This window comes from Myotis myotis, unplaced genomic scaffold (genome assembly GCF_014108235.1).
Source record: "Myotis myotis isolate mMyoMyo1 unplaced genomic scaffold, mMyoMyo1.p scaffold_m19_p_8, whole genome shotgun sequence".
NCBI lineage: Eukaryota > Metazoa > Chordata > Mammalia > Chiroptera > Vespertilionidae > Myotis > Myotis myotis.
The window spans coordinates 28,545,366-28,617,454 of NW_023416390.1; the positions used below are offsets into that span (position 1 = coordinate 28,545,366).

Here is a 72,089-nt window from a genome sequence, read left to right on the forward strand (position 1 = left end):
TGCTGACATTAGCCTAACAAGACTGAAATCTACACTGAGGCTTATATTTTTATATGGTCAAGTTAAATAAGGTACAAAAATAGCTCTGAAGGTCTCATTATTGAGAAAAACCCTGAGAAGCAGAGAATTACTATGGGAAAAACTCAGGAATGGCTTGGCAAAGTTCCCCAACAATTCATGGATGGTTCAACTTTTGAAAAAAAAAAAAAAAAGCCATCCCACAAAAAACCAAAAACAATAAGTAAAAAAGACTAGTCATCAATACAACTGACTTCTTTTTATAAAACTTGCATTCTCTTCCCCATGTTCTTTTTGTCCTTCAGTCTTTAAGAGGGGGGAAATTATTGTGACAGCGAAAAGAGATCAACTGAAGGACTTGTATGCATGTATATAAGCATAACCAATGGACACAAGACACTGGGGGTAGGGGAGGCCAGGGGAATGTCAAGGGGGGCGGGGAGGAAAGGGGACATATGTACTACTCTTTGTAATACTTTAAGCAATAAAACAAAATTTAAAAAAATAATAAAAAAAGTAAAAGATAGCAGACATATATGAGAGCTAAAAAAAAGAAAAAAAAATACATTATGGGTCAAAACACACAAAGCACAGAAACTTGAGTCTTTTCTTTTGGGTTTCTTGATGGAAAAGAATATTACTGATTACTTAAAAGCACTGTAGTAAGGGATGAAGTTTCATCTCAGCTGAAAAAGTGGGGGTCACTGGTGAAAATCCTCTTAAGAATTGCTTAGGTAAGTTAGCCACTCTCTCATTTAGTCTTTCACCCAAAAAAAAAATAAAAATCAAGAAATTTATCCTAAGGCAGAAATTTGGGGCAGAAGACAAATTTGGTGGGATTTAGAAAGGAAAGAAAGTTTCCAATGGACATAATTGCTAGGTAAAAACCATGCCCTTAATGAAGAGCTTATTACCATGTAGATGGATTGGAAATTCATGTTAATGATTATTTTAAAATGGTGAATAAAATAGCCTTAGGGAAGAAAAGATTTATATAGCAGATAGGCCCCTTGCCTTTTCAAAATATAAAACCCAAAGAGAACATTGATTTAGCATAAGAAGCCTCAATTAATCTGAACTGTCATTCATCCAGGTGATTTGATTTGCTTTTAATACCTATGTTTGGAAGTGTTACATAGACATCTAGATAATATCATGTCATAGATGAAATTGAAACACAACACTTAGAAGTATTTTTTAATTGCTATTTAATCCCCCCCCCATTTTATGTTGCTATTTTTGTAAAATTAAATCTCTATTGTTCAGATTATTACAGTTGTTCCTATTTTTCCCCCCCATAGCTCCCCTCCACCCGGTTCCCACCCCACCCTCTGCCCTTAGCCCACCCCACCCCATCCTCATCCATAGGTGTACGATTTTTGTCCAGTCTCTTCCCGCACGCCCCACACCCCTTTCTCCCCCAAGAATAGTCAGTCCACTCCCTTTCTATGTCCCTGATTCTATTATATTCACCAGTTTATTCTATTCATCAGATTATTTATTCACTTGATTTTTAGATTCACTTGTTGATAGAAGTGTATTTGTTGTTCATAATTTGCATCTTTACCTTTTTCTTCTTCTTCCTCTTCTTAAAGGATACCTTTCAGCATTTCATATAATACTGGTTTGGTGGTGATGAACTCCTTTAGCTTTTTCTTATCTGTGAAGCTCTTTATCTGACCTTCAATTCTGAATGATAGCTTTGTTGGATAAAGTAATCTTGGTTGTAGGTTCTTGGTATTCATCACTTTGAATATTTCTTGCCACTCCCTTCTGGCCTGCATAGTTTCTGTTGAGAAATAAGCTGACAGTCATATGGGTACTCCCTTGTAGGTAACTGACATTTTTTCTCTTGCTGCTTTTAAGATTCTTTGTCTTTTGCTCTTGGCATTTTAATTATGCTGTGTCTTGGTGTGGTCCTCTTTGGATTCCTTTTGTTTGGGGTTCTCTGCGCTTCCTGGACTTGTAAGTCTATTTCTTTTACCAGGTAGGGGAAGTTTTCTGTCATTATTTCTTCAAATAAGTTTTCAATATATTGCTCTCTCTCTTCTTCTGGCACCCCCATAATTCTGATGTTGGTACGCTTGAAGTTGTCCCAGAGGCTCCTTACACTATCTTCATATTTTTGGATTCTTTTTTCTTTTGTTTTTCCGGTTGGGTGTTTTTTGCTTCTTCATATTTCAAATCTTTGACTTGATTCTTGGGATCCTCTAGTCTGCTGTTGGAACTCTGGATAATAGTCTTTATTTCAGTCAGTGTATGCTTAATTTCTAGTTGGTCCTTTTTCATATCCTCGAGGGTCTCACTAGATTTCTTGAGGGTCTCACTAAATTTATCAGTGGTTTCTAGAAAATTCTTGAAAAACCTTATGAGTGTGGTTTTGAACTCTATATTCAGTAATTTGCTTTCCTCCATTTCTGTCATTTGTGACCTGTTTCTTTGTCTCTGCATTTTTTATGCTTCCTTGTGTTGAAAGAGTTGCTTTCTGTGCTAGGTGTTCTACAGGGCCCAGTGGCTCAGCCTCCGCAATTACCTGAGGTGGACACTCTTGGTGCACCCCTTTGTGGGCTTTGTGCACAGTCTTGTTGTAGTTAAGCCTTGATTGTTGTAGGTATCACTGGGAGGAATTGACCTCCAGGCCAATTGGCTGTGAGAATCAGCTGTGTCTACAGTGGGAAAACTTCTGTGCTGGAGACACCCTTCTGGGGCAAGACTTGCTTTAGTGGGGCTTTGGTGCTCACTGAGTCTGTCCCCTGAGTGTGTCCCTTGTGGATCTGAGAAGTTGTAATCTGCATGGTCCCACTCTGACCACTGGGTACACTGGCTCTTGGATCTCTAAGGAGGTGCTAATTTAGCCTCTGCCTGAGGCTACCCGGCAGGATCTATGGAGAGACCTGCAGATTCCTCTTCCTTGTTTGGGGTTTGGAGGTGCCCAGATGAGGCCCAGCTGTGAAGCAATGCAAGCTGCTGTGGGGCCTTGGGCCTTCTTTTGGAAGTTCTGGGTCTCTCTGGCCCATCTGCAGTTTCTTAGGTAATTTTCAGATTGCAAGGGGCCAGGCCTTTCATATGTAAAAGCCTCTGCACACAGCTTGGGTGGGGCGGGGTCTCAGGAAATCAACAGGGCGGAGCAAATAGCTATGGCTGATCCTCAGTCCTACCCTAAGAGGCCCCGCGTCTCAGTGTCCTGGTAATCACTGCAAGCACATCTGAGAGAAAGCCACCCTCAAGTTCCGACCAATGCCAGACAGTCCAGTTTCTCCCCATATGAGTCTGGGTCCCCAGAGACTCATCCGGAACTGGAGTTCAGAGCAGCCAGGAGCTTGAGACTCCCTCCTGATTGAAAAAGACAACCGCATCCTCAGTTGCCAGCCCTTTCCACGTGTGCCTCCGTACCTCTGCACTTTACTTCCGCACCTCCTCTGAGTCTCAGTGTGCTTTTCTCTTTCCTTCTAGTTGTAGAATTTCCACTCATCCAGCCTTCCTGTGGTTCTGGATGATGTCAGTTTTGTCTTTTAGTTGTATTTTTTGAAGTGGTTGTGTGAGGCAGCAATTTCCATTGTTTACCTATGCCGCCATCTTGGTTTCTCTATGTTGTTATTATTGAAAAGTGAAAACTTCTGTTCAGTATGATAAACCTTAAGAATGGCTGACTAAATGAAAAGCAATCAACAACTCCAGGAGAAATCTCACACACTCAATCACTGACCATTTCTTCTCTGAAGCTTCCTGACCTTCTCCAGCAACTCCTCTTCCTCCAGCCTTGGCAAGACATCATGGCCTGTCAGTCAAGGATGGGGCTCTGCTGTCAACCAGGACCAAATTCTTTGCTACTTACAAGTGTGTGACCTTTGACAAATGATTGGACTTCTTAGTACCTTAGATTTATCATCTTTAAGATGGGAATGATAATACCTACCTCACCTTGTGAAGATTGCACGCATTAGTACATGTTAGAGCAATGACAATCTGTAAGCATTAGTGATACAATCTCTAGTGCTGAAGGCTTTGAAGGGTACTGACATGTTGACCTGCACATCTGCTCAGCCTGGGGCAACTTGTGAGCAGGGATTCAACTTTGTCACCCAGAGTCTAGCACAGTATCTGATACAAAGGTCTCCTGGAACTTCTCATTGAAAGTGCAGCCAGCCATTCGAGCAAACGGGCTTTTCTAACTGACCAGAAACATTCAAATAGTAAGACCACGATGCTTTCCAAGTGTTCTGGCTATCTCAGGTTGTTCTCTGGAGTGGGAACCATAAGCCAGGATTTGATTCTCAAGAACATGTAGGCTCCTCTTAGTGCTGATTGGGCGTAGGGAAAGGGGGAACTCCTGGTGCGAAGAACATGGGCTTTGTAGTTGAGCAAATTCAAATCTCCACCCTTTCAAGTCATGTGACCCTAGACAAGTTTCCTAGGGTGCCAGGGCCTCCGCTTTCCTCACCTGCCTAGGTGGATTATAATGCCCATCACAAAGTATGATTTGAGGAAATTTCCTGCCATGATGCCTGTCATTACTGCAGGTACTTAATGTGGGTTGGGTTCCTGAGTCCAGCTTCCAGGGCAATGAGTCGGGCAAGCACCATCTTTACTGGCGGAGCCCGCAATGTTACCACTGCTCTGGTTCCTGTTGCAGTGTGAAGTGCTTAAGCTGGGACAATGCGGTTTCCAGTGAGGTTAAGCAACCAAGATTGTTGCTCACACGGATCAGACGCACTGGCAGTTACAGGGAACATTCTTTGGAAAGCTTCCCCTGGAGGGTGATAAATTAAATAAATGCATACTTTATTAAAAAAATCATAATTTCACCCTGTCAGGTCTGTTGCACTTTTTGAAAGTTTTAGAGAGTAGTAATTCTTAGGAGTCTAATAATAAAATGCAAAGTAGAAGAAGACAGTATCTAACAGAGGTTGTATTGGGTGGTAGACACACAGCACAATGCACAGATCTTGTATCATAGAAAGGTACACTTGAAACCTATATGACCCTATTAATCCATGTCACCCCAATACAGTTAATAAAAATTTAAAAAACACACAGAGTTTGTAGCAAGGAAATCTCAGATCCTTCTCTGACTCCATGTCTCAGGCACTGGTGAGGATGAAATATCACATATCACTTCCCAGGCCACTTTGATTCCAGAGACCGTAGCTTCAGGATTTTATGTAGGAAATAACTTTTGCTTCCACGCCCAATGTTGGTGGCCAGTTTGTGAAAGTAGAATGTTGAACAGAAAATGGCTGGATTGGTTGGTTTGACTAGATTTGGAAGCCATTACCAGCACAAAGACAAGACTCACTTAAGAAACAGCTGCAACAAATCCTCTTGAATATGTTTCTGTTACTCCAGTTAGGCTCTAAGGTTGCCCCCTGCTGGTATCTTTATTTATTGCAAAAGGCATTGTATTTCTGTTTTATTTGTTTGTGCTCTGCCCCTTTGAATTGAATGGCTTTCCTTGTGCCCCACAGAAACCTAAGGGTTCATTCAGAAGAACGTTGGAAACGAGAGGGGTACCAGATTCCTTGATTATGTCTCTGCTGAGATATATAGAAGGGAGCAAAAACTCAGCAGGAAAGATGAAAACACTCCTTCTTAGAGTTCTTTTTCTCATTCAAAAGCATTTTTCTCTTTTTTAAAAATTAGTGGTGGAGTTATAGCTATTAAAAAAGAAGACACACTGAATTTACAATCCCAGGTTATCCCAGTGGCGTAATTTTTAATATTTCAAGCAGGTGATAATTTTTAGTTATTTTTTAACCTGTCGTTTCAAAGGTCATTGGAAAATCAGTTAAAATGTTACCAAACAAATGCTTTTATTTCCCCCTAATTATGTTAAGATGCAAATCTGTAGCTTTCAAAAGAGAGTTGGGTACATTGAAAATTGTGGTTATAGAATTGTACACCTAAAACCTATATAATTTTATTAACCAATATCACCCCAATAAATTAAATTTTTAAAAAAGAGAAAGGAATTTGCTTCTGTTTCAGAACACTGGCCTATGCTAGTGTAGTTTCTGTCTGGGGAGTCCTGGAACTCTGCACCCTGACTGTTTTTTACTGCCACGAGTGAATGGGCTTTTAATAATTACACCAACTATTACTGTGATGTGCACCATCAGATTCCCCCCCCCACCCTACCCCCCACCCCCCGGTTGTACTTATTCCTAACTGGCTGACCTTACCCAGATTGTTTAGTCTCTCTGAGCTCTGCTGATTAAAAGAAGATAAAAATGCACAGCTGGTGTGGCTCAGTGGTTGAGTGCCAACTTATGAACCAGAAGGTCATGGTTTGATTCCAGTCAGGGCACATGCCTGGGTTGTGGGCTTGATCCCCAGTGAGGGGCGTGCAGGAGATAATTGATCAATGATTCTCTCTTATCATTGATGTTTCTATCTCTCTGTCTCCCTTCCTCCCTGAAATCAATATATATATGGATGAAAGTGAAAAAAGAAGATAAAAATGATCTACTTTGTGGTTTGGGAGGAGTAAATAAGGTCAGTAGGGAAGGACTGAGGGCATGCCTAGCACAATGCCAATGTCTTTCTCTTGTTTTCCTTTCAGAATCTGGTCGTTTCAGTGACCCCAAAAACCACATGGACCAATGAATTGTTGATAAAATAAAAGCTCCTAATATCAAACCCAGCTAATTTGAATTATTGTTAATCAGTACAAAATGTGTAATTAACTTCAAAATTATTTTTTAATTTTATATTAGTTTCAAGTGTACAGCATAATGGTTAGACAATTATATAATTTATGAAGTGATCCCCTTGATAATTCTAGTACCTACCTGGCGCCATATGTGGTTATTACAATATTATTGACCACATTGTCTCTGCTGTACTTTACATCCCTGGGTCTATTTTGTAACTTATTATTCCCTTCATCTTTTTCACCCATCCCCCCACTCCACTTTCATCTGGGAAAAATAAGGAATGACAGAAAAAGTAAATTTATAGTTCAAGTAATGTAGCAAGTAAAACTATATTTTAAGCAATTACATTGTTTAAAATCCATTTTTAAATATTAACTTACATAAGAAAAATCATTAATCATACTTATTTGCCCTTTGGTCAAATCTTTACAGACTTCCACTATGGGGGACACGCAGTCATTTTAATTGGGTTCTGCTCAAAATACATGCTGTCCACACACATACTCTCCCTCCAGATGTTTTACTAATCCATTTAGGTTCTTCTCTAAATAGCCTAATTAGGGAACATTTTCTTTATGTGATTTTGATATTCCAGCTTATTATGATTCAGTACTGAGTATTTTTTTAATCCAGATTACTTAATTATTTAAATGAGTTTTCCATCTCAACCTTGCTATACCCTTTCTTTTTTAAAAAAAAAAAAAAAATGCTCCGGAGTACTTTTTATTGATTTCAGAGAGGAAGGGAGAGAGAGATAGAAACCTCAGTGATGAAAGAGAATCATTGATTGGCTGCCTCCTGCACAAACCCCACTGGGGATCGAGTTCACAACCTTGGAATGTGCCCTGACCAGGAATTGAACCGAAACCTCCTATGGTTCATAGGTCGACACTCAACCACTGAGCCACACTGGCTGGGCATGCCATACCCTTTCTAACCAGCAGTGTTGGTTAATAGACACTGACCAGGTAGCCTCATCATTTTAATGATGATTGCACAAACCTGTGCTTTCTCCTAGTTGGCTTTCAACAGCCACACACTCATCTTGCTACTTAGATGCTATGAGCTAAGCCTAGGCCCTAGGGGCTCATTGCAATGACCTTTCCCTTGGACCCAAGAAATCACAAGGATTAATGAATTGTTGATACCAATTTTGTACTTGAAAGTGGGGTGTTACTGAAAAAAATACCTGAAAGTGTGCAAGGAGCTTTGGAAATGGATAATGTGTAGAGGTTGGAAGAGTTTTGAGGAACTTGGTAGAAAAACCTTAGAATGCCTTGAAGAGATTGTTGGTAGAAATATGGATATTGAAGGCAATTCTGGTGAAGGATCAGAAAGCAGAGAGAAGAACTACAAAGAATAGAGAGCACATTTTATAGAATACAGACATCATTGTGAACAGAATGTTGCTAGAAATATGAAGAGTAAAGACACTCATGGTGAGGTCTCAGATGGAAAAGAGAAACATGTTATTGGACACTGGAGAAAAGGTGATTTTTGTTATAAAATGGCAGAGAACATGGCTGAATTATGTTCTATTGTTGGGAGAGAGGTAGAACTTGTAGGCAGTACACTAGGATATTTTGCTCAGAGATTTCCAAGCAGTACAGAAGTTTCAGCCAGTTTCTCTTTGCTGCTTATAGTAAAATGCGAGAAACTTGGGCCAATGGGACCCCTGGGAACCAGAAGTTGGGGCTGCCATCCTATCAGAGCCAGATGACAGAGCATCAAGCCACAGATGATGGTTCTCTGGACTTGAAATCTAATGACACTCACCCTGCTTGTTTTTAAAACTTGCTTGGGACTTAATACCCACTTTTTCCTTCTATTTTCTCCTGTTTGGAATGAGGATGTCTTCCCTATGACATTTCATAAGCAAACAACTTGTTTTTTGGTTCCACAGGTTCACAGACAGAGAATTTTATCCCATACCCCAAGTTTCACCCATACTGATTTACTGGTAGATAATGAAATATGGGACTTTGAATTGATGATATTTAGATGCAGTTTTGGACTTAGAGTTGATGCTGCAATGGTTAAAACATTTGGAAATGTTGGGAATGAGATGAATGTATTTTTCATGTGGGAAGGATGAATTTGGAGGGGGCAGAGAGTAGAGTTGTAGGCTTGAATTATGTACTTCCCTCCTCCCCCCACCAAAAAATATGTTGAAATCCTAACACTAATAGCTAGGTCTTTCTCCACTTTACTCATTCAGCGAGCCTTTACTCATGTGCTTGGTCGGGGAAGGGTTGAGGCTGAGAATTTTCCTTCTAACTAATTCCCAGGTAATGCTGATGTGCTGGTTGGGGACCTCATTCTGAGTCATCGCTTAGCAAATAGCAGTCTTGGTCAACTCTTTGGCTGCAAGTTGGAAAGGAGAGATTTCTGTAGTGATTTTAGATTTACTTTCTTTGGAGATCAGACACTAGAGGGCAGTGTAATCTCAAGCACACGGGGCTAGGGAGATGTGCATCACACTAAATCCAGACCAACTTCCTAAATAAATGACTACTGCTTCAGTCCAGGCATTTTTGTTTAACCTTTTTATTTGTTCTTCTCCTGCTCAATCTGTCCTCTATTGAAATTTCACAGGAAAGACAAGCTCAGACAATTTTCAGCACTCATTAGGAAATTGGAAAGACTCTTTAAAATTTCTGCCCACATTATTTTTATTTATGTTTTATTGATTTCAGAGAGGAATGGAGAGGGAGACAGTAACATCAATGATGAGAGAGAATCATGGATTGGCTGCCTTCTGCACGCCCCACACTGGGGAATCAAACCCGCAACCTGGGCATGTGCCCCAACAGGGAATCGAACTGTGACCTTCTAGTTCATAGGTCGACACTCAACCACTGAGTCATGCCAGCCAGGCCACATTATTTTATTTAGTACAGTCTCTGCCATTTAAAAATTAGGTGTCTCCCTTCAGTGTTTTCTTATTTATGAATACTTACAGAAGCCCCTGGGAATTCTACTTAAGTTTTCTGTTTTAAACAACCATTATACGGACATAGCATTAGCACATCTGTCTGGGGTCATGATAGGAAGAAAGCTCACGGCTCTCTTTGCACCACTAGGAATTGACATGAATAGCATTCTGTGGACACACAGGAGTGTTAAGCTGGTCTTGAGATAGAGTTTCAACAACAAAGCTCAGGAGAGCACAAAGTGAAAAATTAACATGAGAAAATTAAATGATGATATTATCAAATAGAAGCTTGCTCCTAATGCTCAGTTATCAGAATTAAAGTGGAGTCCTTAGAAATGAGACCAAACCTTGTAATTCAGAGAATTGTGGTATACAGAAATACACTTAGTGGAAGAAGAGGGAAAACGGCTCATGTGACAGAAACTGTTCCACGTGTAGTCCGTTTCGGTAAGATAAATATCTAAGCAAGAAACGGGCAGTTCACTTCGTTCTGCTCACAAATGGGGAACATCCACTCCATGACCTCACCGGGGACCTCATTGTGAGTCACTGCTTAGCATGTAGCAGTCCTGGTCGACTGGCACGGAAACAAGCCATTTGCATGTCTTTACAAGTGATCAAAGCCAGATTTTTTCCATCACTGCTATTCACAGGGGCCCCAACATGGGTTGTTTAATTGAGATTAATGGGCCTTGTCAACTGCATCCAGTTCAGCTGGGCATATGGATATCTGGCTTAAAGCTGAGATTTTGTTGTGGTTTTGAAAAGGTCCACTGGCATCCAGACTTGTGAAGACTGTCAATTTATGGCACCCGGGGACGGTGACCAGCCCAGTCCTCGCTAAGAGCCTGTAGTGGTTGACATAAAATTAGGGCTTTGTTCCCTTGATGGCGTTTCTCGGTCCCTCCGGGTGTGGCTCATCTGTGGCTCTGACTTGTAGCAGAGCTCTGCACTTCCTTTTGGCATTTGGCTGAGTAGATAATGTATAGGCTTCTAATAAGGAAAATTCCAGCAATGACAGCAAAGTAACTCCCATAAACTAAAAACTGTAGAAAAATAAATAGAATTAGACACACATGAAAGCTGACCATCTCTGTCATTGATTATTCATAGTGATGCTCTTGATTTGCTTGGATTATGGGGTAACCGAGATCCAGTATCTCAATATGGGATATTTAGACTTGCACAACATTTTCTTCTTCTCCCATCTTAGAAGAACCCGGTGTGAAAGTGTAAGCAATACAGTAAGTGAAAGTGTGGGCTTTGGAGCCAGGGCTGCTTGGTACAAATTCTAGCTAATATTGCCAATGGTAGAAAAATACTAAATCCGATTGATCTGTGTGTCTATGTTTGGAGGGTAGAGCAATGCTATATGTAATGTCTCCAAGAATAAATTTTGGACACTGAGGTTACTTCTTATCTATCTTATGTCCCCTTTTTTTCAGATTTATATATAAAATGTGAGATTGGGCTAATTTTCAGTCCCTCGGAGCAGGAACAGGGAAAAGAGGTCTGCCCCAAGTGGCCTTCCTAGTTGAATTCCAATAACCTTGAAACTAGATGGTAAGAGGGAGAGGAGACATATGCGGACACAATGACGTGTTGCCTGATGATGTTTTAGAGCCAAGAGTAAATGCTGACTTATTGTGATTATTGCTCAAAACTACTTAGTGTGTTATACTGATAACTAGGAAATTTCTTATGTTAAAATTTGCCTAGCCAAGGAATTTGAGTAACTTCAGCGTTGCAGTGGTAAGGTTGTAAAATCCTTTGAGATGACCTAAGTTATTTTATATTCCCACCAACTCTAAAGAGAAGTGCTGCAGCTTACCTGAATGCTGATGGGCAGGTTAAGCCCTCTCTGGTCTACTACGATCACGGTGACGATGGTCTGAACCACCAGGGCCAGGAAGGTGTTGATTCCAAACACCAGGGCATATCGCTCCATGCTCAGATTAACTGCAATCTGAAACCTACCATTAGACATGGGATAGGTTTTTAACAAGAACATACATGGGATTCTTAGCTTGAAAAGACAAAAACAAAAGAGAAAGCAGTCTGCTAGATGGGACGGGGGTTGAAGAGTCAGGTGAACAGGGGGAAGGGACTGAGATATACAAATTGCCAGTTATAAAAACAGTCTCGGGAATGTAAAGCATATGAAATTTAGTCTATAATATTGTAATAACTATGTGTGGTATCAGGTGAGTACTAGACTTACCAGGGAATCACTTCATAAGGCATATAATTATCTAGTCACTATGTTGTAATACCTGAAACTGACATAATATTGTATGTCAACTGTAATTGAAAGAAAAACAAAACAAAAAGAGTCTTTTATTCTGGATTGAAAACATTTTTATTTTATTTTATTTTTCAACCACAGTTTACATTCAATACTATTCCACACCATGTTCTCTACAGAGTGGTCCCCGCTGCCCCAATTTCCCACCTGGCCCCATACCCAGTCATCTCGACATTGCTAACTATATTCCCCACATTGCAATCTGCATCTCTGTGGCTATTCTGCAATTTGTATTGCTTAATGCCTTCACCTTTTTCACCCAGCCCCCCAAACAGCTATCAGTCTGTTCTCTGTGTCTGTGAGTCTGTTTCTATTGTGTTTGTTTCTTTTGTTCATTATATTCCACATATAAGTGAAATCATACGGTATTTGTCTTTCTCTGACCGGATTATTTCTTGTTAACAGCACTCCTTATCTAAATCTCCCCAAGTATAGACAAACAGGAAGAGCAAAGAAAGGGAGTTCAAAAATATTGTTAAAGGCTTAATAAAAATAAAGAAAAAATAGCAAAATTCCTCCTACCCGATTTAATACTTCCAGAAATTAAACCTAAATGTTCTAAGTTCTCATAACTTCAGAATATTGGATGCAATATGATTTTTAGATACTGTTTTATAGTGAATTTTTTAAAATATATTTTATTGATTTTTTTACAGAGAGGAAGGGAGAGGGACAGAGAGTTAGAAACATCGATGAGCGAGAAACATCGATCAGCTGCCTCCTGCACACCTCCTACTGGGGATGTGCCCGCAACCAAGGTACATGCCCTTGACCGGAATCGAACCTGGGACCTTTCAGTCCGCAGGCCGATGCTCTATCCACTGAGCCAAACCAGGTTAGGGCTATAGTGAATTTTTATAAGAATATAAGCAACACCCAATCTGAGGAAATTTTTGGAGGATTACTCCTTATACTGTCAATTGTCTGTATTTAGAGTTTCAAAGTTTGGGGAGAATTATTCTTTGGAAGATCAAGTCCATTACTGGTTGTTCAATTGAATCTGTAATTAATTTTTAATAAGTATATAGGTTTTGAAACAGAACACTTATGAAAGACTGGACAATGCATGTTATTTAGAGTACCCCCTGGAATGCAGGTAAAGGTTTTGTGTTTTGAATATGCTTACAATGAAAAGAAATAATACAATCCTACCTTAACAAATGCTCACATTAAAAAAAGAAACTCAAGACACATGAGTCTGATTCATTAAATTGACTCATTTCAGCAAAAAATAAAACAAAACACAACTTGCTATCTTCTTCATTTGTTTCATTCTTTTCCCAGGGCGCTTATATTTCTGTGTTTTGTCAATTGCTTATCAAACATTTTTCACAAATTAAAAAACAAAACTTGATAAAGCTTTTGTTTCTATCTTTTTCATGTGACTTTAAATTTAAATGTTGATCTTTTTAGTTACTACTAAACACATTTCCTGATAATCAACTTTCTTTGTACTTATATGTGGAACTACATGTTTTTAATTAAAAATAACAGTCTCGGCCCTGACTGGTTTGGCTCGGTGGATAGAGCGTCGGTCTGCAGACTGAAGGGTCCCAGGTTCGATTCTGGTCAAGGGCATGTACCTTGATTGCGGGCACATCCCCAGTAGGGGGTATGGAGGAGGCAGCTGATCGATGTTTCTCTCTCATCGATGTTTCTAACTCTCTATCCCTCTCCCTTCCTCTCTGTAAAAAATCAATAAAATATATTTAAAAAAAATAACAATCTTGGGGTATTAGTGGGGGTGGAGGGATTGAGCAAAAAAGAAAAAAAGAGAGAGAACTCATAGACATGGATAACAGTGTGGTGATTGTTGGGGGGCGGGGGATGTAGAAGAGGGCATAAATGGTGATGGAAAAAACAAAGTAAATGAAAAAATAATCTCTAGAATTTAGTGTCTTATAATCTTTGCATCTACATTTTTCAGTATACAACTTTTTATAACTTGCTGAGAATATTTTGTTTCAAATATATACTTGGTATTACGCCAGCAACCAAGTGAAATCAGGGCTGAAACCTAAACGGAATCATTCAAAATCAAGTTTCAACACACCTTGTTATAGAAAATTGCTTGAAATAAAAAATCACAACCTGAGAATGTGTCATTGCTCTTGGTTTATGAACCTACAGAAATTTCTTTTCTTTCTTTTTTTTTTTTTTAAGAACTTTTATGAGTTTACTTGAACCAAACAGATGACATGTGCCTGGGAGCAAGGTCTCAATGCTCTGGAGAGTATAACAGTTTTTTGTAGCTTCTTTCATGCATTTGAAAGGAAGGAGGAGATTAAGGAAGATTACATGCACGTGGCAGGTAGCAACGTGGGGATTGGACTACAGGACAGTTAACAAGATTATATGCTTTCTTGAGGGTGGTTATGGCTTATTTCAAAGGTGTGTTAACTAGATGCACAGAAACAATGGGCAGGGCTTGCTTACGGCAAAAATAAACCTTTTACTAAAAACATTATGTGCCTGGGATGTGACTACCCACCAAGACTTGCCCAGTTAGAAATTTCTTTTCTTGATGTCTACCCTTAGTAATATTCAGACAGCAAACAGTTAAATAAAAAGATGGCTTAGTTGTGTCTAATATAATATGAAGTAGTCAATATTTAATACTGCAATTGATTAAAATCCTTCTGAAGTTCTCAAAGGTACTGTAAGACTATAAGAGAGAGAATATGGTTTAGTTTTAGGAGTGGCCAGAAATGGCTGGTAATACTTACACTGCTATGGTTATAAGAAGCATATAGCTGGATTTGAACATCAAATAGCCAGCATAGCACGCCCAGATGTCAGCTATGTAGTGCATGAGAAGTAGGGAGCTGGCATTGACCACTGAGAAGAAGGCCAGGGCCAACTCTCCCAGAAGGTCCCAGTTGACTTTCACATAACCCACTGCAAAGGCAGCCACGGCCCCTGGCAAGGAAGCATTAGGGAAGATCAAACATGTTGACTTTCCATGTGGAATATCACCATGGTCTCTTAAAAACCAAGGCTCAGGTAATTCTAAAAGATGAATATATTGTTTTCAAAATTTATGAAAATAGTGCAATCCACCTAAATGTGGACTTATCCTTTTCTTAACCACATTTTTCTTTGGCTTCTCTCTTACTTCCTATCCTTTCAATCATTTAGTTGCCACACTTTTAATTAGCATCACCTACATGCCAAACACTATTCTAGGTGGAAGGGCCAACGTCCTAACCATGGCCGAGTGGGGAGAAGTGATACATAAACCCAGTTATTCAATACAACACGCGAGAGCAGGAATAGAAGAGGATGGAACCATTGCTCTGGGGGTACACTGGGCCCTTCCATATTTGCCTTTCTTTATCATTTTTATAGTAAGTTTTTTTCAATGATGGGTAACAGATGTGTTGCACTGGGTAGTAAGTTTTAGGCTATATTAATATTTATACTTTATTATATTTACATATTTATATTACATTTTATTTATACAATGATTATCTAATCTAATAATAGACAAACATGGTAATTGACCATACCTCCACTATGCTTCTCATTGGCTAAGCAGCAGGATATGCAAATTAACCCAACCAAGATGGCGGCCAGCAGCCACGCAGCTGAAGCGAGCAGGAGGCTTGCTTGCTCCAGTGATGGAGGAAGCCATGCTTCCTCCCTGCTGCGGCCCGGCTCTGAGCTCCACTCTAAGCAACAAAGTTGCAATTATAGAAGCTAAACAAACCCCAGGTACCTGCTTTCAGCAGGCCGTGGCCTTGGAGCTGGAAAAGCAACAAAGTTTCAATTATAGAAGGTAAATAAATCCCAGAATAAAAAAAAAAGAAAAAAAAGGAGAGGCTGGGAGCTTCAGTCGCTGGCTTGGCCAGCCTGAAAACAGCCTCCAGCCCCTCATCCAGACTGGCCAGGCACCCCAGTGCGGACCCCCAACCTGAAGGGGGTGTGACCAGCTGCAAACAGCCATCAGCCCCTCATCCAGGATGGCCAGGCATCCAAGCGGGACACCCACCCTGATCCGGGACACCCTTCAGGGCAAACCAGCTGGTCCCCACCCGTGCACCAGGCCTCTATCTTATATAGTAAAAGGGTAATATGCAAACTGACCCTACAGCAGAAAGACTGGGAATGACTGGTCACTATGACACACACTGACCACCAGGGGGCAGACACTCAATGCAGGAGCTGCCCTCTGGTGGTCAGTGAGCTCCCATATGGAGGAGCTCTGCTCAGCTACAAGCCAGGCTGCTGGCTGCCAGTACAGCGGTGGTGGTGGGAGCCTCTCCAGCCTCCTCAGCAGCGCTAAGGATGTCCGACTGCAGCTTCGGTCTGCTCCCCAGTGGCAAGTGGACATCCCCCGAGGGCTGCCGGGCTGCCAGGGGGATGTCTTATTGCCAGCTTAGGCTCAATCCCCCGAGGAGCAGGCCTAAGCCAGCAGGTGGTAATCCCCTGAGGGGTCCCAGACTGTGAGAGGGCACAGGCTGGGATGAGGGACCCCCTCCACCTCAAGTGCACAAATTTTTGTGCACCGGGCCTCTCGTATATTATAGTTACTACTTCTAATTAATAAGGTTAATCTTTATTATTCTTATTCTTAATTCTAGTCCCATCTTAACACCTTCAGATCTGGCCTAATTTAGTTGAGATTTTGGGTGAGCAAATCTATATTGATTCATATTAAGAGGTTGAATAATTGACTATAATTAGGGTTAGTAATTATAGTTCTCTTTAGAAAAATGAAAGGTATTTATGCTTCAAATTACTGACATTTGATTAATGAACCTTTTCACATTTGTTCTAGTAAAGACTATGGTTGCAAAGGATAAACACCTGTTCTTTCCCCCAGAACTTGGCTACGAGAGAAATCATTTCAGTGGAGCATTCGGCACGGTGCTGGTTTCCGGCAGTTAAACTGAAGTCTCCCAAAGGGGAGACAATAATAAACAGACACCACATGAATTTTCTGAACCTTTTGTAAATGAGGGTGTGGGAATCTCCTACTTCCTGGAAAATATCTTCAAAGTCTCATGTGGCATTTAAGTTTCCATTTACCAGGACATAAATATTTATTGTAGAGCAAAGCTCAAGGGCAGAGTTCCCTCTGATATTAGAATCTTGACTCTCACGTATCTTTCCCTCATTTAAATCTCAAACGAAAGTGACTTGTGAACATTTTTGGTGTACAGCTCAGAACTTCTAAAGGTGGGCGCTAGCTAAACCAACTTCTTTATTAACCAAAACTCTTCCAGTGATCACTTCGTTAAACTCATTTTCTAAAATAATAAAACTCCTATTGAGGTTCAAGCTGTATATTTGCCTTTTGACACTGAAAACAATTCTAGAAGAACAGGGGGCATTATTAGCACTTTTCCTGATGATGAAATGAAGTCTTAGGAATTTGGTTAGAGTTTGTCTGGTGCTCAATCCTGAGTTCCTGAGTTACTTGTTGTAACACATAAAAGAGAAGTGTCCTGCTCCTCTATTCTTTTCCTGGTGCCTTCCATTCCTAAAGAAGATGAATATGCCCTCCAAACAGAGCTAATTTACCACCACGGAGAAGTTTAGCAACTGGAAAAATGAACTTAATGAGGGCAGCCCATCAAAGGAAAACCAATCAAGGTACACTTACCTCCAAAGGTTGCGATAGCTTCTACTGCCCCATTATAGATGAAAGAATTTTGGGATGGTGCCTTATAGTCCCACAAGATTTGAACGTAGTTCAAGACCTGGTTGAAACCTGCTGTGGAGAGAGCCCACCACAGGGACCAGTATAGAAGACGCTTGGAGGAGTAGCACTCCTTCAAATCTTGGAACCACTGCACAAAAACTCTCCAAACGACATTTTCTGGCTTTGGGCTGCTGAGCTGGCCGTCACCCAGGTTTCCTGAAGCGGTGGCTGTTTCTGAAGCGGGTTTCTCTTCATCGCAGCCAGGTGTTGCCCCTTCACGTGGTTCACCTAACACTGTATTCATGCTTAATGGCATATGTGCTCCTTTGCTGGGCTTTGCATGAAAAAACATGCTTTTCTTGGGCATTGGGAGAAAAAGTGAGAAAAGGAAAGCCACAGAGACAGAGACCAAGCATATGACGTTGAGGTTAAAATATGACATTTTGGCCAGCGACACCAAGAGTTGGGCCAGCACCGAGGCGGCCGTGTAGGCCACCAGCATGATGCCCCTGCAGTAGCCGCTCACCTTCTGGTAGTGCTCTGGGCTGACCACGCTGTATATGTAGGCAAAGTAGGCCACCTCGGTGGCAGTGACTATCCCATAGAAGAACTCCACAACCTGCATGGCTGTCACTCCTTGGCCAAACAGGAGCAGCAGGTAGGTAGTGATTAAGCTAATCCCTTGGAGGATGATGACCGGCTTGTAGCGGACGTAATCGGTGAGGATGAACACGGGGAGCAGCAGCAGCAGGTAAGAGTATGTCCACACAGGAAGGACCTCATTGGTTATCTGTGAAGTTGGAAAATGGATAGTGTGACCATGTAGCACCAGGAAATGAAAAGAACACCTTTCTTAGCCATGTACATACTAAGGCAGTGATGGCGAACCAAAAAAATGAGTTCGCGTGTCACCTCTGACACGCGTGTCATAGTTTCACCATTACTGTACTAAGGTATGTCGCTTGCACAATGTCAAATTTTGTATCCAATTGGATAGGATATTCTTCATATTTTGAAAAAGAATGGAAAATGGATTTTCAAGACAGCCACTAGGAAAACAGAGCTCCCCTTGCACCTGCCAAAAAAATTATATACTTCTGTGCATCTCAGTAAGAGAATATGTACAACTGAACTATATTATGTTTAGATGTATTTGTTCAACAGACACTTCTAGTTTGTTCAGGCTCTTAAAAAAATACCATTACCATAGAATTGTACACCTGAAATCTTATAATTTTATTAATCAATGTCACCCCAATAAATTCAATAATAATACCATTCCCTTCCTGTTTAAAGATTAATATTAGATAAAGAGGCTACCATGCTAAAAGAACCCAACAACCTTTATCTTTATTTGACCCATCCCTATGTCAAAAATGTCAGCCCTTCCAAAGTCTGGATAAATATATACACAAAGATCAAAGAGTAAATACTGGTATAGAATTATGGAGTTGGAAAAAGAAAAGCATTTAATATTCTTCCTGGTCAAATTTTCTGGGCTCCCCAACCCTCTTCCCCCCCTCCCCCCCCCACCAATTCTACTGGTTTGTCTCAATTCTGGCCTCTGTTTAAGATGGATTAAATAATAGAGTTAGTAAAAAATGCAATGCATGGGACCTCAAGGTTCTTTCATAGGGAGAAAGTACTGAAAAAGCTGTTGATTTGGGGATCGTGAGGGGTACAGGTGCAGCTCCACCATACAAGCCTTTGCTCTATCCCTTCTGCTTTCTACAGCATCAACTTTAGTGGGTTTAAATGTCAACAATGAGGGAAAGTCCAGTGATTTGAAAGGCTAGTGTAGTGATGGTGAACCTTTTGAGCTCGCGTGTCAGCATTTTGAAAAACCCTAACTTAACTCTGGTACCGTGTCACATATAGAAATTTTTTGATATTTGCAACCATAGTAAAACAAAGACTTATATTTTTGATATGTATTTTATATATTTAAATACCATTTAACAAAGAAAAATCAACCAAAAAAATGAGTTCACGTGTCACCTCTGACACGCGTGTCATAGGATCGCCATCACTAGGCTAGTGTCACTGAGCTGTGCCTTAGGATGGATACATTAACTGGTCCATCATGGTCGAAGAAGCAGATCCTTGGGATTCACTTGCTGATTCTGAACCTGTATCTGTCATTGTTTTGCCTTAACCATGACATACTTCCATTTGGCAATCTTTGAAACACAGTTGTCTCTAAGTGATTTTATATCACACACAAGTTCACCTCTCTGTCCTTGCCACCAAGGAAACCAGCATCAATTAGTCTTCCCAGTGAAGCCACACCATCTTCAGTGTTTTCATTACTCTGGCTGGAGATTATACCAGTAAAACTAGCCCAGAGTAATTCTCCAGGTGAGTCACGGCATTTCTTGTTGCATTTTTAGACAAAAAAAGAAAAGAAAAGAAAAGAAAAAGAGGTGGATCTTTTAAGTAAGAGAATTTGGCCTTCTGGGGAAGATAATGCTGGTAGATAGTTTTTCAAAACTGAGGAAGTGTCCTAAAGAGATGCAACAATTCTTTATCAGAGTCTGCTTATACATCACCATCCTGGAAGTTTACTAGGACTAGTTCTAGTGCCTGGCAGCGACTTTATTTTAGGACTAGAGGCCTGGTGCACAAAATTCGTGCATAGGTGGTGTCCCTTCACCTGGCTGGTGATTGGGGCCAATCAGGGCCATCTCGCCCAGTCCCGATCGAGGCTGGTGGCTAGGGAGGCACCAAGGGAGGGCTCCAGGGCATGTCCGGCATCTTTGCCAGTCCTGATTGGCTGGACCCAGCAGCAAGCTAACCTACCAGTCGGAGCATTGGCCCCCTGGTAGTCAGTGCACATCATAGTCACCAGTCAGTCGACTAGTCGGTGGGACACTTAGCATATGAGGCTTTTATATCTATAGATTAGTGTCATAGAATCAATGGAGACCTGAAAGGTTTCCATGCAGTAAGACCAATGTTAGAACTCTATAAAAGTTAAAATATTTATCACAACCTGTAACGTATTTTGGTTTCCCATTTTTGCAAGTGTGAGGAGGAAAGAATAGTTTGAACAGTTCTATTAAATACAAATACCATGAAAATGAGATTCATTGAAGTCAGCACATTAACCTTATTCAAGTCTGGTAAAATTGAACCACATTAACACACATATTGATATTAACTTACCTCTGTGCTGGTCAGGTTTTTGTCTGGTCCAGATAAGTATGGGATAAGGAAAGGTTCTGAGGGTCTCATCATGGAGAAAAACCCAAATAAGCAGAGGATGACAGTGGGATAAATCCAGGAATGGCTCGGTGAAGTTTGGAAACAGTCCATGGCTGATGAAATGGAAACAGAGCCAATGTTAATTGATGTTTACTCTTTTTGGCTTCTTGGGAATAATGAAAAACCGATTATCTCCAAATGTTTTATGGCAGTTTCTCCATCTGTAGCTGAAATAGAAAGGTGTGATGAATAACTGCTCTCAAATATTCCGTAGGTTAACCAGTCAAACCCTCTGTTGCCAATAAACTTCTTTTTCATTATTGCTGGGGTAGTCACACTTCACTGTTCTTCATCACACACGTGGTAATGAGTAGCCACTAATAAATAGTAAACAATGGGCCAATGAATGTTTGAAAATAAGTAAAACACATGTAACCACAGACATTCAGAGAACAGTCTAGGGGGGGGGGGAGATTAATTCATCAGCAAATGTTTCATGAAATTAAAAACAAATGATGGCATATATGATAAAATGGGACCAGAAGCATGTACATATTTTGAAGATCACTTGTATCTACTCTTTCAATGGTTTTGACCAAGGAATTCAACATTTTTCATCTCATGGCAACATACTCCTAGGTAAGGTCAAACCCAAAAGAACATAGATTGAGTTGATGAAGCCTTCTATTAGACTCTGAAATCTTTAACACATTGTATGGCACATATTTACACATGAATCCCACTAGGGAACAAACCTGACACCCAGGCGTGTGCCCTGACTGGTAATGGAATCCACAACCCTTTGGTACGCTGGACGATGCTCAACCTACTGAGCCACTCAGGCCAACTGCAAGAATTCTTAAAACATATAATACCTCACTATTTAGTCAGGGGCACTGACCTCTTTTCCCTTAGACTGTCAAATAAAAAATAATGACAATAGCCAACACGACAATAGCTGTCCAGTGTAAATGAATCCAAATTACACCTATCTTTTTTGTCAGATTGGCAAAAAATATATTTTTTGGTGTGCCGCAGATTTTAGAAATTAGTTTATGTGTGCCATGAGATGAAAAAGATTGAAATTCCCTGTCCAAAACCATTGAAAGAGTAGATTCAAGTGATCTTCAAAATATGTACACTAAGCATGGCAAACTTGCAGCCCGTGGGCTGCATGCCTCGTTTATTTGGCCCGCGCTACCCTTTGAGTTTGACATGCTTGATGTACACGCTTCTGATTCCATTTTATCATATATGCCATCATTCTTTTTGACTTTCATGAAACATTTGCTGGTGAATTAGTCACTCCTCCCAGATTGTTTATTTTCTGTCTGTTTATGGTTTCATCACTTGAGTCTCAGGTGAGCCAGGAGGAATATTTCTAGCAAAATCACAGAACCAGAGGACAACCTAGAGAGAAAGTCACCTCACCACATCGCACCACTGAAATGTGCTGTGGTAACTGGTCAAGTGCACATGGAGGGGTGAGAACAAATTTGTCTTTCACGGAAAAGCTATGCATTGTTTGAGCTCTTTTACAACTTTGTTAGTTGCATTAATTGATAACAATGTGACATCATTCTTATCTCTGGCCATGCAAATGAGTTATAACCAAGGAAGCAACAACCCTCTTCCCTCTCCCATCTGGAAAACCAGTTTTGCCTGCATTTCAGCATTCCTGATCTATACATCTACCATTCTTTGGATTCTTCTTTGATCTGGTTGGAATATCCTTACCAGCTTTCTGAAAAATGAGTTAATAAAACCTTTAATACATGCTCATTTTTTTAAAAAGTTATCTTTATTGTTGAAAGTATTACAGATGTTCCTGCTCCCCCCATGACCCTCTCTACCCTGCTTGTGTTCATTTTTATATCTGTTTGAGACTCCTGACTTTATTCTTTTCTAGAATTTTCTTTCAATGCCTGTTACCATTCACCATGCCTCAGCCTATCCAAATAACCTCCAATTTGTTCCTCTGAATCTAAATGATTTGCTAATCGTTGTTAAATCCCCAAATTAGTCTTAATATTTTGACATCTCACTGCAGACCTTCCCAGATTTAGGCTTGTTTTTTTCCCTCCAGGCTTGGGCTTTCCATGGACAATGTGGCCCCATGGGAAGAACATGACTTTGGAGTTTCAAGTTCATGTTCCTCTTGCCCCACCCCTGTTTGTGACAGGTACTTAACCTCTCCAAGCCTCCTCTTAAAAGGTGGATAATTACACCCATCCCACAAGGTTTTCTCAGGGACTGTTCCGTCTGGTTCTTGGCACACATTATGCGTTCAGTACAGCCGCCTTCTCACCTCCCTCACTAAGCACACACGGCAGATTCAACCAGAAAGAAAACAGCTGGGCACTCAAGGTTCAGACGGTAACTTCAGAAAGGTAAGCAATTCACGGTTCATAATTTCACCTAAACCGCTACGGGACAACAGGCCAGATACACTGATCTTTCAATATTCATGCCTGAATTGCATTTACCATTCCCCACCCTTAAATCACTATTGCTAGTCTATAATCAATAATGCCTGAACCAAATTCGCGTTTTTGTCCATTGCAGCTACTCTTCAGACAGTTGGAAGAAAAACATATCGGAATTTAGTCGTGTTTTGCTCTAATTAAAACACATACCTTGTTGAAAACACACCTCCCATCTTTAGGAGACACTAATGTGCTCAGATATATGTAGGAGTGTTTTTAGAAGGTTGTTCCTTTCACCCTTTCCTTTCCGTCCTATAAGCACCGGACAAGCCAAACCTATTGCATCTGAACAGCAGCACCAACTTGCTCTACACCTAATTTGATGACCCTTCTCTTAGTTTCAATGAAAGGAGTTCTCCGTGGAGCCCAGGTCTCTAACCTTCAAAGCGCCCTTTCTTTTCCGCACTCGGGACCTTTTGGCGAGTTTTAGATGGGAATTTGCAATCCCAGTGCCTGGGATGCTGGCTCTTCACCAGAATCCCGGCTGTGATTAATCTGCCTTTCCTGAAGGCAGAAGGTGACCTACTGGGGCGATGCGCGCCGCGCTGGAGGGGAGCTCCCAGCGGCGGGAGGAGGCTCGCGAGCGCGGCCAGACCGGTCCCAACCCGCCGCCGCTGCGCCCCCGAAACTGGGGAACGGGGAGTGCTGTGGCCCAGCGATCATGCATTTCTTCCATGAATTCACCTCCCGGGGCCTCTCTTACCTGCGGAAGGGCGTTTCTGCTCGTCAAATCGCTCACATCCTTGGATAACCAGCCCCGGAGGACCACGACCTTCAGCCATCCGCGCGCGGGCAGCCACGCGCTGGAGGCCGGGGTGGGGGCAGGACCCAGCCTGAGACCCCGCCCAACGTCTGGTACCTGCCAGTTACAGGCGCCCAGAGCGTTAAACTGGAGGCGGGAATCCGCAGCCTATGGGCAGACACCAACTGCGGACCTTAAAGTAAGGAAGGACTTGAAGTATTATACTGATACCAATATCAACGTGAGGAAGCAAGATGAACTGAATGCAAAGTCGATCTGTTTATACACGGCAGTTCCTATAAATCCATTTATTTCTCTCAAAAATTCCCGAGAGACACAGCTTTGATCCCCACTCTGCACATGAAAAAAACGAAGGCAGAAAGAGGTAAGGTTAATAAATAGAGAAGCCTGGATTTGTTGTGGTTACTGGGGCATCCTGAATCCGTTGCCAATGTTTATAATCACTAGGTATTTTTTTTCTTTAGGTGGTGGGGTGGGGGTGGTTTCCTAGGACTTTGAGAATTTTCTAGTACAAATAGTTCATATATTAAATACTTTTTTTTTTTAAATCAAGAGAGGTTTAAAAAAGCATTATAAGTTTCTCATTGGTTAAAGTGGAATTAAAAAAATTGCTGAGCTGTTGGTGGAAATGAAAAACCCTCCCCCAAGATAAACACTGCTTGGTTTCTAAGGGCTGCTAGTGGGAATGGAATTGATTACAATTCCTCCAGGTGTCCTGGGTCCCTGTCCTACTGGTTTGGATTTTCTATTCTCATCCTCCTATGATTTTCGGAAATCTGCCTATAAAGTACCATGATGCACTTCGGGAGTGGGAATACCATGTGCACAGTGGGACAGATGCCCTTATGAATTTCAGGGCCCTCCCAAAGAACACTGTGACTTTTTTTTAAAGGTTGAGGGTGTCATGATTTCCTCCACACCACTCCCCAAGAAAGGACCTCATTTGCACCTTGAGAAGTTACTTTTGTGTTTCTTTGCTATCTCATAGACAGTCTAAAGTCCAGTGGTTCTCAACCTTCTGGCCCTTTAAATACAGTTCCTCATGTTGTGACCCAACCATAAAATTATTTTCGTTGCTACTTCATAACTGTAATGTTGTTACTCTTATGAATCGTAACATAAATATCTGATATGCAGGATGGTCTTAGGCGGCCCCTGTGAAAGGGTCGTTCGACCGCCAAAGGGGTCACGACCTACAGGTTGAGAACCGCTGCCTCTAAACCAAAGAAAGGTGATGAGGAATTCATCAATTCATAGAAAAGTAAACATATTTGCTGATGAGTTGACATGAGGCCTAAATTTGGTTCCACATGATCCAGAGGTGGGTTCACAGATGACCAGAGATGAGCCATGTGTTGATAATTGTTGGCTTGGGTGATGGTTCTTAGGAATTTATTGTACTATTCTCCACTTGTGTGTACGCTTGGCATTTTCTATAGTTAAGAGTTTTAAAATAATCTGTTCACCAATGCCCTATTTACTGAGTACTGTACTAGTGCCAGGCCTGCTCTAGGTCCTTGAGATACATCAGTGAACAGAGAGTTAGAAATCTTTGCTTTGTAGAATGCACTTTCCAGTTGGACATGGGGTGAGGCAGAGGGAACCCTGTAGAGTAAACATGATAAATTCATGGATTTTATGGCATGTTAGAAAGTGTTACATGCTATGTAAAAGGAAAAAAAAACAACAACGACAGGGATCAGATGAGGATGTAGAATGACGGAGAAGAGGGCTAGGTTCTGAGCCTTGGGGCGTCAGTCTTGGGAAAGAACCTACAGGTGAGGCTGGAGAGGGGTAGCAGTGAGGGGCAAAGGAAGGTGAAGGACTTATGAGGAAGGAGGAAGGAAATGGGTTGGGGTGGGAGAAGGGAGTGGTTAGTCAGATGTGTCAAATGCTGCTGGGGGGCCAAATGAAAAGCCTTGTAGAAAGTGTACACTTTTCACTTGGTCAACTTACCCAGAAAATGGATTGAGAACCTCTTACGTTGGTACTTAATAATCTGATTGCAACAATGTACAAAAATCCTTGATGTAGGAGTGGGTCAAGTTGGCCAGAAAAAACAATCTGACATGGGAAGCTGTACTGTAATCGCCTCCTTCTCAGAGGTCAAGCCTTTGAAGCAAAAGATTTCTAGTGCTTGGCTGAGTACCTGGCCTAATGTAACACTCACCTATTTGCTGAATGAATAAGAAAACCACTACATGGAATGCTGGAGTAAAGCTAGGGGCTGTCAGCACTTCTTACAACCAGAATTTGGTTGCAGACATAGATGTCATGAAAGTGTCTGTAGAGCACAGGAATTTGCCTCAATGACACTGACGACCAAATGTAAAACCCAGTATAAGGCAGTGTAGGACCAATCATTTGTTAGCTGAAACCTATCCCAGGTCTTTAAATATCACCCTTCATCTTTTGTTCTATTGTTCTTACTCATTGGAGGGTATACATCTTCTAGAACAGAGACACATTGGAATAGAAAAGTTTATTTTTTATTTTTTATTAAGAAAGAGTTGCTTTTTTTGAGAGAGAGACAAATGGGAAAATATTAGTGGGTATACAATACAAAAGAACAAAAAAGTTCATCATAAATAAATTTTTCAATAAAATAAAATATTAGCTACCATGATTTTATTTTGTTAAACTCATAAATAGATTTTTGATGTGGGTGTCTGGGTTCCCAACCCCTAATGTTGATAATATATGGTGGTATTTTATCTTTTTTTCCCAAATGGAGACAAGATTCCAAAGATGAGAGAGAATAAATACTCCTTGATGCTAAGTTCTTGAAGATACTGGGAGAAGAAGTTGATGTCATCATGATGCCAGGCTGAAGGGAAACAACCAGCCCTGTACCGTCAGAGTGCAGGGGACAGAATGAGCAATTCCAAAGCACGGAGTACGCAGGACTGGAGGAAGCAGGTGGAGGAAGGAAGAAAGTCTCACCAAATTCCATGAGCAAAGCCAGAGGAAACTTACCCTAGAGGAAGAGGCTACTGCCTAGCAGCAGCATTGCTTCTGGCAGCAGCACTTACACTGGCAGCACTTCTGCTGACAGCAGCCCTTCCCGCAGCCACAGCCACAGCCACAGGAGCCACAGCCACAGGAGCCACAGCCACAGGAGCGGCGGCAGCAGCAGACCACGGGGACGCTGCAGCAGCCCCCGCAGCAGCCACGGCAGCAGGGGCAGCAGCCAGAGCAGCAGCCGACCCTGTAGCATCTGCAGGTGGTGCAGCCACCGCAGCCGCCGCCGCAGCCACCACAGCCGCCGCCACAGCCACAGCCACCACCACAACCACCACAGCCACAGCCACCACCGCAGCCACCACAGCCACAGCACCCCATGGTATCAGCAGAGAGGACTCAGGTGAAGTGAGGAGAGAGACTTAGGAGATGAGAGACGTCTGATGCCCTTTGCTTCAGGGGCCCTTATATACCCCCTTGGGGCTGAAACCAGGCCACGTGGCCACTTCCTGATTGTAGTTCACCAGCTTTCCTCGGAGAATTTCACAAGACCCTGAGTGTATTTCCTCACGGACACCTCTGAGCTCACAGACTTGTTTATTTTTGTACTTCTTCCTCAAGTTACTCTTCTAGTAAAACATGTTTCTAGAATGTTTAATCTTGTTTGAATCTAGCTGTCTTCACGTCCCAAGCCAAGGTCCCTCTGTGACTCATTGTCTTTAGTTTAGGATAAATCATGTCTACTTTTTAGAAGCAGACTATATTTTTTAGAGCAGTTTCAGGCTCATGGCAAAATAGTGCTGAAAGTACAGAGTGTTTCCATAGGCCCCTTGTCCCCCTGTTCACAGCCTCCCCGCTATCAGCCCCTGCACCGCAGCAGTGCAGTTGTGACAATGAGCCTATGTTGACATGTGATTATCACCTGAAATTCTGTGTTTTTTTTTTTTTAATGCCTTCATGTTACCGGATCACAGCCCTTTGTCTGTGTTCACAATCAGACTGTGAGCTTCCTAAAGTCTGGGGTTGTATTGTATGTGTATTTTCATCCCAGTATCAGGAGCACAGAGGTGAGCTGACAAAGAGACAGGTTAATGAGTAAATGTTTGTGCCCCTCACCCCCCAGTTCATATGCTGAATCTTAAGCACATTTTAATGGGAGTCTATTTTACCTCCTGGGAACAGTTGGGTTGTCATAATTGGGAGAGTGGCCATAGCTAGTGGGTGGAAGCCAGGGGCTGTTCAACATCCTACCATGCACAGGACATCCCCACAACAAGGATCTGTCTGGCTCCAGCCGTCAGTGGTGCCAAAGTTGAGAAACACTGCTGTAGGGCTTTACACTTCCAAAGCATTTTCCCATTTATTATTTCAATACCATAGAGTTTCCAGAGACTCATCTACAAGAAAATTATTCCTCCCTCACTTAATTAATAAAGAAGCATGAAGCCCCTGGCATGTATGAAGTTCTGTGCTGGCAAGTCCCGTAACAGATCATTGGTGCCTTTGTTTGGTCTGTGATTTAGAACAGGAACTAAGGCCGGATCAGGGCCACGTGTATCAGAACATGTGAGACTGCGATGTGGGTCGTGTCTGCTGATACCAACGGCTTTGAGTGTTAATGAACAATATATATCTACACAGTTAAATAATTCCAGTCCCCCCTCCCAGACTTCTCACGCTCTAGGCCACTCTGCAGAGGCAGATTGTCATCTTGCCAGCTGCTTCTGCTGGGAGCTGACCCCATATTTCTTGTTCATTCCTTTTTATGGCTGCTGTTTGATTGCCAATGCTAGTTTTTGTTATAGACTAGAGACCCGATGCAAGAAATTTGTGCATGGGTAGGGTCTCTAGGACTGGCCAGCGATCAGGGCCGATATGTGGGGCAACCGGTGGGGTGATCGGGGGCAGGCGGGAGCCCTGCTGGCACCCACCTTGGCCTGGTGCCGCCCCCTTGCTAGCTGGCCCTGCCCCCAGATTCCCTGCCAGCCGCTGCTCACCTCCCTCTGCGGGGCAACCCACAGCTCCTGCGTTAAGTGTCTGCCCCCTGGTGGTCAGTGAACATCATAGCAACCAGTTGTTCCATTGGTCATTCTGCTGTTCAGTCAATTTGCATATTAGGCTTTTATTATATAGGATGGGGATCTAACTCTCTTATACAACTCTCAATGTATTTTTTCCACCATTTTTAGTAAAATCCATACTAGAGATAACTTAATTATTTATATATATAAAAGCCTAATATGCTAAGTGTCCGACCAAGTGGTGGACCGACCGGTTGCTATGATATGCACTGACCACCAAGGGGCAGATGCTCCAACTGGTAGGTTAGCTTGCCGCTGGAGTCTGGCTGATCAGGACTGGGTGAGATGGGCCGGACATGCCCTGGAGCCCACCCATGGTTCCTCCTATGGTCCCTCCCCAGCCACCGCCCCGATCGGCCCCGATTGGGACTGGGCAAGATGGCCCTGATTGGCCCTGATCGCTGGCCAGGTGGAGGGACCCCACCCATGCATGATTTTTGTGCACCAGGCCTCTAGTTATAATATAAACTAGTGGCCTGGTGCACGAAATTCGTGTCCCTCAGCACGGGATGGGGCGGGAGGTCTCCAATCTGGGACCCCTCTGGGGATGTCCGACTCACAATCCGGGACTGCTGGCTCCTAACTACTCACCTGTCTGCCTGCCTGATCACCCCCTAACCACTCCTCTGCTGGCCTGATTGATGCCTAACTGCTCCCCTGCCAGCCCAATCGCCTCCAACTGCCCGCCCCTCCCAGCCTGATGGCCCCCAACTGCCCTCCCCTCCCGGCCTGATGGCCCCCAATGCCCTCCCCTGCCACGACCCGTCTCCTCTGCCGGGACCCACCTCCTTCACATGAGGCGGCGGAGACACTGGGACTGACCTCCTCCATGCCGCATGGAACTGCGGGCCCCCAGGCCTCACCGCATGGAGCGGCCACCGGGCCCTACCTCCACTGTGTGTGTGGCCATCTTGTGGCAGCCATCTTGTGACGATGTCGAGCATGAGGACTTTCATTAGTATAGATATAGATGTTGCTCATTATAGAGTCCAAATAGGCTACTGTGATTATACTTCCTTCATGTACAAACCTTTTATTTTTCTGGAATATCTTCCTTTTTATTTTTATTTTTTGCTTTTGCTTCATCTGTCTGCCAAGTGGGCCATATTATTTTGCATGTATATTTTTCTTTTTAAATATCAATTAATGAAAACTCTTCAAGCACCCCAACTCTTTTTGTCTTTCTAATTAGGAAATGTCTTCTTATTTTAAATACAATACAAATTGTGCCAGATAAGATGAGTCATTGCAAAGACATGCTTGTGCTTTCTAAGCAATCACACGATGTGAGTGACACCAAATAATGTGGCCCAGTGACCTGCTTTGCAGCTGTGTAAGGCGGAGTGAGACCTTCATTCCTGTAAGCCAGCTCTGGTTAGGTATCAGGGCTGCTTCTGCACTGGGCCATGACATTGGAGCCTGAGGACTCTTTTGTTCCTCCATGTAAGAGGACCTCTGGGCTGTGCCCAGCCTGGCCTCCTGTAATGCTTGCTTGTTGTTCAGTTGTCAGACCACCGGTTCAAGCACAGCCTGCCGTGCTATATGGGTCTTCTTAGTGTGCCCATGACGTGGACAGTACCCCCTTTTCCGAGGCTCCGAGGGGCCCTTACTGGGATTTTTAAGGCATTTGACTTAGAAAAATAAACAAGTAGTCTAATAAACCTAGCTGACATTCCAAAAAAGGGAAGTAATTAATAGAGTATGTGGTTCTCCCGTGACAACTGAGCCAAATAACAACAAGGAAGTGGTCATGTGTCCTCCCTCTCCCACTCCCAGGGGTGCTATATAAGGGCCCCCCCAGCAGAAAGGACATCAGACCTCCCTCACCTCCTGATTATCACTCCTCACCTCTCCTGAGACCTCTCTACTGACACTATGGGGTGTTGTGGCTGTGGTGGCTGTGGTGGTGGCTGTGGTGGCCGCTGTGGTGGCTGTGGTGGCCGCTGTGGTGGCTGTGGAGGCTGTGGTGGCTGTGGTGGCGGCTGTGGTGGCTGCACCACCTGCAGATGCTACCGGGTTGGCTGCTGCTCTGGCTGCTGCCCCTGCTGCCGTGGCTGCTGCGGGGGCTGCTGCAGCGTCCCCGTGGTCTGCTGCTGCCGCCGCTCCTGTGGCTGTGGCTCCTGTGGCTCCTGTGGCTGTGGCTCCTGTGGCTGTGGCTCCTGTGGCTGTGGCTGTTGTCAACAGAAGTGCTGCTGTCAGCAGAAGTGCTGCTGCAAGAAGCAATGCTGCTGCTAGGCGGGCCTGCTGGCTCTGGACAGGTGCTGCAGGTAACTCCCATTGGTAAGGTGCTTCCTCTTCCTGCCAGTCCTTCATGATTTGAAAGTCACGGGGGTGACAGGAGACTGGTTCTCAGGCTGAGGAGTTAAATCCATATCCCTGGGTGTTTGAGTTCCTGCCTCCAAAGGAAAAATGCTAGCACAAACCTTCTCCATCTACCACCCATCAAAGGGTGAACCCAACAAAACAGAGTGATGATTTTAATGCTGTGCTTCCTTGAGATTTTATTGTTGAAATGTTTGTTGCTATTTGCCCACTCTTTCTGTAGCTTCTCCATCCTGTATCTTTGCTACTATCTTCTGTAGACCTGTCATTTCTTCTCAATAAACCACATCAAATTGGCATCAAAGTCTCATCATCTCCTTTTATTTCTTATTGGAATGTGTCTCATTGAAAGATTCCGTCAAACCCATAAAGTCAGACCCTGAAGTTTGTTTGAGATGGTTTAGGAGTAGTTAATTGGTGATCTGTCTCTAATAGGTTTTCACACATGGTTAAGATTTGGTAGCTTCAACTATCCTCTTACATAAGTCAGAAGGATTCTGGGAACATTGTATCAATGGACTCAGCATTGAATGCCTAAAGCCATGTGTATCTAGTTAGGACTTGGTTATTTTAGTTTGGTTCTATTAAGTTTAAAATCCAATTACAGTTTAATGAGATTTTTTATTCTATCACCTGTATTAGTTAACTGTGTCTTTGGCAGGCTATGGTTAGGAAGAGTTGTGAGTTACTAAAGCACTATCCACTTTGATTATGTTCCATCCTAAGTAAACAAGAACATGAAAATAAAGACGTCATACAACATCTCCGAGTCCACCCCCACGGGTAAAGCCACACACAGAGCACAATGCTGGTGAACTCACCTTCTGAATGCAGTGCCCCTTCCCCCTTTTATATGTTCAATCCCTTAGAATTTCCTGCCTAAATCTGTTCCATGTTGAAAGTGAGAGCTGGAGAAAGGGGGGCCCGCTGGCTGCCCCGGGGCTGGGGAAGGTGATTTACCCCCAGGGGCTCGTGCCCCCTCACCCCCCCGCCACCCCACCACAGACATCTTGCCCTCTATCTCCCACTCACAGAGAGTAGATGCTCCAGAGTGTTGCTTTCCGAGGAAGTGCGGGAGGGGCTGGCGCAGGGCCACACACAGGTAACAGTGGCAAGGATGCTTCCAGAGAGAGGCTGCGAGTGCGAGGGCGTCACCGGACTACGGAGACATGGGCCCTTCCGGCCGGGCCCAGTCTCTTTTCAGATGTCCCCAGAAGGCGACAGGCGATGGTGCTTGCAGGGTGGGGGGTTACTACTTGTTACTAAATGTTAGCGACACATAATAAGGGCATCACAGGAGCCGGACAATACTATGAACTAGAGAGATTCACTTTGCTCCAGATCTGGAGATCACCAGCTGCCAGACACGGCGCCGGGCATGGTGGGATTAGAACAATGAGAGGTGATGGGCGAGTGACCCGTCCGGGTCCCTGGGACAGAGTGCCTGCACACTACCATTGGGGGTGGGGGGGGGGGGGGAGGTCAGCAAGGGTGCTGGGAGCAGGAAGCTCAGCAAGGTAAACGAAAGGGGGGGGGGGGGTTGGGGTGGATTGCATTTCATGGTGTCATTTTCGGTCCTTGTAAACGTCTGCTTTGACTGTGAGTGACCTGGGCAGCCTTTAGGGTTTGCCCTTAGAAAGGATATGGTCTGCTTATGTATAAAGGGCTACTCTAAGCAGCACCCGGAGAATCGCCAGGGGAGGGCTGGGAGGGCAGCTGCGCCGCCTGGAGGAAGCAATGGCTGGCTGAGCGCCGGGGGCCTGGACCTGTGCAGGTGATGAGCTCTGGGAATGTCAACCGGATCTGCTGGTAAATCCAGTGCCTGGGGCGTGAGAGGAGGATGGGACTCAGCTGGCAACACTGTCTTTGCTCTGACAGCGTGATTGGCTGTTCATGGAGCTTAACGGGGAGGGGCATCTGCGGGAAAAGCACTTAGGTGTGGGGGGGTGTGTTTCTGGTGGGAAGATGAAGGTCAGTTTCGAACACATAAAGCTCAGCTTGTCAAAGGTCTCCCCCCCCCACCCCCCCCCCGCTATTATTGCGCCCCTGTAAAACCTTGTGAGAGCAGGAGCACTTCATACCGAGTGTGGGGACTCCAGGTCACCTCTGGGTCACGGGTCCCCTGGCCTGGGTGCACAAGGCAAGCCAACATCCCCTCCCATCCTGCAGAGGCAGGCACAGCGCCCCCTTCAGAGCACAGCACTGTGGCGGGTGTGTCATTGGGCCAGCACGGAGCTGTTCCGGCAGGTGTGTTTGTTTTCTTTGCATGAGTTCAGGCAGCTCCTCTGGGGTGGGGGTGGGGGACAGTGTGCCTTGTTCAAGCTCCCAAACAGTCTGGAGCCCTGACCTCACGTCTCTGGAAAAGATGCCCAAGTTCAAGTTTAGTCCCCAGTGGAGGGGGGGAATTTGGATATGAATAGGTCAGAGTTGGATGCATTTCAACGAGTGTAATATTCACATCCCACACCCATGACGCGTGACCTGAAATGCGGTAAGCATCACGAGATGTGGCCATTGGTTTATTGAGTTATGAGGGAATTGTCCTTCTGTGAACCAGGGGTTTGGGGGCAAGATCACATCCGTGTGGGTGGGGTTTACCCGGAAAAGAGCAAATATCCCACAGTCCATCACCTTGAGTTGAGGTGAATTTAAAAACAGGATGAGTGAACCCTCCCCCTTTCATTGGATTTTCATTGTGATTTGTGTCTGGACTCCAAGATGCTTGAGGGCATCCCAGAGGGGGGCGGGGGAGCAGCCGGGTCTAAGGACCAGGGACAGAGGCACCTGGGGCGGAGAGCATGGTGCATTTGGTCATGACTTTAAACCACTCTCTGTCATCCTGGAACCTTTAGTAGAGACTTGCCATAGTTAGGCTCTGGGGTTTGAAAGGTTGTGGGAACTAAAGGAACACCTGCTCCATCCTTGGGGTGGAGGAGAGCAAAAGAGAGCACGACCTGTATGGGTAAGCGCAGAGGACAGCAGCAGAGCTACCCAGCCCAGCAGAGCAGGGTCTCTGGAGAGCCAGTGCAGGCCACAGAGGGCTCCTGGGTGAGGAGGGGGCGGCCAAGTAGAGGAATGCGGGCAGCGGTGTGGAGGTGTGGTGAGGTGGGGTAGCTGGGCCTGGGTATGGGACCTGCACCCTAGGGATCTCTCAGCACAAGCTAAAGGGAGAGGGTGCTTGGGGAAGCACAGAAGTGAGTAATGGAGGGGCTAAATTCCAGCCAGCACCAAGGGGCATTTCCTGGAAACGTGATTCTATGGTAATTAGAGGCCTGGACTTGGGGTGATGTAAAGTATGTCATTACAGTTTGCCCCGGTTTGGAACAGATTGCACGTTATTTTACAGGGAATATTGGCATTATCCACGTAGAGTAAACTATGCTTGATGCTTATACAAGAACTATCAGTTGTATGCAGTAGAGTATATTTGGCCAAACCTCTATAAGTTGACTTTGAGGTAATATATATATATATATATATATTTGATTTTTGTTTTTACAGAAAAGAAGGGAGAGGGATAGAGAATTAGAAACATCGATCAGCTTCCTCCTGCACACTCCCTATTGGGGATGTGCCAGCAACCAAGGTACATGCCCTTGACCAGAATCAAACTTGGGACCCTTGAGTCCTCAGGCTGATGCTCTATCCACTGAGCCAAACCGGTTAGGGGTGAGGTAGTTTTTAAGGTTTTGCTACTATAAGTAATGCCTTAATAAATGTCCAAACCTAATATACCCAGACATGGAGCCAAATTCCCAGGGTTCAAATCCAAGTTCTAATACTGACTGGCTTGTGCAATGACTTCACCTCTCTGGTCTCCTTTCTTCCTAGCATGGAAATTATAATAATAATAATAATAATAATAATAACAACAACAACAACAATACTTAATCCGGAGGGTTATATGCAGATTAAAGAGCCAGTGCCTGGCACAAAATTAGACCTCGGTAAATGTTAGCTATACATCACATTTTTTTCTTCTGATTATTTTCTTGGGGCAATTGTTGGAGGTGAAATTACTAGATCAAAGATCACTTTGCCTAGCAGTAACAGTTACAAAATTGCCCTCAATAAATTGTGTGTCAGGCATTCCCACCCACAGTGTCTGGTACTTGCTTTACACCTGCAAACAGAACAGTTCGCAGGCTGTCGCTCTGCCCACTGGGCCAACCGGCTAGGCATGAGGTTTGTATTTTACAACGTGGTCTTGTTATGAACTATAAATGTAAAAGTATTTTATGTGTTCCACGTCGTTGCGGCTGTTATTCTTTATAATGCTCTAATTGTTCTCTCCATCTGACCCCAATACTCTCTGCAGCTTCCTTATCTTCTACAAGATAAGATATTCAGGGCTCATCTTACTCAGTTTATGACCCAAAGTGGAAATCACTCATTTTTCCAGGAGCCCTGGTTTATGTTTCTTTTAAAAATGCATGATTCTGTCCTTGGCACATTTTTTTCCATATGGATTTGTAAGAACTTATTACATATGAAGATATTAATCTTTTGTCTGTGCTGCCAGTCATATGAAAGTATATACATACGATTGTATACAGTATATAATACTTGAAAATGATAATAAAAGACTATGACACTGGTTTATGCATTTACATACTACACTTTTGTTGTTATTTTAGAGTGAACTCTTTCTACTTATTAAAAATACAACAACCAAGTGTGCTGTAAGACAGTATGTCTTGTTACTCCGGGAGCGGTCTCATACACCTCGTGTTTACCAATTGCATCATTTGCTTTAGGGCTTGATTTCGTCTTATTTTTTTGTACAGTAACATGCTGTACAGGTTCTTAGCCAGGAGGAACAGGCCGTGCCACATAGCCTAGACCATCTAGGTTTGTGTGAGTGCACGATGATGTTCGTACAACGGCAAAATCGCTGAATGACGCATTTCTCAGAACATATTCCTGTGTTAAATGGCATGTGATTGCATTTAAAATGCTCCCCATGTATTTTATTGAATGTTGTAGTGTACTAACAACGTTGAAAAAAGAAAACTTCATGCACAAGAAATGAAAAACGGGAAGAAAAAGATTGACCGTATCAGTTAAATAAACTCATCAAAAGCCCAAATGGTGGTCCCACAGTCAAACTCTACATTTGGGTCTTAGTGGGAATGCCTGTGCTCGGCCTGTGGGACAGCAGCTGAAGGGACATGTCATGTTACATCAATAAAACACGCCATCTCTCCTGGGGAGACTACACACGGGGTGTGAGGGGGGAGGAGTCTTTGAGGCAAAGGGATGTTTCACTGAGGGGACACCGTGGTCACCAGAGGCCTGGCCAGAGCTTCTTACAGGACCTGTGCATGTGATGACACTAGTGCAAGTGTTTTGAGGCTTTGTTCAAAGATAAGTTCTCAAGTTTTAGAACAACAAACTCAATGAAGGCAAATAAAGGATACGTTTTTATGAGCATGTAGTTTTCATTTTATTAGGAAATTTGGCTAACATGTGATCACTAAGAACACATATCCACACACAAAGGGGAAAACGATGCATGTGGACAGGGAAGCATAGAACAAAAACAGAGCTGACAGGCAGTGAGCACAGCCATCAAAACAAACAGTAGGAATCGTGATTTCATTTGGCTGAGTTGAACGATTTGCACAGTAACTCAGGTACCAGGATGCACTTATATCATTTCCATGAGATGGTGCTTAATAGTTTGAAAAATTTTCAGATGGAAAAACTTCAAAGAAAGACAGGAAGAGAGCCCAGGACCATAGGGCAGGGGAAGAGCAAGAGGATGGACAGGAGGTCAGTCTTACCAACAGATTGGGGACCACCCGCACCTGCAGATGGGCTGCCTAGCAGCAGCATTGCCTCTGGCAGCAGCACTTACACTGGCAGCACTTCTGCTGACAGCAGCCCTTCCCACAGCCACAGCCACAGCCACAGGAGCCACAGCCACAGGAGCGGCGGCAGCAGCAGACCACAGGGACACTGCAGCAGCCCCCACAGCAGCCACGGCAGCAGGGGCAGCAGCCAGAGCAGCAGCCGACCCGGTAGCACCTGCAGGTGGTGCAGCCACCACAGCCACCACAGCCGCCACAGCCACCACAGCCACCACAGCCACCACCGCAGCCACCACAGCCACCACAGCCACCACAGCCACCACCGCAGCCACCACAGCCACAGCACCCCATGTTGTCAGTAGAGAGGACTCAGGAGAGGTGAGCAGGGAGATTCAGGAGGTGAGGGAGGTCTGATGCCCCTCTGCTGGGGGAGCCCTTATATACCACCTCTCCTTCTTGTTTTGCCCGATTTCCTTGGAGGAATCTCACAAGACCTTTTATTTACTTCCTTCTGGAGTCCTTTTGCTATGATAACATTGCTATTTTTAACACCACAGCCTCCTTGGGAAACCTCACGTTTTCTGTTGTGAATGAAACAGTTGTGTGTTGTATCTTTAGTCCAGAAGTAGAACAGTGATTGCCACAGTGTAGAGAAAAAGTCGTCCCAGGAGCCTGAAAATGATGCCTGTGTCACGGACATCGTCTGCCGTGGACAGTTTGTGTCTCCCCGGCGGGCAGCTTCTCCAGGGCGCTGGGCAGTGGAGACGGAGGGCCAGACACACCCGCCAGCCTTCTGCTTGATGAGAAGTAGAACAAGGGGGGGGGGCACTTCTCCGGCTTTCAAAGGTGAGCCTATGAGAGAGATGCCAGGTGTGAATCTAGGGACACCAACATTGAGGGGGAAAGGCAGACCCGTCCAAGCCAGGTCGTCTCCGATCCAGAAGTTTAAGTCCCAAGAGAGGCTGTGGTGTCGTCTGGAGTACATGGACTAGCTGGGCCTCAATTCTCAAGACCTACCTGTATGGACCACTGACCATACCCACAGGCTACCTGCTGCAGGAGTGGAGGGCAGGCAGGTAGAGTCAGCCACACAGAGACGGGTCAATTCAAATAAACAGCCCTCTGGCCATGGTCGGCTGACATGCTCACTGGGCCTGGCCACAGGTCTTCAACCCGAGAGGCAGGAGAGGGGCCGGCCACTGATGAAACCTTCATTTTTGTTTTCCCAGTGATTTAACCGACAACAGCAAACAGAAACTTCACTCCAGGCAGCTGACTCAGGAGCCAGCTGCGCAAAATTATATTTTTTAACATCTGACATCACACAATTATTATTTTTTGTAATTTCTAATAACCAAGCAATTCTTGTTGTGAACAAAAAAACAGAGACTCAGAAAAAGCACCTGTTTATTTTTAATGCTGAGATATGATGTGATATATACACATTTAGAGATGTTTAGTCTTTCCTCTGTTTTGTCTCTGCTTTTTTTCTAACCTGTGATGACTAAAAACTACATGCAGAAACAGAGGGATTTTACCTGGCTCTACATTCAGACCTTCATGGTTATGAAAAAATAAACATTATTCTTCAATATTTTAGACATTTATTTAACTTGACAGACATCTATTGAATCCTTACAACGAACTAGGCACCAATCTAGGCCCTGGGACAAAACACACACACACACACACACACACACACACTCACACACACGTGCGCGCACACACGCACGCACACACTCACACACACACTCTCACACACTCTCACACGCACGCACACACTCACACTCACGCACGCACACACACACACTTACACACGCACACCCACACACACTCACACGCACGCGCTTAGTCCTCGTGGGCTTGAAACTCTCCGAAGTGTGTACTAATCCAAGTTTAGATTTAAGAGTTGAGTCAAGGTTAAAATTAACAGTATTATCCGGTGAAGACTCCAACGAGGAAGGATGTAAGAGGCCTCGTGAGGTCTTTTATGGGAAGTAGGATAAACAAGACGCTGACTGTGTATTCCGGGCTCAGCTCGTGGAGGTGGTATATAAGGGCTCCCCCAGGAGAATGGGCACAAGACCTCCCTCACCTCCCGAGTCTCTCTCTTCATCTCTTCTGAATCCTCTCTACTGACATCATGGGGTGCTGTGGTTGTGGTGGCTGTGGCGGTGGCTGTGGTGGCTGCGGTGGTGGCTGTGGCTGTGGTGGCTGTGGTGGTGGCTGTGGTGGTGGCTGTGGCTGTGGCGGCTGTGGTGGTGGCTGTACCACCTGCAGATGCTACCGGGTCGGCTGCTGCTCTGGCTGCTGCCCTTGCTGCCGTGGCTGCTGCGGGGGCTGCTGCAGTGTCCCCGTGGTCTGCTGCTGCCGCCGGTCCTGTGGCTGTGGCTCCTGTGGCTGTGGCTCCTGTGGCTGTGGCTCCTGTGGCTGTGGCTGTGGGAAGGGCTGTTGTCAGCAGAAGTGCTGTTGCCAGCAGAAGTGCTGCTGCAAGAAGCAGTGCTGCTGCTAGGGGCTGGGCCAGCCTCCGGGCAGGTGCTCCTGGGGAGTCCTCTTGCTCCCTTGCTAGGGCTTCCCTCTGCCCATCTGCTCCAGACCGACTCCCTGTCACATGGGCTTCAGGGCACTGTCCTCCTTGGTTCTGAATTTTAGTAACTTTTTCTGTTTTTAAGGTAGTCCCATGGACATTTTATACAATGACATCCAAGGAGAAAGGTGGAGAATATATTGAGTATTGAGCTCAACAGAATATGGTAATGATTTCTACTGTGTTTTCTTCTTTAAATTCTTTCCTATCTCTGCACTAAGTCTTGTCTGTACCACAAATGGCCTGTCCTTTCTGTGGCCATATAGTCTTTAGAGATGCTCTCTTAAAAATCTCCTAATAAATGCAAAAATAAACCCTGAGCAGTTTCCCTTGTGTTATTCTTAGAGCTATTTTTATTAAACCAACGTTAATTATGGTCTTCCATGGGAAGGGGTGGCAAAGGAGATTCAGATAATTATGCCCTGGTATGATTTACAACCCAGCCCCACATAAATAACCATGAACACAGATTGGAATAATAATAAACGTGTCAAAAGGCCTTGGTGTTGTGTGTCACAACATGAGGGGCTCCTTGTGGTTGGGTGGGGACTGGGTGTAAAGGGTGAAATAACTTCAAGAAAGAGATGACCTTTTGGGGTGTGGGTTGAGAATTAGTAAGGTCTGACACGCGGAGATAATTGGAGACAGCTATTCAAGAAGAAGGGTGATGGTACTTGGAGGTGGGGAGGTAATTAGTCCTGAGACTTGGGACTGAGGAAGGGATGAGTGCCTATGAGAAGAGGTAGAGACGCAGCAAGAAGGTGGCCCTCTGCAGGCCAGGAAGAGAGCCCTCACCCGACCCGGGCACAAAGGCAGCCTGATGTCGGTCCTCCAGCCTCCAGAACTGTGTGAACATACATCTTCATTGTCGAAGCCTCCCAAGGGGCAGGGTATTTGGTTATGGCAGCCTGAGCTAACTAACGCAGTGACGTAACAATGCATAGCGACGTCTGCTCTTTTTTTTCCGAGAGACTTGAGATACTGCACAAGGTGGCCCATTAAAAAAATTATAGTAAATAATATCAACCACTAGGTGAAGAACTGGCCATCTCCTTTAAGGGCATTTGCTTCACTCTCTAAGGTGTAGAGGTAAAGGGAGTTGATAACCTTAAAAAGTGGTCCAATAAATCATATGTTACGGTCGCTCATAAATAACTCTGGCCCTATTCATGAAATATTTATTCTGTTCCATTGGCATGGGCATCTTGAGAACAGGCAGGTTTTTTTTTTTTTTTTTTTTGCTATATTGGCTAACCTTGAAAGATCTAGGATTGAAAAAATTGTGCTCTTGGTCTATTTATCTAATCTTGATCCTTTACATTTTTTTCTAAGAGGAATATTTGGATTCAGATTGTAGACTGAAAACATGCTTTGTATGAATCACAGGGCTTTGGTATACATTATGGTATGTTAATAAATATTGTTAGAGTGAGTAGATACTATATATATGTGTGTGTATATATCTATACACACATATATACATACATACATGTATTTATATATATAACCTACATTTATATATATTTACATGTTATTCATATTATCATAGCTTATTTATGTCATATTTATTCATGTATGTAAATTATGCATATGTTATATACACATACATACATATCAGGTTAATGCATTATATGTTATTTACAATGTTTACACACCTATATATGTGTACTAGTATACATATATATGTTTGTATATACATATGAGAATATATGTTATCTATATAGTCATGTATATATTCTCAGTGTCTGAATTTTATGACTCAACAGAGGATTCCCCCTTCCCATTTATTTGTAAACCTAGTCATTTGCATATGGCCTCAAGTACAGTGGGTGCTGTATATCATAGGATGCAGAAATTATATTTCAGATCTTCCTGATTTTATTATTAGAGGTTAATTTTGATTCTAGTTTGGGGCTCCCTTAATATTATGTGTTCTGTTCCAACTATTCCCCCTCTGTGTGTTTACAATAATGACGTATGTCACGGACTGAATTGTTGTGTTCCCTCAAAGATTATACTTTGAAGTTCTAATCCAGTGTGACTATATTTGAACGTAGCACCCTTCATCTCCCCCGATCCCATTTCTTCCCTACAGATGGCTGTCTTTGTCATTAAATATATCTTTGTCATTTGCACATTCAGGAGCACACAGATGTGCCCACACTTGCTGTACCTCCCAGTGATACTATCTCATGAGGGGCAATGGCTGGAGTCCTCTCAGGGACCTCTCAGGGTCAGCCTGAAGCCGTTGGTGAAGAGATAGAGGTGGGCCTTGGTGTCCTCACTCCTGCCCCACCCGTACCTTGTGTTGGCAGTGATGGTGGTGGGAGGGCTGGTGCTTTCACATGGGTCCAGCTACATATGGGTTCCCTTTCTTTTTCAGAACCTGCTCCCAGGAACTATTTGATAGCAGGAATCAGTTATTAAAAGTTGTGTGAATTTTTAAAGGTATAGTCCCAGACACATTTTCATTTAACATTTTACTCATAACGGCACCGTCTGCCTTTGAAGGAATGTCAGCCATGGCTACTAGTTGTTGCTAGAGCACTTTTCTGAAATTCTGCACAAGTTCTGGCTTAGAGAAGAAAGCTGGCTGCGTAGACAGCACAATGAATGTTGATTTGCTCTACTAATAATTATGCAAAAGGAGGGTTAATGGCCCACTAGATAATCATCCAGCGTTTCTGTGCTGACACTCTGGCACAAATCACAGGAGAGTAAAGGGCATCTGATCCAGGAAAGAGCAAAGTTTAATAATCGTTCAAATCCACCTTGAGATCCATTTCCCCAGGCTCTGTTTTGACAGTAGGGAAAATCGCTTCCTTAATGATTAACACAGTTGATAACTGCTGTCCTTTGTCTTTAAAAGAGCATGAGGTATATTGCTGAATATGTGCAAATGTGTGTTTGTATGTGCTTTTTAAATAAAGTAAATGCCAGGTGTGGATAAATATGCTTGTCCCCCTGCTACCCCGGGGCTTTTGGGCTTTCCTGCAAGCAGAGAACTGAACATTAAGTCCAAAAAGAGGAAATCAATTCATACTTGGAGGACAGGGAAGGATTAGATGAAGAAAGAACACAGGTGGGAATCCTCGGGCAGTGTAGCTTTACAAAGAATGCCCACAGCTGTCTACCTACCATCCTAACTGTGTAAATTTTACACTGCAAACATAGATCATGGTAGTGGAGAAATTTAAACAGTGCAGAACTAGGCAAAATAAAAAGTGGAAGTCCACTGGGAATCTCATCACCTAAACAGAAACACTTTTACATTTGGCGGCTACACTAACAGGGTTTCCCGTGCGCCCCCTCCCACCCCCCTTGCATATACTAATGTATAGTTAAAATTTGCAAAATGAGACTACCTTCTACATACTTTTGTGAAACTTGCTTTTTTTTCATTTGTTAGTACAACATGCCATCTCTCTGGTGTCCCAATATCTTTTGGACTTCTTGCAACGTTTTCTATCTTATAAATGTACCATAATACATATTTTTTAAAATTTTGTCACCATTAACGGGCATGTAGGTTGTGTGTAATGTTTTGTTATTGTAAACACTGCTGCAATGAAAATCCTTGAACAAATGAACATATGGATTCTACCAGAAACTGCCCTTAAAAAAAAAAAAAAGACTTGACTATTTTACCGAGTGGAGGTTGCCAGCAAAGCAGAACCCTGGTATCACCAATGTGTCTCCGGAGGTCTCTGTATTGTTGAGAAGGATCTTCTAAAACTTACATCACATAGCTCTGTATTATCTTATTAATTCCTTCTTCTATTATTATTGGAATCTGAGTAGAGAGAATGAAACAATACACATGAAATTATGACAAAGTTCTCTATCTGTAATCTTTTCCTACTTAATTTGTTATTTCTCCTATGAGCTAGAAAAGGATACAGCTGCTGATTTACCTTATTTGGAGGAATAAGACAGAATGCTTCCCTTAATTAGTAAAATGTGAGAAAGAGCAATGGTCCTAGAAGCTTATTTTTTTTCATGTAACCCTAATTGCTTGTTAAACTTACATCGTGTACTTGAATTCAGAACCACTACAAAGGGTTTTCTAGCAACCCTGTTAACTTGATTTCAAGAAGGCAAGCTCTGATCTGTAACTGCTGGCAATGTAGCCAAGGAATGCCTTGTGTTTGTTGGTCTCTTTATTTCAGAACCACAAGTAGATTAATCTATGCCAGTGGTTCTCAACCTTCCTAATGCCACGACCCTTTAATACAGTTCCTCATGTTGTGGTGACCCCCAATTCCATTGTTACAAATTGAACATAATTAAAGCATAGTGATTAATCACAAAAACAATATGTAATTATATATGTGTTTTCTGATGGTCTTAGGTGACCCTTGTGAAAGGGTCATTCGACCCCCAAAGGGGTAGTGACCCACAGGTTGAGAACTGCTGGTCTATGCCCTTAAAGGTAAATTAATATTACTTACAGAATAGACTTTGTTTATATTAAAAAGCAGTCATATAAGTTCCCACAAGAAGCTCCCTAGAGAGGTAAATCTAGTCAATCTACTAGATTCAGTTACGTGGACTATTTCGTAGTATTTGCTAGTCTCTAGAAACTGTTTGTCAGGTGTGGCCCGCGGGCCCTTTGCTTTGCTTTCTCTTTAGAGTCTAGTTAAATGCAGGTTCATGGGCTCTGCTCTGGGCTTAAGTGATCAGAATCCCGGCAACTGTGCTCCCAGGAATCTACATACTCAATGAGAGATGAAGACATTTCTCATTCTGCCCAAATTTTCTAGAGTTCATGGGCCCATCTATAAATGTTTTTGGGGTCTTCATTGTGCCTGACATATGATATGCATAGGTGGGAGTGGGAGGCAGAATAATGGTCCCCCAAAATGTCCACTTTCTAATCCCCAGGCCTATGAATGCTACCTTATATGATTAAAAAAGCTCTGCAGTTTGATTAAGTTAAGTATTTTTAAGATGGTGAGATATCCTGGAATATCCGATGTGGCCCATTGTAATCTCAAAGGTCCTTATAAGAGGGAGGAGGGTCAAGGTCAGGGTCTGAATAGATGTGACAATGGAAGCAGAAGCCAGAATGATGTGATTGTGGAAAGGGGCCACGAGATAGGACTCCAGGTCTCTAGAAGCCAGAAAAGGAAGAACACAGATTCTAACCTAGAGACTCAGGAGAGAGATGTCCTTGCTACACCTTGACTCCTCCCAGTGAAACCCATTTTAGACTTTAGACCTTCAGGGCTGTAAGATGATAACAGTATTTTAATCCACTAAGTGTGTGTGTGTGTGTGTGTGTGTGTGTGTGTGTGTGTGTGTGTGTTCAGCAGCAATAGGAACCTAATGCAGAAGATGTTCAGCGTGGCTGTGAAGGTTGATTTGTCATTGGCTGAAGTGTAACTATGGCGATGAATGCTGTATCTCCAGAGCTAGCCCAGGGCCTGGCACGTAGAAAATGATCAATAAATGATAAGTGGATGAATGAGTGAGTGAGTGAGTGCTTAATAGCTACGCTTATGTGATTTTGACTTTATTGATTTTTTGAGGTAGGCAATGGCTAGAATCAAAATACCAGAGCTCTCAGAATGGGGTGAGGCTTGGGGTGTCCTAGTCAGGGGTGGACATGTATTGTGACTGTCACCGTCCAGCCTGTGGACACCGGGAATTGGTGATTGTAAGTCTTCCCTTTCTTTCTTTTTTTAAATTAGTATATATTTTATTGATTTTTTTACAGAGAGAAAGGGAGAGGGATAGAGAGTTAGAAACATTGATGAGAGAGAAACATCGATCAGCTGCCTCCTGAACACCCCCTACTGGGGATGTGCCCCCAACCAAGGTACATGCCCTTTTCCCGGAATCGAACCTGGGACCCTTCAGTCCACAGGCTGACGCTCTATCCACTGAGCCAAACCAGTTAGGGCTTCCCTTTCTTTTTTTTGTGTGTGATTGAACAATCATAGCTTGTTATTTGGTCAGACTCATATATTTAGATATCACTTTTGATTAAAATATCAAGTTTAGGTTTTAAAAAGCCCAGAGATATTTCTTGAACATTTTTATTTCAGAAAATATTTTAATGTGCTTAAGCAAATAAATGGTATGTTTTTCCCCATGGCTAATCAATTTTCATTATTTCCATAGCAAATAGGAATGATAAACCCAGAGCCAAATGGCAGGAATTTATGTTCAATTCCACTCAATTATTTCTCATTTAATGGACACTCTGTTTTCCTGCCCAAGTTCAGAGAAGAATAAAACTCACTGGTCCTTGCCCTGTAGGATAGCTGATTATTGTCATAGCTAGACATGTTGACTCTGCTAAAATGTCCACTCATGCACTGACCATACATCAGCATGGGACAGTCCTGTTAAGTCAAAATTTAAAGTAGTCAACATGAGGCAAAGGTGATAATTCTTATTCTTTGGAAAACTCATTAGTAATTAAGAATGACTTTTCCCATGATCTATTGTTGAATCACAAAGCACCCTGAGACTTAGTGGCTTAAAATATAGCTGTTTTTTTAAAAAAATATATATTTTATTGATTTTTTACAGAGAGGAAGGGAGAGGGATAGAGAGTTAGAAACATCGATGAGAGAGAAGCATCGATCAGCTGCCTCCTGCACATTCCCTACTGGGGATGTGCCCACAACCAAGGTACATGCCCTTGACCGGAATCAAACCTGGGACCTTTCAGTCTGCAGGCCGATGCTCTATCCACTGAGCCAAACTGGTCAGGGCAAAATACAGCTGTTTTATTACTCTTCACAGTTCTGTGGACTGACAGGGCTCAGCGTGATGGTTCTTCTGTTCACCTCGTTTGGTTGTACTCAGATGGTGAGTGGGGCTGTAATCCTCCAGGTTCTATGTGGGGTGTAGAGTTGGCCTCTCCCCCCCAAGTTGTCACCAGCCTCTCCTCTTCATGTGAGCCCCTCTTCTCTTGAAAGGGGAGTGGAAAGGCACTCATGGTCACCTGTATTTCGCCACACTGGCGTAAGTCCCCTATGTAGCTCAGCATAATTTCCTGAGCTTTTAAGGTCAAATCTCTAAACAATTTCTGGCTTCTAACACTGTCATTTTAATGGAGAAAATAAGATGCATTTACATAAAACCCAAGACTGTCTTTACTGAAAAATTTATGAACTTGTACTAAGCATATGAAAATCCATTCACAAAAGTCAGATGCCAACACTAATAATAGTGAGACAATTTCTATTAGAGTGATATATACTAGTACACCCTGTAATAGAAACACAGGGAAGGAAAGAGATAATTTTGGGGTGCTGCTAGGGGGAGATGTGACGAAGGGGAAAGGCCCCAGGAAAAGAGAGTAAGTGTGTTCAGGCAGAACTCTCTGTGTAAACACAGCCATGCGTGTAAGAAGGGCCCATGGAGCTAGGAAGTATGTGGGATTGGTTATGACAGTTGGTGGAGATGACCTCGAGTTAATCCTGGAAACCCTTTGAGAGCTGGGCTAAGGCATTTGGACTTTATTCTCCAGGCAACCGTGAACCAGGCAGGACTTTGAAGCAAGGAGTGGCCTGCTCAGAGCTGTTTTTGAAAGTCCCCTTTGATGAAGAAATAAATGAGTAAAGCGTTTGTTGAGAAAGCAATTCACAGCTGGGGTGGGGGTGGGAGGTGAAGGGTGTGTGGTGTTATTACAAATGGCCAGGAGGCTTTGCAAGTCGTTTGGAAATTGTAAACCCTAAGGACTGAATGAAGAGATAACTGTGAAGTGGCCTCTCCGCTATTAATGTTTAAACATGAAATATTGATCCCAGTCTTCTGGGAGGCAGATAGCTCAACAGAAAATTTTAACAACGGTTAGTTCTTGTCTGACATTTGCCTTGGGAATGTCTGGGCACTTTGCACTTGCTAGCTCATGTCATCCACACAATGATTTTATGAAATAGATTCCATTTTACCCCCCGTCTTACAGATAAAGAAAAACAAGGCACAGAGAGGCATGAGATGGCCTACCCAGGGTCATTTAACTGGTAGTAAGCTCTTAAACACAGCCCTGTGCTGCCACCTGGTGGTTGTAAGTGGGAAGTGTAACCATATAGGTGTGCCCTGCCCGCTGGGAAGGTCACAGAAGGCTCCCGGGAAGATGTGAAATTGAAGGAAATTAGGAAGGTTGGCCTGGAAGATGTTTCAGGCAGAGGGAGCAGCAAGCGCAAGGCCCAAAGGCTGCAGTCATGGAGCCGTGCGTGGGGAACAGGACGACTTGGTGAGTCAAGAGGAAAGTGGGGCGTGTTAGGAGATACGTCCAGAGGTCTGCCCGGACCTCCTAGGTCCTGTGACAGACCTGGACTTTATCTTGCAGCTTCCAGGCAGGGATGTGATGCCACTTGCATTTGATCACTAATTTAGATTAAATAAATTCCCTCGTTGCTACAAGGACAATGGATGTGGGAGACAGGCCGGGGGAGGGAGGCCAGCGAGGAGCAGCCTGAGGGAGAGGAGGAGCGGAGAGGAGGAACAGCTGAATCACCAGGACCGTAGAGGGGCGAAAGCGTGGGTTCAAGAAGTAAGTGGGCAGCAGGGTGGTCAGGGTGGAGGGTGTGAGGAGTGAAGGGGGAGGAAGAGTGGAGGCCAGTGGCCGGGCTTGTAGTCTGATCACGTTGATCTGCAATAGAGAGAAAGTAGCACAAGCAGGTTCAGGGACGCCAAGAAAAAGACATTGTTACAACTTTTCATTGAGTTCCCCAAGCTCCACAGTGGTGCTGTCCCCCTCGCCCCCACCACCACCATCAGGGGTGTTTATTCCGCCAGGAGACAGTTGGGAACATCAGGAGGCACCTATGGTCGTTACAACTGGAGGGGGTGGGCCAAGGGATGCTGGTAAACACCCTCCAGTGCCCAGGGATCCCTCACAACAAAGAACTGTGCGCCCCCAATGTCCATAGGGCCGGCCTCAGCCGAGGGGCTGTGGGGCAGGAGCCTGGTGCAGGTGCTGGGCCAGCTGTTATCCTATAACCATCCCCCAGGCGGCTCCGGGGCCAGCGCAGAAGAGGTGCTGCCAACCACACGCCTGCTTACAGAAACCAGGCCCTGTGTTCTGGGCAGATTCCCAGGGCACCCCACGCGGCCCCTGGGAGAAGGTGCTCATATCTAGGCCTGCAGATGAAATCTGCTCTTTCACAGAGCAGAGGTCTCTCAATTGGTTAACACTGTTGGGATCCTGGAGTCATGAGTGTACACAAGGCCATGATGGGAAGGAACCAGGCATTGAAGGGAGGGAATGAACCCTCCTCTCCCTATCCCACCGCCCCTGTATGTATCTCAGACTCCCTGCAGCCTAAGCCGAGGCTGTGCCATCTCTCTGCTCATCTGGAGGCTGGGAAGCGTAGCAGGCTGAATTGGAGCTTCCAGGGAGATGACCTCCCAGGGCAAGTCTGTGTGGGTCAGCAGCCTTGAGGAGAGTTCTTGGTGAGACAGGGAAGTGGCTGCTCTGGGTGAGCTCAGATTAGGCAGAGGGTCCATGCATTTGAGAATGGCCAGCCTTGTCATTTACTGTGCATGTAACCCCCAGTGCTTCAGCAGTCAAGGCTAGACAAAAGGATGACTGGCCATAGACGATTTCCTGCAAAAGGCACTGCTATGGGCTGACTGTGGCTTCCCACCCAAATTCATGTATTCATGCTCTAACCCCAAGGGACTCAGAATATGACCACATATAGAGAAGGGACCTTTAAAGAAATAATTTAGATTAAATGAGGTCATCGGGATGGGCCCTGGTGTCCTTCTAAGAAGAGGAGATTAGGACACAGATGATCATGTGAAGACACCATATGTCCCCCACTCTGTCCGGCAACTTTTGTTGTTGTTGCTAATATATTTTTACTGATTTCAGAGAGGAAGGGAGAGGGAGAGAGATAGAAACATCAATAATGAGAGAGAATCATTGATTGGCTGCTTTCTACATGCCTCCCACTAAGGATTGAGCCCACAACCCAAGCATGTGCCCTTGACTGGAATCAAACCTGGGACCTTTCAGTCCACAGGCTCACACTCTATCCACTGAGCCAAACCAGCCAGGGCCCAGCAACTTTTGACTGAAGCCTCAGACCAGGCAGAAATAGATCCCCTTCTGACCCCTAACATTGCCCATGCTGTCAGGGTGAAAGTAAGTTGTTTCCAGTGACAGCACTGGACCCTCTAAGAAATATGTATATACTGGAGGCCGGTGCACAAAATTCGTGCATGGTGGTGGTGGGGGGGGGAAGGTCCTCGCAGCCTGACCTGCACCCTCTCCAATCCAGGACCCCTATCGCAATCCAGGACCACTGGCTCCTAACCACTCACCTGCCTGCCTGCCTAATTGAACCTAACTACTCGCCTGCCTGCCTGGTCAACTCTAACTGCCTCTGCTTGCCAGCTTGATTGCCCCCTAACTGGTCCCCTGCCTGCCTGGTCACCCCCTAATTGTCCAGAAGGAATTCGGCCTAATTAGCATATTACCCTTTTATTAGTATAGAGGATATTCCCCCAAAATGTATATACACTTTGAATAATTTTAAAGGCAGTTTTTATTAAGAAGCATTTCATGTTCAAAATGTAATAGAATCTATTGAAAAGTATGTATACATTTTTGGGGGGACACCCTGTAGGTACAGGAGGACCTGAAGGACAGAGCAAAAAATAACTTCCTTACAGGAATTCACAGACTCTTCAAGCACTGAAAGCTTGCAGACGCCAGTATGTTACTTTCCTTTCTGGGAGTACAGCCATGTTTAAGAGTCTGCAGTTCTTGGGTACCAGTTTTAGTTAGAAGACCACAGGTTGAAGTCTAGATGGCTGATGCAGTAAGATGGAGATTCTTTTACGATAAAGACACTCTCCTTGGGTGCTTATGACATAAAAGACAAAGCAAGGCAGCGTGTGTGAGGTGCGCCGAGCTCACGTTTGCTAGAAACAGGCTTTGTGGTTTCGGAACGCTGCTTGACTCAGTTTCTCCACTGGGTCTCAAAAATGACAGTATTTGCTGAGACCGGGGGTGGCGTAGGCGCCTTGTTCAAATGCTTTGTAATAAGAAGACAGAGGCAGTGAGGGGAACAAAATGCAGAATGTTGGGGCCAGAGATGATACACATTGTTCCTACTGTCAGCAAATATCCAAATGTTTCCTCCTCTTATGTCCCTCCTCCAGCTACAAAATGTTAATTTCTATTGTCTTCAGACACCCTGGGGGAAGCCTGGCTAGTGCTTTATATGAAACTAGAGGCCCATGCTCGTGCCTGAAAATTGTGCACTGGGGAGGGGCAGAGGGAGGGTCCCTCAGCCAGGCCTGAACCCTCTTGCAGTCCAGGAGCCCTCAGGGGATACCCGACTGACGGCAGTCACACATCCTTAGCCCTGCCCCGGAGGCAGGAGAGGCTCCCGCACCACCGCTGCACTCACCAGCCATGAGCCCGGCTTCTGGCTGAGCAGTGCTACTCCTGTGGGAGCACACTGACCACCAGGAGGAAGCTCCTGCGTTAAGCGTCTGCCCCCTTGTGGTCAGTGCGTGTCATAGCGACCAGTCATATTGCAGTTCGGGCAATTTGCATATTAGCCTTTTATTATATAGGATGGAGAAAGGGAAAGGAGAGGGGTTACGAAGTCTCATTGGTTTACAAATTTCACAAATGCCTTAACTATTATCAACTTTCTTCACAATTTTACTCCTGAGCTATTTCTGTTTAGTAAATAACAGGATAAAGGGATTAAACGAACTACTCTACCGATGACTGATGCTGAAGGGGCCTTCACATTCTTCATATGAGGAGTGTTCTTTATTCCAGGGCTGGTGTGGGCGGCCAGGCTTTGAGGCCTGGGCCCCAAGCAGAGATCAGAACGTGGGCCTTGAGGCTAGAGTCTGGTGAAGTGGAAACTCTCCTGTCACTTTAACTGATAGGAACAGGACTGACTGACGCCCCCGGGCGGGCTATGGGATGCCAGACTTCCAGAAGAAAGACCAGGAACTATCAGATGTAGAGCAGAGCAGGGAACTCTGTGGCCCTCCTTTTCTGCTAAAGTTCACTCTGGCTGAATACTGTGGATGGTTTCAACTTGTTCACGACTTAAATCAGGACTTAAAGGGAATTGCTTGGAAATTGTTCATAGGTGCTTTATTTTTAATTTTTAAATTCTTTAAAAAATATATATCTCTATTGATTTTAAAGAGAGAGGCAGGGAGAGGAGCGAGAAAGCGAGAGAGAGAGAGAGAGAGAGAGAGAGAGAGAGAGAGAGAGAGAGAAACATTGATGTGAGAGAGAAATGTCAATTGGTTGCCTCTTGCACACACCTTAACTGGGGATCAAATCCACAACCTGGCATGTGCCCTGACTGGGAATCGAATTGGCAACCTTTGGGTGCATGAGACGATGCTCAACCAACTGAGCCACACGGGCCAGGGCACTCCTATGTGGCTTACAATTTGTCAGTAATATTATACTCTAGGCTCACTGATTAGTGTGGGAATTTTCCAGGCCCTGGGATTGTCCTGAGAGCAGCTTGAAAAGCAGGAGGAAAAGGCCCTGGGGTAATTAATGTGTAAACCGATTCTGAGTGAGGCCTCAGGGGCCAAACCAGGGAGGGGGGGGGGGCAGGGAGCTCCCTCCATGCCAGGCACCCTATTTGTTTCTCTGCAGCCCAGGTTTGTTTCTGTTTCTTTGTGTTTAAATGATAACATGCCTTGGTTCACCCTGTGGAAGTTAATCATTAATGAACTGTATTAATTTCCTATTGCTACTGTGTCGCATAACCACACACATGGTGGCTCCAAACAGCATGTCTCTATACTCCTGCAGTTCTGGGGTCCAGGAGTCTGAAACCAGCCCTCTGGCTGACCAGTGACCGACAAACAAGGCGTGGGCAGGGCTGGCTCCAGCTGGAGGCTCCGGGGGACCATCTGCTTCCCCACCTTCCCTAGTGTCTGGAAGCCTCACGAATTCCCTGACTCGTAACTGTCCTGGCATCTCTCCAACCTCTCCCATCCATTGCCATGTCACTTTTGTCCTCTTCGGGGGTCAGCTCTGCCCCTCTCCTTTGCAGGGAGCACCTGTGATTCCATGTAGGTCCTGCCCTGATGATCCAGGGAAACCTTCCCAGCTTAAAAGCTTTCATCACATCTGCCAAGTTAGCTTGGCCTGCTAAGGTCATGGCCATAGGTGCCTGACTGAGCCCCTGGGTACCCTCAGTAACAGCAGTTTCCTTTAACAGGGGTCAAACTGGAGGACCGAGAGGATCATGTCTAGTTCGGGGGGAAATCTCACAGATCTGAAAAATATTGGCAAAATATAGGGCCAGCATAACTACCCTAAAAGCAAATGTTTTAGCTTTAGGAAGGGTAGTTTGGTCAAAGAAGGGACTTCCTTTAGAATTCGTTAGGAATTTGAACTGCTAGCAAACAAAGCATCTGTTTACTGGAAATACATTTTTTTTTTTTGCAATAATGCTTTTTATTATAATGCTTACCTTTCTATTTCATGTCTTGTTACAATTGGCCCTGTCGTGAGGACTTCCGCTGATTTCCCGGCTCTGAGGGTAGGTGCTTTCCTCAGAGTTTCCCCACTTCTGGAACTTCCTTTCCCCTCTGACCATGCATCCCCTGAGCCGTGCTGAGGTTCTGCTCTGCCCACACGAGCTCGTGCAGGCCACAGGCTTCAGCCAAGGAAAAGGCTCCTGGAGTTCGGGGCAGTGTTTCCTTTCCTCCGTGTCAGAAACGCTGGACGGCCCGAGAACGTGCTCAGTGCTTGGTGGGCTAGAGGCAGGTTTCAGAATGAGTAAATGTGGTGGTCTCAGCATTGATCTCAGGATCAGGAGCTCTGGCTGGACTCCAACCAATTGAATAATTTGGGGCCAGCTACTTGCCTCCTTTAGCCACTGGCTCCTCACTGTAAAGCAAAGGACATTTCTGGGTTATCTGTTCGTCCCCTGCTGGGATGTGTGTAAGTGAATTCTATTTACGTTTCTCCTTGAGGTCCCCAGGGTAATGCAAATTCCACTCAAAGTGCAAAACAAGCAACCAAATGGAGAGGGAGAGAGAGAGAGAGAGAGAGAGAGAGAGAGAGAGAGAGAGAGAGAGAGAGAGAAAGCTATAGTCATATTTGTTTGTTCCTTGGCTGGTGTGATGAAAGGGGTAGGTTATATTGTATGAATAGTCTGCACTTCTGCCATAATATTTGCATAGATAAATTTCCCATGTACACCCTACCCCTACACACGCACAGCCTCCCGGGCTGGCAACATCCTAGAATAGAGAGGTGCGTTTGTTACAAGTGACACACCTATATTGACCCATCATTGCCATCCAAAGTCCACAGTTTACACTATGGTTCACTCTTGGTGTTATACAGGCTATGGTTTGGAACAAATGTATAATGAAATCTATCCATTATTATGGCATCATATTATTTTTTCATAACCCTAACAATTCTTTGTGCTCTGCCTATTCATCCCTCTTCCCTACCCTGCCCCACCCCCCAATTTCTTGGCAACCAGTGATCTTTTTACTGACTCCATAATTTTGCCTTTTCCAGAATGACATATCATTGGAATCACACATTATGTAGCCTTTTCAAATTGGCTTCTTGTACTTAGTAATATGCATTTAAGGTTCCTGCATGTCTTTTCCATGGCTTGATAACTCATTTCTTTGAGCGTTGAAATGTGCCACTGTTTATCTATTCATCTATTGAAGGACATTTTGATTCCTTCCAAGTTTGGGATTTATGAATAAAGCTTCTATAAATATATGTTTTTGTGTGGACATAAGTTTTAAACTTTTTTGGATGAATACCAACGAGTGCAATTCCTGGATTGTATGTTTAGTTTTGTAAGAAACTGCCAAGCTGTCTTTCAAACTGCACTGTTTGTATCCCTACCAGCATGAATAAGAGTTCTTCTTGCTCCATGTCCTCTCCAGCATTTGGTGTTGGCAGTGCTTTGGATTTGGGCCATTTTCCTAGGTGTGGAGTGGTTTCTCAATATTGTTTAATTTGGAATTTTCCTGATAACAGGATGTGGAGCATCATTTCATATGCTTATGTGTTATCTGTATATCTTCGGTGAGGTGTCTGTTACAGTCTTGGTCCATTTTTTAATTGGGTTGTTTTTTCCTTATTGTTAGAGTTTTAAGAATTCTTTGTGTATTTGGGATAACAATCCTTTATTACATGTTTCTTTTCAAATATTTTCTCCTAGTCTTCTCCTAGTTTTCTTGTCTTTTCATTCTCTTGACACTGTCTTTCACGGAGCTGAAGTTTTCAGTTTTAATGAAGTCCAGCTCATCAATGATTTATTTTATAGATTGTGCTCTTGGTGTTATATTTAAAAAATCATTGTCATATTCAAGGTCATCTGGATTTTCTCCATGTTATCTTCCAGAAGTTTTACAGTTTTGTACTTTAGTTTCTGTTGATTTTTAATGCAAAGCACTTTAGCTGTCTCTTCTGTGTCCTTGTCATTTTGTACTGTCATTTTATCCACTTACCATGACATTTTGCTTACGGAAACAATTCCCTCTCTTGGGTTATTTCGGGTAGCAGGTGCTAAGATCATGGTACTCTGCTTTCTGCATACCTAGTCACCCTATAATTTTCATAGACGGGGAGGGGGGTGAAATATTGCTGGAATATGGGCTAGAATATGAATGCAATTTTTCTTTGAAAATATCACTTTTTCTCTGAAACAAATAGTACAAAATAAATAGACTGCTTATAACATGATAATTAAATAGTTGCTTTTTAATAACAGGCACCTATTATCTCTCATTTCTCCTTTGGCCTTCTTCTTATAATTATGAATACCCCTCTTTGAAAAATGTAATGCTGAATTACTTTAGCCTTTCTCCATATCTGAGCATTTTATCTTTTTAGTTGAGTGAGTAGAACACTGAGTTAATAGCTGGGGGACTTTATTTCTGAATCTGCTTTTGACTCACTCTGTGGTTGAAATGAAATAAATTTGCTTTTGCTAGAAGAAGAAGAAGAAGAAGAAGAAGAAGAAGAAGAAGAAGAAGAAGAAGAAGAAGAAAGGAGATGGAAGAGGAGAGGGGAGATCCTCAGGCAGAGTGTCAGGAGACTTAGATGGGAATCCTGGCTCTCCACACACTAGACAGCTCACTTCTGTAAAGGTGACTCACCAACCCGGGCCCCATTTCATTGTCTGAAACATGAGCAGTCGTCCTACTCGAACTCTGAAGTTTCTATTACAATATTACTGCACTCTAAGTAGGTCACTTTTCATAGTAGATTTTCCCACATCTAAGTTGACCCTAGAAAGACTGTTCAACTCTAGGTAAGCTAGTGAGAAAAAGGAGTTAAATAATATACAAGAGGAAATGACAAGTCTACTGTTTTCCATTTCTTAATTTTTAAAATTAAAGTTCTGGTAAAATCAATCAGAATTTCCATTAATCATGAAAAGAGTATGGGGCTCTCATTTGTCTCCATCATTGAGTAATAATCTTCCATTTCATTCCACCTAGAGTTATAGGAGTTTTCTATCTTCTTAATCTTTCGATGACTGAAGAGTGTCGACACTGTCAACACTGATTTCCAAGAAACATTGATGTTAATATTTTGTCCTTGGTGTTGTGGTAGTTTACCTCCTCTGATAGAAACTGGGAAAATTCTCTCCCACACCTTGAACACTGGTATGGAAAGTGATACTAACAGTAAAGGTCTTTCTTGAAATAATAATAATAATAAAAAAAGAAGTTGACATTTATATGTTTTGGTTCAGCTTTTTCTTCCTGCCTGTGTGCTGACAGGTGCAGTCCCAATCCCCATGATTCATTTTCTACCTGTTGTTCATTCTTTGCATCACTTCTAACAAGTCATTCATTTAAAAAGAAAAAAGTAGGTAATCAACCAAGGACCTTGTATGCATATACGCACGGCCCATGGACACAGACAATGGGGCGTGGAGGGCCTGGGGTGGGGGCAGGCTGGAGGGGGTAAATGGAGGAAAAAAGGGGACTTAGGTAATACTTTCAACAATAAAGAATTATTTAAAAAAGAAAAAGTACAAGAATGTGCCAGTCCAAATTTATGGCTTCTGCTCCAATGTTTTAGATCTCCAGGGGATGGTTTGACCTTTAAAAAGACTCTGGTAAAGAGCAGCCGGGATTGTACAATGGTTGAAGTATTATCCAGTTCTTGCTGAGATGGTGTGTCTGTGGTGGAGTTAGAAGTGTTAGAAGCCACCCAGCTAACCAAGGCCACAGTCCCACTGTGCCTCAGTTTCCTCTGAATTCTTTGTGCAGTGAAGATGGTAAGAAAAAGAGATGAAGTATTCTCTCAAGAGACAGAGATAAAAAGACCAGAAAGGCTTACATGGGGCATTAGGAACCAGTAGGAAGAAGACCGGGTTCTTGGATGTGACTATAGACTGGGTTCTTGGATCAGACGATGGAGAAAGGTCTTGTGAAAGTTAAATTATTTACTGAAAAACAAGAGCAATGATAAAACAGAGCTAAAAAGATAACAATAAAGAAGTCTGCTTCCTGCCCTAGCCAGTCTGGCTCAGTGGATAGAGCGTCAGCCTGCGGACTGAAGGATCCGGGTTTGATTCTGGTCAAGGGCACATGGCAGGATTGTGGGCTCGATCCCCAGTAGCGGGCTTGCAGGAGGCAGCTGATCAGTGATTCTCTCTCATCTTTGATGTTTCCGTCTCTCTCTCCCTCTCCTTTGCTCTCTCTGAAATCAATAAAAACATATGTATATATTTTCAAAAGAAGTCTGCTTTGTCTGAGCTCAAGTTTGTGCATAGACATTTTATTTATTTTAAATTTTGCTCTTTTGGGATAACTTCAGACTTGTAGAAAGTATGGACGTAGTGACGGGTCCCAGTTTGCCTGAAGGTGGCCAGCTCACGTAACTGTGGCACATGGATGAGGACTGAGAGACTCTCATTGCACAGTCCTGTGAATCCACACCAGATCTGGTGGGATTTCATTGTTTTTCCACGCACAGCCTTTGATCGAGGCTCTCCTCTGCGCAACCACATTGCATTTAGTCAGTCTGTCTCCTTAATCCCCTCTGGCCTGTGGCAGCTTCTGTCTTTCTTTGTTTTTCATGATCATGACAGTTTCTAGGAGTCAAAGCTTTTAAATGGTTTATCTTTGGAATTTAATCAGTTTGTTTTATTGAAAGACTTGAACAAGTACCGAATACCTGGTGAGTGGCAGCATCCAGAGCTCCGTTATCTCTCACGGTGGACGTGCCTAGAAAACAGCTGGCTTCTAGGAAGAGTGTCTAGAAAACCACTTTACTTTATCGAGGTTAAGTGTTACAGGGCTAGAGCCAGAAGGAGGCTGCTTTTCCTCAATTCAGAGTTTTAGTGACTTAACCCAAAAGGAGTGCCAATTCCTTCAAACCCTGAGCACACAGCAAGGAAAGAAAAGGTTGTCATAGCTCCCAGCGTGAGCTGGGCATGTGGGAGGTTCCCAGCTTTATTAATATTTAACTCACATGCCATGCGACATGTACAATTAATGTTTTTGAATCTATTCACAGCATTGTGCAATCATCATCGCAATCTTATTTTAAAACATTTCATCTCCCACAAGAGAAACCCCAGTGCTTTGCTAGTCACTCCCCATTTCCCCCTCGCCCAGCCCCGGGCCACCACTCACCCACCTCTGTCTCTCTGGGTTTCCCTTTTCTGGACATTTTATACAAATGGAATCAGACACTATGTAGTCTTTTGTGTCCCGCTTCTTTCACTTGGCGTGAAGTTTTTGAGGTTCATCCACATTGTGGTATATGTATTTTATTTTTAAATTTTTGCGGATAAATATGTCATTGTATGGATACACCACATTTTATTTTTAATGATTGATTTCCTTTTTAAAAAAATATATTTTATTGATTTTTTACAGAGAGGAAGAGTGAGGGATAGAGAGTTAGAAACATCGATGAGAGAGAAACATCAATCAGCTGCCTTCTGCACACCCCCTATTGGGGATGTGCCCGCAACCAAGGTACATGCCCTTGACCGGAATCGAACCTGGGACCCTTGAGTCCGCAGGCTGACGCTCTATCCACTGAGCCAAACCGGTTAGGGCTTTAATGATTGATTTCATCAAAAAAGGAGAAGAAAGCTGGCAGACATGTCATGTAGATGATGGTGTGATCTGGTGAAATAGGAGAAAAAGACAGCTGCTGCCTTGGAAGGAATAGATTGCCATAGGGTGGAAAGTTCTTGAAAGCAGAAATGATAGTTTCTATCCATCTTGGGCCTTGTGTCGTTGGGCCCTGCCTGGTTCTAAGCCCCACAGCCTCCCCTGCACAGCTGGGACGCCTGGATCCCCACCTGCTGGTGCAGCACTGCTCCACTGTGGGGACCTCTTCTCAGCCAGGGGCATGAGGAATGGATTTAAGAAACATTATCTTACTGTTTCACCAATAGTGTTTTGATATTTCAGAAGGTAACAATAGATGATCTGTTAGAAAACAAAAGAAGGAATTCTGTGATCAAATACATCTAGGAGATGCCTATGTTCCCCTCCTGGAGATTTAAAATGAACCTGAGTATGTGGATGCCTCTGCAAACACATCAGTAAAGTATTTGGGTAGCCCAGGACCACCCCAAATTACCCTTCAGCATCTCCAGGGACAAAGGTGGTCCACAGGAAAGTGTGGAAGGTGCTTCTTCGGAGCAAGGCACTAGGACTCTGGCCCTTGCCACTGACCCAGCCTGACCCTGTGCTGCTGCTGTGATTATAGGGCTTCTGCCCTGATTGCTGGGGCCAACGCTGTGTCTCAGGTCACAGTCCTGGAGGCTGCCCCTGTGTTAGTCTCTATGTCATTGTGCTTTTATGAGTTCACCCCAGGGCCCCAACCCTGTCCTGAAAACTCTTGTTGGATTTCCCCATTGTTCTCTGCATCCTTACCCACTTTATTGGGAAAGCCCAGATAAGTAATCCAACACAGATTACTTGACATCTCTTGGGACACTCCGGTTTCTTTCATGCTTTGTATCCCGACAAAACATTTTTCTTCCTGGGTGACCTACAACTTACACAACTCCCAATTGCTGTAGTTTCCATCCACTCCACCCCAGGCTCTGGTTCCAGTCATCCTTGTCCCAGAATATTTCATTAATCCCCAAGGTACCAGGTTTGAAATACAGGCAGTGCCTTCTGGAGTGTTTTGCATAAGGTAGATTCTCCAGATTTGTTGCTTACGTTGTAGCAGGGTAGCATCAATGTGCTCCTCCGCCCTCGGGGTTTAATGCTGTGCTGTGTTGTTGCTGAAACACCATGTGCTTTAGGGTCAAGCAGACTCAGGTTTTGATCTTGGTTATGGCACTTAATAATGATGCGACTTCGGACCAGATACAAATTTCTCTTCTGAGTTTCACTCTTTTTCATCTGTAGAATGTGGATTGATAAGCCTATCTCACATGGTTGTTACAAGGATTGACTTAGAATTGGGTTAGTTAACAAGAATCCTGTGATTTTGGTATGAGCAGTTCTCACATATTATTTTGAGAGACACTGGAATAAACAATAGATACGAAATTCCCTAAGAAAGAAATTTCATATGTTATGAGTTAGTATTTGAAAACCACTTAGAACAAGCCTGGTACCTAATGTGTGCAAGAGCTAGGTAAGTGTTTAAAAAAAGACAATTTCTCTATCTTCTTCCTTCTAAATAGAAGGATCTTGGCCCGCTGACTTAGAGGACATTGGAAAATCACTCCTATGGGGCTGCTAGTCACACCAGGACTTGGGGGCGATGCCCTGCTCTGGACCACAGAAGACAACCAGAACTCCAAACAGCATAGAAGGCCTGGGAACCGGGTTAGCTGAGAGGTGAAATTCATTGTACTGTTAAAGAAATCCTCTCACCCAAAGGAAAGAAAAAACGAAGTAGATATCCAGCATGCTTCTGGTTCTCAAATTATGTAGCAATCCCTATGCACCCACCCTCATCTCGAGTGCTGTCTTAAGACCCCTGCCCTTCTCACTAAGATATGCCCTTTGCCTTCCTGCATCCACTCAGCTTCAACCCCAGGATCACAACCTTGCACCCTTAACCTATCTCCTGTCCCCCAACCTGCTTCCTGTCCCCAATTTCTGTCCCCTAGATCCACATGACATCAGGAAGAGACAATCCCAATACCTAAGGGCAAGTATGTTTTTTTTAGAATATATTTTATTGATTTTTTACAGAGAGGAAGGGAGAGGGATAGAGAGTCAGAAACATCGATGAGAGAGAAACATCGATCAGCTGCCTCCTGCACACCCCCTAACTGGGGATGTGCCTGCAACCAAGGTACATGCCCTTGACCGGAATCGAACCTGGGACCCTTGAGTCCAGAGACCAACACTCTATCCACTGAGCCAAACCGGTTAGGGCAGGGCAAGTATGTTTTGACTATCTCAGTGTTTTCTTGAACATGGATTTCATGAGTTCTCTAAAGAGTAAGACAAGAATCTGGTCAGCAGTTTCTCCCTTTCATCTCTCCCGGGGAAACTGCAGTTCGAGGCAAAGAGGATTGGCTGAGGTGATAGAACTTTTTGGGATGGGTTTCCCAACATAAAGAAACTGAGCATGTGAGCTGCTGAACAAAGAACCTCGGCCCTGCCCTTGGGGGGCTTGCTGGACGGCATAGCCAGCCTTCTGCACCAGAGCTCTCTTTGAGATGCAATATTTTAGCGATCCTGCGGCTGAGCCCAGAAAAGAGTCAGTTGCTAGACTTTGGACCATGAAGCCATTTGGCAGCTGTATGTTGTATTGTGTGTTCACCACACCAAGTCAAATCTTCTTCCATCACCATTTATACCCCCTTCACAGTTTTCTACCTCCCCCGCCTTAATTTACCTTTTTTCAGATTGGGTACTATACAGTGTTTATATCTAGTGTGTATTATTCGACTTAGGCATCTAGCCAGGAAAATTGGTCCCATTCAATGTATCCACAAGTTCCTGGTTTAATGACGAAGAAGCTTTAGTACATAGAATTAGAAAAATACTGATTTAAGTAAGAAAAGAACATGTGTGTATCTTGGAGCTGGTGGTACAGGTGGTTTGGAAAAATATTATCTTGACTCTGCAGTGAACTTGTTTTAAGGGTTTGACAAAACTCTTCAGTGTATGGGTGACTCATTGGTTGAGTTAAGGGAGTGAATTCTAAAGTCACTCACAACACTGAAATTTTACTGTGGATTTGAGCATCCAACCCTCTTTGCTCCAGACCAATTTTACATGTTTAACTTGAAGCTCTGAACTGATAGAAAATAGATGACAGGAATAAAATGGGTCCACTTTCTTCCCAGTTCTCAACAAGTCTGGGTTTTCCTTTTCGGGAATGAACAAAAACCACCAGAATTGACTGGCACTGATCCCAGGACCAGGAAACTACCTGCTCAGCCTGGCAGAGTGAGAGTGGGGAAGGCCGGGGATAATGAGCATGGGAACAGTGTACTAGTTAGATTTTCTAAGGAGATGGAATTCAGTTACAGTCCAACAGCACAGCATGATTATCTGAATGAGGAAAGGAGAGCAGTGCCAAGACTGGGAAATTACCGTATCCAATAATAGGAATCCTGGAATTCTGCCCAAAGGAAACAAGTGTGGGCAATTTGGAACCCACTTTGTGTTACAGAAAACACTGGGCAGTTGAAAGTCCTTTTTGCATGGTGGACTCAGAGACATGAATAGTAAGGACTTTTTTTTTCAGAGTAAATCCAAGGATTAACAGAAATGCCCCAAGGCAGTTATAGAATCAATGAAGACTCTAATGAAAATTATGACCTGCCTTCTCAGAAAAATGAGTGCAGCTACATACATAGACCCAACATATTTTTTTAAGACTTAATTTTTTTGAGCCGTTATGGGTTGACAGCAAAACCGAGAGGAAAATACACAGAGATTTCCCACATACTATCTGCCCCCTCCACCCCCTAAGTTTTTCCATAACTTTCCCCACCATGAACAACCTGCATCTGGGTGTTGCATTTCTTACAATCAAAGAACCTACATTGACACCCAAGATCCATAGTCTACATAAGGATTACTCTTGGTGTTGCACATTCATTGGGTTTTGACAAATGTATAATGACATGTACCTACCACTGTAGTATCATACAGAGGAGTTTCACTGCCCTGAAGTCCTCTGTGTTCCACCTATCCATTCCTCCCACCATCCCCAACCCTGGAAACCACTTATCTCTTTACGGTGACCATAGTTTTGCCTTTTCCAGTATGTCATGTAGTTGGAATCATATTGTATGTAAGGCTTTTCAGACTGGTTTCTTTCACTTAGTAATATGCACTTAAAGTTCCTCCATGTCTTTTCATGGCTTAATAACTCATTTGTTTTTAGTGCTGAACAATATTCCATTGTCTGGATGAACCACAGCTTATTTATCCATTCACCTACTGAAGGACATCTTGATTGCTTCTAAGTTTTTGGAAATTAAGAATAAATATGCTATAAACATCAATGTGTGGATGTAAGTTTTCAACTCATTTAAATAGATATTGAGGAGTGAGATTGATGATCTAATGGTAAAATTATGTCTAGTTTAATAAGAAACTGTCAAACTATCGTTTTTACATTCCCACCAGCAGTAAGGGTTTCTGGTATTCTAGATCCTCTCCAGCATTACAATAAAAAATGTCTGCTGTGCTGAAAAATATGTGGAGAAAATAAGATTGGGAGAAAATATTTGCAGAAGAAACAACTGATAAATAACTGTTATCCAAAACACTAAAGGAACTCTTAACATTCAACAATTTAAAAAAATTAAAGATTGGCCAAAGTCCTTAACAGATACCTCACTAGAAAAGATATACAGATAGGAAATTAGCATATAGAAAGATGCTCCACATCATATGTCATCAGGAAAATCCCAAATATTTCACAGAGCAGAAGTTTTAATTTCAATGAAATCTAATTTATCAATTATTTCTTTCATGGGTTATGCCTTTGGAATTTTATCTAAATGTCATTACTGTAATCAAGTTCATTTAAAATTTCTCCTATTTTATCTTCTAAGAGTTTTATAGATGTAAAAGCATTTTATATTTAAGTTTATAATCCATTTTGAATTAATTTTCATGAAGGTTTGAGGTCTCTGTCTAGATTTTTTTAAATAATGTCCAAATTTTCTGCCATTGTTTGTTGAAAAGACTATCTTTGCTCCACTGTGTTACCTCTGCTTCTTTGTCAAAGATCAATGGAGTATACATATGTGGGTCTATTTCTAGTCTCTCTATTCTGTTCTATTGGTCTAATTGTTTATTCTTTCACCAGCACTACACTGTCTGGATTACTGTAGCTTTATTGTAAGCCTTGAAATTGGGTAGTGCCAGTTCACTGACTTTGTTCTTCAAAATCGTATTGGCTGGACCCAATATCGATGTACAATTGCTGGGTTTTTATAAATATCTTAAAGTCCATCCATGGGTCCTAGGTATTCATAAAACTGAGGTAAATAATCCTGCAATTGAGAAGTATTATAACAAACTTCAGTAAGTGATAACTAATTATAAAGTGAGAATAGTAAGAAAAGGCTTCGTGGAAGACAGGGTTCTTTATAGTAATCCCATGGAAGTTTGGGAAGGAATATAGGGAACAGAGAGAAGCAAGGTTGTTAAATCAAAGCGGAATAGTTGAAGAACCTTGTATTTTTGTAATAAGGCAGATCAGGGTTGAAATTCTAATTCTATTGCAGTCTAGCTATGTTAACTTGGGTGGCTTTGCCTGATGCTTGACAGTAAGATGTGCAGTGATATCCCCCACCTTACTCTTTCTGTGGCCAATATGGAAGAGACAGCTGTTGCAGAAGCAGCATGGACTGTGGGTGCGGACTGATCAGAGTTTAAGTCTCTGCTCTGATATTATAAGTTGAGTGACATTGGATCAGGTACTAAATTTTCCAGATATCTCTCTAAGGGAGCTATAAAAGATGTACCTAAAGAATGATGACTATATAGTATAAGTACAATGTTACATAGAGAATACTCAATAATTAGTAGCCATTGTTATGACAAAGGAAGCCAACCTTATTTCAATGGAAAGTATATATTGAGAGGACATGGTGGATCTATGAAGGACCTAATGACAAATTGTAAATATTGGAGAGCTATTAATTTTAATTTTTCCCTTTCTTTAAAATTTCAAACTCATGGTTGCTGCCATAACAATAACATAAAAACCCCAAAACTCTTTACCTCACTCTCTTCATGTAACCTCTCCATCATCATTTTTCTTTCCCATTTATTCCTTCTCTTAAGGTTAAGCTGCTATAAAATGATCTTTCCTGATTTTTTTCCTCCAAAACAACCCCCTAGGGAAGGTGGACTAGTCCACCATCCTCATTTTCTGTCCCTGGGAACCAACCAACTGGAACAATAGAGAACAAGTCTCCATGTCATTATCATAATATTCTTACCATGATGCTTTTAAAAAATTATTTATCAATTTTTTTTGAAAGAGAGATTTATTGTTCCACTTATTTATACATTCATTGGTTGCTTCTTGTATGTGCCTGGCCAGAGATTGAACCCACAACCTTTATATATACCAATGGCACTCTAACCAACTGAGCTACCCAGCCAGGACTATGATAATATTCTTCAGTTCTGCCATGGGTGAGAAGGTTGTTTCAGATAACTACCATATTAATGCAGACACAGAGCTCTGAGACCCAAGACCAGGGTAGCTGTGGTGGGAGAGAGGGAAATGAGTTAGAAACCAAGTGTGAAGTGTGTAAAGTCATTTGTGAGCAATAGATATGGGAAATAAGGTGTGTGAATCATAGAAGATGACTTCAGTTGGTTTGTTCATCTGGTACGCATCCTGAACCTCTACCCCCTGTGAGGTGCTGTACGGATAAAGACAGGATAATGCGGGTACTTATGGTGGATAAAAAGCAAAGTCTCACAGAAATTCAAAGTTAAAAACTATTTCATCCAAATATGGAAATTGTCCTGAGAAAGTAGCCTTTGAATTAGGTCTTGAATGATCAATAAGACATGAACATCTAACAATAGTGAAGGGCCATGTGGGGGTGAGGCAATAGTAGGAGACACTCAGGAATGAGGGAAGTTATAGGGGGAAAAGACCTTTAAATCAGTTTGTCCATATTTCTGGGCGAGAGGCAAGACCAGAAGGATTCTTAGATTTATTAATAATTCTTTTAAAAATTGGGTGAATTTATTGGGTAATAAAATTATGTAGGTTTCAGGTGTACAATTTAATAATACATCACCTGTATATTGTATTGTGTGTTCACCCAAGACAACTCTCCTTCCATCACCATTTACCCTCTTTCACTCTCTTCTACCTCCCCGCACCCCCCTTCCCTCTGGTAATCACCATACTGTTGTCTATGTCTATGAGTTTTTTTGTTTGTTTAATTCCTTCATCTTTTTCACCCAGGACCACAACTTCCCTCCCCTCTGACAGCTGCCAGTCTGTTCTCTGTATCTATGAGTCTGTTTCTATTTTGTTTGCTAGTTTATTTTGTTCACTAGATACCACATATAAGTGAGATCATATGGTACTTGCCCTTCTTTGACTGGGTTATTTCACTTAGCATTTTACTCTCCAGGCCCATCCATCCTGTTGCAATAGGTAAGGTTTCCTTCTTTTTTACAGCTGAGTAGTAGTCCATTGGGTAACTGTACCACAGCTTTTTATGCACTCATCTATTTTTTTTTTTCTATGTAAGTAGCCTGACTCTTGATTTAGTGCTTTTATTTTTTTATTTTTTTATTTTTATTTTTTTTTTATTAGTTAAGGTATTACAAATGTGTCCTCATCCCCCCCATTAACCCCCAACCTCCCCCCCACACACAAACTCATGCTCCCATCCCCCTGTTGTCCATGTCCATTGGTTTGGCTTATATACATGTATACAAGTCCTTCGGTTGATCTCTTCCCCTTACCCCCGCCCTCTCCTACTTTCCTTCTGGGGATTGATAGCCTGATTGCTGTTTCTCAGTCTTTGGGTCTGTCCCTTTTCATCAGTCTATGTTGTTCTCTATAATCCACAAATGAGTGAGATCATGTGGTATTTATCTTTCTCTGACTGGCTTATTTCACTTAGCATAATGCTCTCCAGTTCCATCCATGCTGTTGCAAAAGGCAAGAGTTCCTTTTTTTTTACCGCAGCATAGTATTCCATTGTGTATATGTACCACAGTTTTCTAATCCACTCATCTGCTGATGGGCACTTAGGCTGTTTCCAAATCTTAGCTATGGTGAATTGTGCTGCTATGAACATAGGGGTGCATATATCCTTTCTGATTGGCGTTTCTGGTTTCTTGGGATATATTCCTAGTAGTGGGATCACTGGGTCAAATGGGAGTTCCATTTTTAGTCTTCTGAGGTAGCTCCATACTGTTCTCCACAGTGGCTGCACCAGTCTGCATTCCCACCAGCAGTGCAGAAGGGTTCCTTTTTCTCCACATCCTCTCCAACACTTGTTGTTTGTTGATTTGTTGATGCACTCATCTATTGATGGGCACTTGGGCTGCTTCCAAATCTTAGCTATTGTAAATAATGCTTCAATAAACACAGGGGTGCATATATCCTTTTGAATTAGTGTTTCGAGTTTCTTAGGATATACTCCCAGATGTGGAACTTCTGGGTTTAAGGCAGTTCCATTTTTAATTTTTTTTGAGGTAACTTACACTGCTTTCCACAGTGGCTGCACCAGTCTGCATTCCCACCAATAGCGGAGGAGGGCTCGCTTTCCTTCACATCCTTGCCAACACTTGTTGTTTGTTTATTTAGTGATGATAGCCATCCTGACAGGTGTGAGGTGATATCTCATTGTGGTTTTAATTTGCACATCTCTGATGATTAGTGACATCCAGCATCTTTTCACATGTCTCTTGGCCATCTGTATGTCCTGTTTGGAGACATGTCTATTCAGGTCCTTTGCCCACTTTTAAATTGGAGTGTGTGTGTGTGTGTGTGTGTGTGTGTTGAGTTTTATCAGTTTCCTCATACTTCCTGGGATGATAGCATTGCACATCAAAGGGTGTGGGCAGAGCTTCAGCAACTGAGGGCTCTCCCACCTTCCAAGAGTCTCCCCCAACCTGTAGATCTGTGTGGTGAATCTTATCCACTCTAGTTATGGACACATTCTGAGTGGGGAGTGGGGATGGGAAGGCTGAATACTTGGCTCCAAGAAGGGTGGGCAATCCTCAGAGACAGAAGCACAGTCCCTTTCCCCTCCATGCTTGTCTCTCTCTCACGTCTGCGGCAAACACGTATCTGGCATTCATTTGTCTCCCTTCCCTCCTCATCTCCAAACCCTCATTTGAATCACACTGATTTTACCTCTTTCATGCTGATCACAGCCAGGGCTTGGTTCTGAGAAGCTTATCTGGAATACCTGTTTGAGTCTGGGAGCCTCTTTCCCCCAGCCTTAGGGAGAGAAAGGGGTTGGGTGCTACTTAGGGGGATCCTGCTCAGCTGCTCTTAGTCACTCCTGCACACTGGATTCAGTTCAAGTGCTCAAGCATTGGCAGTGCCTGGAGGCTGACAGATACTTTCTACTCCCAAAATCAAGTCTCTTCCTGGAATACAGGAAATGGTAACTAGGTCACAAGAAAAGCAAGACCAAAAAGATCAGCAGTCTTGAAACTGCAGGAGGGGAAGCTGAGGAGGAAGCGAGCGCAGAGGAGTCCTTGCCAGCCCTCCTGTGGGAATGGCACACGTGCCGGGGAAAATTCTGTCAGAGGGTGTCATGCACACCATGGGTGTGACTTGCTTTTTTTTGGGTTTTATTTTACACAAGAAATTTTTACAGATGCCAGGAGGTGGTCTTCCACATAGGGGAACTTCTGAAGTTTTTTGTACCAACATTGAGAGTGTTTTATTTATTTTTAGCTCTTTTCCCCATTCTGAGTATATATTTTCTCTCCTAGCCAAGGAAACACCAACTCCTGTTAATGCCTCAGACAAAATTTATAAATACTATAAACAATTCTCCTTTCGTGAAAAGTATCACACGTTAGATTTCCATAGCCTGCCACCTTATTTTTAATATTTTCATGCATCACTAAATTCTCGACAGAGAGTAGTTCTTAAATATCTTTGTTTCCCTGAGAGTGCTCATCAGAGCGGGCTTCTGATAGGTTGTTGGTTTCCTAAATAATAAATCTCCTTTAATAACATAAAATCTGAAACACAGAATTTAGAACCTTGTTTTCTTCCTCTCTTTCCTTTTCCTGCTCTTCCTCCCTACCCATCCCTCTTGTCTCACACTCTACTGCTTGGTTCAAATATCACTTCTGTCACTTACCACCTATGACTCTGGGCAAGTTACTCCATATTTCTCTGTTGCAGTTTCCACACCTGTTAAATAGAAATAATACTAGCATATTATATGGCACCAATCTTATAATGTTATTGTAACAATTAACTAAATTAATATATATGAAGTACTTATAAAAGTGACTCAGTAAGTTGCTACATAAGTGCTTGCTGTTTGTACCTTTTCGCTGATTTATATTTTATCTTTCTAACTAAATTATGAGCTCAATCACCAAGACTGTCTTTTCCCTTGACCCCTTTACTTAGTGTGGTGGAAACAATATCAATATAATAGCTTGTGTTGATTCACTCTTTACGTGGGACAAAGCGCTTTCACTTCTATTGCCTCAGCAGTCCTGGCAGTGATACATGGATATGCATTTTATTTGTACTTTAGATGCAGAACTGAGGCGACATGGCGTGGCTTGGTCAGGGCCACATGATTTGTGTGTGACACAGGTCACACAGCAAGTTATTGGTGTGGCTAATTAGTCATGCTTGAGTTCTCATTACCAAAGTAATCTGTTTTTCTAAAACTGTTTTATGAACATATTTTCCTAACCTAATAAAGAAACTTCACTATTGAATTTTGAAAAAGCTACTAGCCCATTAAAGCTATTTCCAGATAGTGTTTACCTATTTTATCCTGCAAATTCAAACACAAAATATAATGAATTATTGATGTTCTCCTGCAATATTTATGTCTCTTCTGGGGCTATCAGTGAAGTTAGGAGGACAGTGAAAATTTTGCAAGGCTTACTGTAATACTTTCATGAAAGCCTGGTATGAGGTATTCCAAGAAACAAGGTTATTCTTTTTCCTGCAGTGGCATTTTTTTACTAGAAAATATTAAAACTATCAATAAAAGTCACTCTTTAAAGTCATATTTTTAAGTTCATTACTGCATATACTAGGAAATGTGGCTCTTTTTAATACGTAGTCTTGAAAATAGTATATTCTTTTCTAATTATAATAGCAAAGTGTGTTTGTTGTAAAAAAAAATGATAAACATAGAAACAGTATGAAAATAAAGAGGAAGAGCCTCTAACTACTAGAGATCATTTCTTTCTCCACTCTGGTGAATTTCCTTAAGGTCTTAGTGTTGTTTTTGTCATGCGTCAGTATAAACACTCAGAATTTTCCATAGTGGATTAACATGTTATTTACAATTTTGCATCCTATTACTCTTACTATCATTATGTTGCTAGTATTTTTCCCCTTGCCTAAAATGCTTCAAAATTATTTAAATGGCAACATATTATTCAATCCCATAGTTATTTTAATCACAAACTATTATTAAGCATTTGGGTATTTCCACTTTATTTTCTATTCTACGTAGTGCTGCAAAGAAGTTTTGTGTGTAATTTTTGCAAACATTTCTGATTACTTTCTTAGTAGATCCGATTGCCTTAAATAAGTGATCAATCAGTCTTAGTCTTTCCTCGAGTAAGTCTAGAAACGGACAACCACTGGACAGCTGACCCTTCCTCTACAGAAGCATAGTGAGCTGACATCATATTGGAATATTTAAACACCACGTATTAGAACTTGGAACACGGCCATTGAACTGATGCCCTTCATAAGGACCTCATGGTAACTGCCAGCTCTGACGCAAAGCTAAGGTGGAACATGTGGCCTCTGCCCCTGACGGAGCAGCATTCCTTTGCAAATATTTTCTGCCTCGTCAGATTATTATAGATGGCTTCTGTATGTCAGCTTCGAGAAAGCACGCAGGGGAATTTTCACATTTACGATAGGGAGCTACCCAGATTTCATCATCACAAACAATAACTCAGTCACATATTTAAAATCTTTGATCTGTTAAATAAATATACTCAGTACCCAGAGACTCCTTTGGAAAGTACAGGAGTGATAAGGGCTGCCCTCCACCTTTCCTCTGGTCCTATTCTTCCGGTTCTTCGATTTCCCTGGCAAAACATGCACTTTATGAGTTCAGGGTGTAGCGTATACATTTCACAATGTTCTGTTTGTGCCAGAAACACACACACACACAAACAATAAAAAGTTCCCAGCAGTTAAAGAGGTAGAGGCTAGGTTGGCAAACTCATTAGTCAACAGAGCCAAATATCAACAGTACAACGATTGAAATTTCTTTTGAGAGCCAAATTTTTTAAACTTAAACTATATAGGTAGGTACATTATTATTAACTTAATTAGGGTACTCCTAAGGCTTAGGAAGAGCCACACTCAAGGGGCCAAAAAGCCGCACGTGGCTCGCGAGCCGCAGTTTGCCGACCACGGGGCTAGGACATATCACAATAGCTGATAACATTCAGGCATTTGCCACATTTTACACTCATATTTAATAAAGAATAAGATGTAGTTGCTTCCACAAAACCCTAGTGTGTCTATATCTGGATGTTGTGAAATGTACAGGGAATTGGGCCTACCCAACTGTAGAGTAAATTTGCAGTCTCAAAAATGATTAAATATGTACACATTTTTTTGACCCTAAAATTCCATTTCTTGGGCTTATGTGTGTATTTGTGTGTGTGTACATTGTGTGTATGCCTGCCTGCATGTGTATGTTTTATAACCCAAGACTAAGCAGAGGTGGTTCTCCACAGCAGGAAAGAAGTAGCCCTAGCAATTTCATACATCAGAATCCCACTGAGAATTCTATTGGAAAGATTCATTTCATCCCGTGGCAGCGCAGTGGAGAAAAGGTGTTTTCTAGATGCCTGCAAAGAATTTGTTTTTGTTTTTCCAATGTCAAAAATAAGCACCAAAGTTTCATCTTCTGGGCCCTCTGAAGACTGTGCAATGTTATCTGTTTGACCTGTGTTAAGTTTTCATAATATTTGCTATTAAGTGAAGGGGAAGGTGACGTCTTAGGTGGTCAGAACTGTTGAGAAGGAGATATTGAAGGATGTTAGTGAGATGATGAAACCTGCTATCAATGCTACCTTGAGACCCTCGAGTGTAGACAAATCCCCATTCTTAGGCATACTGGCTGCATAGGAGGACCCTGTGGTCTCTCTGGAACTATTCTGCTGAATGGAACCCCTCAACCTACCATTTTCAAATATACCA

At 43.1% G+C, this 72,089-nt stretch overlaps 1 protein-coding gene, 1 long non-coding RNA gene and 1 pseudogene across 3 annotated transcripts; 1 reads left to right on the top strand and 2 right to left on the bottom strand.

Moving 5' to 3' along the window:
* Positions 1–6,816, bottom strand: part of LOC118661503 — a 10,297-nt pseudogene extending 3,481 nt beyond the window's left edge.
* A 2,090-nt stretch (positions 6,817–8,906) lies between these two features.
* On the bottom strand, positions 8,907–24,074 carry SLC19A3 (solute carrier family 19 member 3). 2 transcript variants are annotated; one of them, XM_036320417.1, is made up of 6 exons: positions 23,952–24,074; positions 20,724–20,989; positions 17,520–18,348; positions 14,638–14,830; positions 11,438–11,579; positions 8,907–10,652 (listed from the first exon to the last, which is right to left on the bottom strand). In XM_036320417.1, exons 2-6 carry the CDS (start codon positions 20,871–20,873, stop codon positions 10,524–10,526), a joined length of 1,443 nt encoding a protein of 480 aa, XP_036176310.1. In that variant the 5' UTR covers positions 20,874–20,989; positions 23,952–24,074; the 3' UTR covers positions 8,907–10,523. The 2 variants fall into 2 exon arrangements, with proteins under 2 accessions (XP_036176310.1, XP_036176309.1); XM_036320416.1 differs by having other exon boundaries at positions 20,724–20,875; positions 23,952–24,062.
* On the top strand, positions 23,006–28,614 carry LOC118661901. Its single transcript, XR_004969522.1, has 3 exons — positions 23,006–23,152; positions 23,328–24,375; positions 26,746–28,614. It is a non-coding gene; the product is annotated as an uncharacterized LOC118661901 (long non-coding RNA).
* Positions 28,615–72,089: the final 43,475 nt, after the last annotated feature.

What these genes read in the sequence shown, in the direction of transcription:
- SLC19A3 (XM_036320416.1), bottom strand. Translation starts at nt 24,030, where the DNA reads ATGGCTGAAGGTCGTGGTCCTCCGGGGCTGGTTATCCAAGGATGTGAG. An exon ending in AAAACCTGACCAGCACAGAG is followed by an intron (nt 18,349 to 20,723) that starts GTAAGTTAATAT and finishes CCAACTTCACAG; the next exon opens with ATAACCAATGAGGTCCTTCC. An exon ending in CTTCTTATAACCATAGCAGT is followed by an intron (nt 11,580 to 14,637) that starts GTAAGTATTACC and finishes GTCTAATGGTAG; the next exon opens with GTTTCAGATTGCAGTTAATC.